Below are 72,089 nucleotides of genomic sequence, written 5' to 3'. Positions count from 1 at the left end.
AAAGTATGCACGAAAAATTAGGGTTCGGGGATAAAAAGTCAACCGAGGAGATATTTTCGGATCTCAGATCCAGATCGCACGGGAACCGAGGATGGTCGGGGAAGCTCTCCGGAGTTGAAGAAGTTCGCCGGAGTTCGTCGGAGAGGTAGATCCGGCCACTCCCGGCCGGATCCGGCGGCGGGGGCGGCGGCAGCGGCCGACGAGGGACGCGGCGGAGCCGGCCGGCTCGGGGCGGCGTTCCGGCGAGGCGGGCGAAGGGCGGCCTGTGCGGGCTCCGGCGTGGAACTCCGGTCGGCGGGGCGGCCGGCGCCGGAGGAGAAGAAGCGGGGCGGCGGCGCTGCGGATCGGGGCGAGGCGGCGGCGCCCTGGGCCGCGGGGGCCAAGCGCGGGCTTCCGCGGGCCGACGGCGGAGGCGAGTGGCGCGGGCCACGTGGCGGGATGCGGCTGGCTGGGCGCGGCGGTGGACGCGTCCGGCCGGGGGCGGACGTGTCCGTCGGTGGCGGGATGCGTTTTTTTTAGGGGGTGGGGTTTCGGGGAGAGAGAGATCCGAAAACGAAGGGGGTGTATTTATAGGCATAAGTGGAGCTAGGAGAGTCCAAATGAGGTGCGGTTTTCGGCCACGCGATCGTGATCGAATGTTCTAGATGATGGAGCAGAGTTTGGTGGGTTTTGGGCCAAAATGGAGAGGTGTTGGGCTGCAACACACACGAGGCCTTTTCGGTCCCTCGGTTAACCGTTGGAGTATCAAACGAAGTCCAAATGATACGAAACTTGACAGGCGGTCTACCGGTAGTAAACCAAGGCCGCATGACAAGTCTCGGTCCAATCCGGAAACGTTTAATCCCCACACACGAAAGAACGCTAGAATTGACCACCGAAGGAGAACGAAGCACCGGAATGCAAAACGGACAACGGGGAAAATGCTCGAATGCATGAGATGAACACGTATGCAAATGCAATGCACATGATGACATGATATGAGATGCACGAAAACGAAAACAACACACGGAGACAAAGACCCGAACCCGAGAAATAAATATAACTTAACGCCGGAAACGGCAAGAGTTGGAGTACAAATTGGGAAAGTTATATCCGGGGCGTTACAACACTCCACCACTACGAAAGGATCTCGTCCCGAGATCTAGGACTGAAAGAACGCCGGGTACTCAGAACGGAGGTGATCCTCGCGTTCCCAGGTAGCTTCACGGTCGGAATGGTGTGACCATTTGACTTTGAGAAATTTGATTGACTTGTTGCGAGTCTTGCCTTCAGTCTCTTCAAGAATAGCAACTGGGTGCTCACGATAAGAGAGATCTTCTTGGAGCGCAATGTCCTCGAAGTTGACTGTGCGGTCAGGAGTCTTGAAGCACTTTTGAAGCTGAGAGACATGGAACACATCATGAACATTTGCAAAGTTTGAAGGAAGCTCGAGTTGATAGGCGAGGTCGCCTCTCTTGCTGACAATCTTGAAAGGTCCCATGTATCTAGGGGCAAGCTTCCCTTTGATACCGAAGTGACGAGTACCTTTCATAGGAGAGACGCGGAGGTAAACATGATCTCCGATCTCGAAAGCCAAATCACGGTGCTTACTATCATAGTAGCTCTTCTGGCGGGATTGGGCTGCTTTGAGGTTATCACGAATGAATTTGCACATTTCTTCTGCCTCTGTGATTAAGTCATTACCCAGCAGCTGACGTTCACCGGTTTCAGACCAGTTGAGAGGGGTACGGCACTTCCTGCCATACAGAATTTCAAATGGGGCCTTGCCCGAACTTGCTTGAAAACTATTGTTGTAGGAGAATTCAGCATAAGGAAGACAATCCTCCCACTTCATGCCAAAAGAGATCACACAAGCCCTGAGCATATCTTCAAGAATCTGGTTGACACGCTCGACTTGACCGCTTGTTTGAGGATGGAAAGCGGTGCTGAAGCGGATGTTGGTGCCCATGGCCTTCTGAAAAGAATCCAAAAACTTGGAGGTAAAGATGCTGCCACGGTCTGAAGATATCACTTGAGGAATACCGTGCAGAGAGACAATTCGAGAGGTATAGAGTTCCGCCAATTGAGCTGCAGTGATCGACTCTTTGATAGGCAGAAAATGAGCCACTTTGGTGAGCTTGTCGATGACAAGGAATATAGCATATTGCCCCGCTTGGACTTTGGAAACCCAGTCACGAAGTCCATTTCAATGTGGTCAAACTTCCATTCTGGAATGGCAAGAGGTTGGAGGAGACCTGCTGGCCTTTGGTGTTCTGCCTTCACTCTTCTGCGGACATCACATTCATTCACGAATTGAGCGATCTCGCGCTTCATTCGAGTCCACCAATAAGCTTGCTTGAGGTCCTGATACATCTTCGTACTCCCAGGGTGGATGGAGAGGAGAGAATTGTGAGCCTCGTTCATGATCACTTTACGAAGGTCACCTTTGGGTACAACAATTCGATCCTCGAAGAAGAGAGTGTCCTTGTCATCAAGGCGGTAGCACTTGTACTTGGACTGACTCTTGGCAATCCCAATCTTCACCTTTTTCACCATAGCATCAAGAAGCTGGGCTTGGCGAATCTGGTCTTCTAAGGTAGGAGAGACTTGAAGGTTGGCAAGGAAACCTTGAGGAACAACTTGCAGATTCAGTTTGCGGAAAGCTTCACAAAGGTCGGGTTGATAAGGCTTAAGAATCAAACTGCTGCAGTAGGCCTTTCTGCTCAAAGCGTCAGCGATCACATTGGCCTTGCCTGGAGTATACTCGATACTCGGATTATACTCTTGAATCATTTCGACCCATCGAGTTTGCCTTAGGTTGAGATTAGGCTGAGTGAAGATGTACTTGAGACTCTTGTGATCAGTGAAAATATCCACTTTTCTTCCCAATAGAAGATGTCTCCAAGTCAAAAGAGCATGCACAACTGCCGCCAACTCGAGATCATGAGTGGGGTAGTTCTTCTCATTAGGCTTCAACTGGCGAGATGTATAAGCAACCACTTTCTTTTCTTGCATCAATACTGCGCCAAGACCTTGGAGAGAGGCATCACAAAAGACCTCGTACGGCTTGGATTCATCAGGTGGAGTCAAAACTGGAGCAGTGATCAACTTCTCTTTCAAAGTGTTGAAGGCAATATCACACTCCGGAGACCAAACGTACTTGACGTGCTTCTGAAGAAGATTTGAGAGAGGCTTCGCGATCTTAGAAAAGTTTTCAACGAATCTTCGGCAATAGCTTGCGAGACCGAGAAAACTGCGGAGTTGCTTCACGTTCTGAGGAGGTTCCCAATTCACAATCACAGACACCTTCTCAGGATTCACGGCAATGCCCTTGGCAGAGATGATATGACCAAGATAAAGAACCTCATCGAGCCAAAATTCACACTTGGAGAACTTGGCGTAGAACTGATGTTCCCTGAGCTTATCAAGCACCAAACGCAAGTGTTTGGCATGATCTTCCTTGTTCTTGGAGAAAACCAGAATGTCGTCGAGATAGACCAAAACGAAGTCATTGGTGTAGGCGTTGAAGATGAAGTTCATCATGCGAGAGAACGTCGGAGGAGCGTTGGCGAGGCCAAAAGACATGACAGTGTATTCATATGAACCAAAGCTTGTTCTGAATGCTGTCTTGGGAATATCTTCTTCACGAATGCGAATCTAGTGATAACCCATACGGAGATCAAGCTTGGAGAATACTTGGGAACCTTTGAGTTGTTCGAACAGCTCGTTGATGTTGGGAAGTGGGTATTTGTTCTTGATGGTCTTCTTGTTCACTGGACGGTAATCAACACAAAGTCGGTCCGTTCCATCCTTCTTCTTCACAAAAAGAACACCACAACCCCACGGAGAAGAACTAGGCCGGATAAGACCCATTCTTTCTTGCTCATCGAGTTGCTTCTTCAGCTCCTTCAACTCTTCAGGTCCGAGCTTGTAAGGACGTTTGCACACAGGTTCCGTACCAGGCTCAAGATCAATAACGAATTCAACTGGCCGGTGCGGAGGCATTCCTGGAAGCTCTTCTGGAAAGACGTCTTGATATTCGCAAACGACTGGAATTTGCGAAATAGCGTCCAATTCACCCTTCTCATTGAGAGAAAACAGACGGATGGAATTATCCCGAGCGGTAAAGACAATTACATCCTCAGACGAATGAGTCAATTGAATCTGCCTGGCTGCACAATCAAGCTGAGCCTTGTGCTTAGAAAGCCAATACATCCCGAGAATAAGATCAATATCCGAGTTACCAAGAACCATTGGAGAAGCCAGAAACTTGAAATCACCCATCAAGATAGAAATATCCGGAACCATCAAACTAGAACTCAGACGCTTAGCTGGAGAGACAACTTGCATAGCTCTAGGTAAAGCCTTAGTACTAAAATTGTTCTCCGATGCAAATGGAAATGACATGAAGGAATGCGATGCACCAGAGTCAAAAAGTACTTTTGCGGGAATATCATTAACAGGAAGGTTACCCATGATCACATCTGACGAGTCCTTTGCCTGAGCTGCATTCATCAAATTGACCTTAGCATGCTTGGGGTTATGCTTGACCACAGCTGTACTTGTCGATCTGACAGGAGGAGGAGGAAGACGCCTCTGGTTGAGACACTTGTTGGCATAGTGGCCCTTCTGTTGGCACTTGTTGCACGTGACCTCTGAAAGCGGACGGTGATACGGAGCACTCGATCTTGGAGCTTGAGACGAAGCCTTGTTCTGAAAGGCAGGGTTGGGTGGGTGGGAAGAATCACTGCCACCTTTGCTCTTCTGCTGATACGGCTGATGGAACGGAGGAGGAGAAGCCAAAACTTCTGCTGCTTGGCCACTTGAGTAGAGGAAGAAGGAGTAGCATCTCTGACTCGCTTCCTGGAAGCATCACACCTCAACTGAGCAGCCTCTTACTTCAGTGCCATGTTGTAGAACTCATCGTATCTCAAGGGCTCAAAGAGAACAAGAGCGAGCTGAATATCTTCTCTGAGACCACCCCTGAACTGGTATATCATGCTCTTCTCATCAGGCACATCCTTCTTGGCAAAGCGGGCAAGCTTCTGGAACAACTTGTTGTAGTCATAGACAGACAAAGAGCCTTGCTTCAGATTGCGGAATTCCTCACACTTGCTTTCAACCACGCTCTGAGGAATATGATGAGCTCGGAAATCTCGATGGGAATCATCCCAAGTGATAACACGTCCACCTCTGGAATCCTTGTACTGCTGGAACCATTCTGCAGCTTGATCTTTGAGTTGGAAGGAAGCGAACTTGACAAAGTCCTCAGGCCTGACGTTACTGCACTCGAAATGCTTACACACATCCACAAGCCAATTGTCAGCATCGGTTGCCTCAACACAATTGCTGAAAGTCTTTGGCCCGTTAGCAAGGAACTGGTTGAGTGTAGCAAAGTGACTCTGGTTGTTTCCTTGATTCCCTTGACTGCCTTGATTGCGCTCTTGAAGAATTTGCATGATCAGCTGTGTGTTTGCATTGGTTGCGGCCATCACAGCTTGCCATGCCTCTGGAGGAGGTGGAGGCGGTGGCGGATCAGGATTCGGAGTCGTGCGTGTTGGAGGAGCCATCCTGAAGAGGTTGACCACCATTAGCACATTGACAGATAATATAGAAGCTGAATCCAACGGAATGAAAATTGCAACATATAGTCTTCACATCCGAACAAAATGAACGAATGCATTCCTCTTGAAATGGTCATATATCCATAAATTGAGAAGCCACGTAGAATTAGGTAGAAGAAGTAAATCAACAAGGTACGGACCAAGAACGAATAATCGGTAAGAAATCCCAATCTCAAACCAATATCCATGGAAGAAGAACTAGAGCTACGAGAATTCCCACCTATGAAACTCCCGAAATTTTCTGGTTATGCAATCAGGTGTTGGGGATACAGGGGAAGCATAATATCACCCAAACTAGCAAATCCTACATCCAGCTGTATCCATCCTTCAACACATAACCAAGAAAACTTCGGAAACCATCTACCTCAACCTTCGAAAAGCATCCGTTATACAAGTTATGGCGATACTCCCGAACTCCCGCCCCAGTACTGGGTGGCATCGAGGTTATCTCACCAACGAACTGCATAAAAGAGATTTTCGATGTCGGCAAACATATCTCAAGTATTCCAGAATTGCAACGATAAAATTATGATGACAACACCTCAGAGCTCAACTCCCCGGGACACTTCCACTAAACACCTGACAGGAGGCACCAAGACAATGTTCTCATCATAAGCCATCGGAACGATTCCAAGATACTCGCGTGATCCTAAAAAAAATTTAGTGAAATTTGAGAAGAGAAGAGTCAAAATTCTACGTCAGGATGCCTTACCAGAGCGATGAGGAGACTGGGAAGTAAAAAGAATTCCTAAGCTCTCCGATATATAATTCCTAAATGACTCAAAACATTTTTCTAGACACAACTCGGCTGCTAAAAATGATCAAGCAATGGGGCTCCTAAGGTTGGGGAAGGCTCTGATTACCAACTTGTAACGCCCTCGATGCGGCTATAGCTCCCACGTGTCGAGGCACGACTTAGAGACATAACCGCATTGAAAGCAATGTTGCAAGTTAGGCAATCATTACAACATCCCATGTAATATATAATAAAAGGGGAGAACATAGTTGGCTTACACTCGCCACGTCATTCAAGTACATAAATAACATTACATCATCCAAACACTCATGGCCCGACTACGGCGCCAAAATAAAAGAGAACCCAACATGCGACAAGGCCCCGAATCGAACCCCAACTAGGCACCACTACTGATCATCGGGAAAAGACATGTAGTAACGCTGAGAGTCCTCGTCGAACTCCCACTTCAGCTCGTATGCGTCACCTGGAGCGGAATCACCTGGACCTGCATCTGGTGTAATAGGAATCTGTGAGCCACAGGGACTCAACAATCTCGCACCCTCGCGATCAAGACTATTTGAGCTTATAGGAAGGGTAAGGCAAATATATGTGGAGCTGCAGCAAGCGACTAGCATATATGGAGGCTATCTTATTCGCAAATGAGAGCGAGAAGAGGAGGCAAAGCACGAGCGAGAAACTAGAGAACAACCTGCGCAAACATTACTCCAACACCGTGTCCACTTCCCGGACTCCGCCGAGAAGAGGCCATCACGGTAACACACTCAGTTGATTCATTTTAAATAATTAAGGTTCAAGTTATCTACAACCGGACATTAACAAATTCCCATCTACCCATAACCGCGGGCACGACTTTCGAAAGTTCAATCCCTGCAGGGGAGTCCCAACTTAGCCCATGACAAGCTCTCACGGTCAACGAAGGAATAGACCTCCTCCCAAGACGTTCCGATCAGACTCGGTATCTCGGTAACTCAAGACACTTCGACAGGTTAAAACAAGACCAGCAACACCGCCCGAATGTGCCGACAAATCCCGATAGGAGCTGCACATATCTCGTTCTCAGGGCACACTCAGATGAGACTAGCTACGAGTAAAACCAACCCTCAAGTTTCCCCGAGGTGGCCCCGCAGGCAGCTCAGTTCGGACCAACACTCAGAGGAGCACTGGCCCGTGGGGGGGCTAAAATAAAGATGACCCTCGGGCTCCGGAAACCCAAGGGAAAAAAGGATATGTGGCAAATGGTAAAACCAATGTTGGGCATTGCTGGAAAAGCTTTAATCAAGGCGAACTATCAGGGGGTTCCCATTATAACCCAACCGCGTAAGGAACGCAAAATCCGGGAACATAACACCGATATGACGGAAACTAGGGCGGCAAGAGTGGAACAAAACACTAGGCGAGAGGCCGAGCCTTCCACCCTTTACCAAGTATATAGATGCATTAAGATAACATAGTAATATAATAATATCCCAACAAGTAAATAAATGTTCCAACAAGGAACGGCTCCAATCTTCACCTGCAACTAGCAACGCTATAAGAGGGGCTGAGCAAAGCGGTAACATAGCCAATCAATGGTTTGCTAGGACATGGTGGGTTAGAGGTTCAACATGGCAATTGGGAGGCTGACAAGAAAAAGGTAGGCATCGTAGCAATGGCATAGCAAAAGAGCGAGCAAACTAGCATAGCAAAGATAGTAGTGATTTCGATGGTATGATCATCTTGCGTGCACAGTTGTCAGAGTTGACTGGATCCTCAAAAGCAAACTCAACGGGCTCCTCGTTAGCAAACTCGTCTCCCGGCTCTACCCAAACAAGACAAACAAGCAACAAGGATACAATCAACCACGGGCAAGCTCAAACAATAAGATGCAAAGATGGTATGCTATGCGGGATGCGATGCGGGATGCAAAATGCAAGATATGACAGGAAATGCATGAACCTGGACTCAACTTGGAAAACCAAGTGTGCCACTGGAAAGATGGGATGAAATCGCTTGAAAACGATATAAAGAACGCCGGAATCGGAGTTACGGTTTGGAAATGGCAAGCGATTCAATATTTGCACCGGTCTGCGATTTACAACAAGTAGGCATCTAAATGCAACGAAATGAACATGCTACAGCACCCAAACATGGCAACAAAATACATGGCAGGGATGCACACAAAATGCTTAACAAAATACTAGCACTGATCCACGGCCAATTCATCCATTAAGAGGTTCAAACAAGCATGGCAAAAAACGCAAATGCAAAACAGATTCCAGACTTAGTGAAATTAACACTTGTCTGAAATTTCAGATCACGAAGCCCTCTTCGGAGCAGCAAAACAACATGATACATGACCTGATTATGACAAGAAGAGCATGGCATGGAGCTACTCAACAAGCTTAACAAAAGACCCAAAGTGACCTGGGGCCAAATGGGTTCACAAAATATACTAACAAGCACACGAACATAGCTAAAACACAATCAGTTTTCAGACTTAGTGAAAACTGAGACATGCTGAAATATAACTCACGAAGGCATGTAAACGAGCTCGATTCACTCACCACAGTGCAAGTCATGGCAAGGCAAGCATACATCCATTAAGAAGGCACAAAATACTAGCTATACATGGCAAGAACAATGGCATAGCATGCACGGATCAACTACAATAACATCGGCAAAATCGCAAACGAGTTGACGATCTGCCCAGATTCACAACAAAGCAAAAGTAGAGCTTGATTGACTCACGCTAGGTTGCTCCATAATTGCAAACAAAGACATGGATGGATAGACCATAACATGATTAACAAAACTCCTTTACTGATCATCCTCAAAAGAGGCACGGATCACTAGGAAACAAGCTGAACATATGGCATCATGAACTAAATAATCCCAGACTTAGTGAAAACTACTAAGTCCCTGAAAACAGATTTACCGGGTGCCTCACTTTGCAAGCTTGCACAACTCACCACACACATCCTAAAAATGCATGGGTTGCACCTCTGGAAAGATAACAAGATGCTTAACAAAACGTATGAAGGACTCACAGGCATAGCATGCACACAATAATCATGGCAAAAATGACAAAAGTCTAAGATGAACTAGCAGATCTGACAATTAACTCACGAAGCCTCCTTCTAGCAGAATTTCGGGCATGAAGATGAGCTCAAATGAAAATGATACAATGGAATCAAATGATGTACTCGTCGAGGCGAACATTTTGATATACTATATGTCTAAAACGGAGCGACGGATGCGGAGATATCACCGGTCAAAGTATGCACGAAAAATTAGGGTTCGGGGATAAAAAGTCAACCGTGGAGATATTTTCGGATCTCAGATCCAGATCGCACGGGAACCGAGGATGGTCGGGGAAGCTCTCCGGAGTTGAAGAAGTTCGCCGGAGTTCGTCGGAGAGGTAGATCCGGCCACTCCCGGCCGGAACCGGCGGCGGGGGCGGCGGCAGCGGCCGGCGAGGGACGCGGTGGAGCCGGCCGGCTCGGGGCGGCATTCCGGCGAGGCGGGCGAAGGGCGGCCGGTGCGGCCTCCGGCATGGAACTCCGGTCGGCGGGGCGGCCGGCGCCGAAGGAGAAGAAGCGGGGCGGCGGCGCTGTGGATCGGGGCGAGGCGGCGGCGCCCTGGGCCGTGGGGGCCAGGCGCGGGCTTCCGCGGGCCGGCGGCGGAGGCGAGTGGCGCGGGCCACGTGGCGAGATGCGGCTGGCTGGGCGCGGCGGCGGACGCGTCCGGCCGGGGGCGGACGTGTCCGTCGGTGGCGGGATGCGTTTTTTTTAGGGGGTGGGGTTTCGGGGAGAGAGAGATCCGAAAACGAAGGGGGTGTATTTATAGGCATAAGTGGAGCTAGGAGAGTCCAAATGAGGCGCGGTTTTCGGCCACGCGATCGTGATTGAACGCTCTAGATGATGGAGCAGAGTTTGGTGGGTTTTGGGCCAAAATGGAGGGGTGTGGGGCTGCAACACACACGAGGCCTTTTCGGTCCCTCGGTTAACCGTTGGAGTATCAAACGAAGTCCAAATGATACGAAACTTGACAGGCGGTCTACCGGTAGTAAACCAAGGCCGCATGACAAGTCTCGGTCCAATACGGAAACGTTTAATCCCCACACACGAAAGAACGCTAGAATTGACCACCGGAGGAGAACGAAGCGCCGGAATGCAAAACGGACAACGGGGAAAATGCTCGAATGCATGAGATGAACACGTATGCAAATGCAATGCACATGATGACATGATATGAGATGCACGAAAACGAAAACAACACACGGAGACAAAGACCCGAACCCGAGAAATAAATATAACTTAACGCCAGAAACGGCAAGAGTTGGAGTACAAATTGGGAAAGTTATATCCGGGGCGTTACACCAATGCTCCAGCCACATTCTCCCGTTTGATGAACTACATATTCATGGATTACCTCGACAAGTTCGTCGTGGTCTATCTGGATGATATCCTGGTATATTCGAAGAACAAAGAAGAACATGCTGAACATCTTCGACTTGTTCTAGAGAAGCTTCGAGAACATCAACTTTATGCCAAGTATTCCAAGTGCGAATTTTGGTTACCCGAAGTCACCTACCTTGGTCATGTCATCTCCAAGGATGGTATTGCCATCAACCCAGAGTGCGTTCAGGCTATTCTTGACTGGACCCCTCCGAAGACTATCAAGCAAGTCAGAAGCTTTCTCGGTCTAGCCAGCTATTGTCTCCACTTTGTCGAGAACTTCTCCAAGATCGCCAAGCCACTGACCAATCTGCTTCACAAGGGCGTCAAGTTCGATTGGACAGACAAATGTCAGGAAAGTTTCCAGGCACTCAAAGAAAAGCTGACATCTGCCCCAGTGCTTGCTCCCCCTGATTCTCGCAAGGACTTTGTCATCTATTACGACGCTTCACGTCAACGATTAGGCTATGTCCTAATGCAAGAGCGTAGAGTGATTGCTTATGCCTCTCGTCAAGTGCGTCCTCATGAAGAGAACTACCTAGTTCATGACCTTGAGCTTGCTGCGGTTAACTATGCATTGAAGCTATGGCGACAGTACCTTCTCGGTAACCGTTGCGAGATTTTCACCGATCATCAGAGTCTGAAGTACCTGTTTACTCAGCCAGATCTGAACCTCCATCAGCAGCGATGGATGGAAGCTATTGCTGACTACAACTACGGTATATCCTATACCCCTGATAAGGCTAATGTAATGGCCGATGCCCTGAGCCGTAAGTCTTATTGCAATAACCACATGGTCTACAAAGCCCAACCCCGCCTTTATGAAGAGCTATGCAAGCTGAACCTTCAACTAGTTCCACAGGGTTCTCTGAATAACCTTGTCTTGGAACCAACTCTTCTAAAAGCAATTAAGTCTGCACAAGCCAAGGATGCTCATGTTGATTTGATGAAAAAGGATCTTGCCTTAGAGAAATCCAGAGATTTCTCACTTGGTGAAGATGGAACCTTATACTTCAGAGATCGTATTGTAGTACCTCGGTTCGAGCTTATGACAAAGAAGGTAATGAAAGAAGCGCATGACACCCCTCTCTCTATTCATCCGGGAAGTACCAAGATGTACTTAGACATTCGTCAGAAATATTGCTGGTCCAAGATGAAGCAAGATATTGCTCGATATATCGAAGAATGTGACGTTTGTCGTCGCGTCAAAGCAGAACATCAGAAACCGGCTGTACTTCTACAACTGCTTCCGATTCCTGAATGGAAGTGTGATAAGATTCAGATGGACTTCGTCACTGGCCTTCCCAAGTCTCAGAAAGGTAATGATGCTATCTTTGCCGTCATCGACCAATTCTCAAAGGTCGCTCACTTTCTACCAGTCAAGGAGACTATCACTGCTAGTCAATTAGCAAACTTGTATATCTCCCGAATTGTGTCACTCCACGGCATTCCGAAGGAGATCAGTTCAGACCGTGGCAGTATATTCACTTCAAAGTTCTGGGATAGTTTCCAAGAGGCAATGGGAACTCATATTACCTAGAGCACTGCTTATCATCCCCAATCCCAAGGCCAAGTCGAGCGAGTCAATCAAATTCTTGAAGACATGATTCGGGCTTGTCTTATTTCTTTCGGTAAGAAGTGGGAAGAATCTCTCCCTTATGTGGAGTTCTCTTATAACAATAGCTATCAAGCCAGCTTGAAGATGGCACCCTTCAATGTGCTTTATGGACGTAAGTGCCGAACCCCTCTGAATTGGCCAGAAACTGGGGAACGGCCGCTCATTGGTCCAGACATCATTCAACAAGCTGAAGAGCAGGTTCACATTGTCTGGGATAATCTCAAGGCGGCCGAGTCCCGCCAGAAGAGCAACTATGACCGGAAACACTGGGTTCAACTTATCAACCTGGTGAACAAGCTTATCTGCGTGTCACTCCTTTGAGAGGCACTCATCGGTTCGGAGTCAAGGGCAAGCTAGCTCCGCGCTACATTGGTCCCTTCCGCATTCTGGCCCGTCGTGGACTGGTGGCTTATCAACTGGAGTTGCCACCTCAGTTCTCTCACGTCCATGACGTCTTCCACGTGTCGCAACTTCGTCGTTGCTTCAAGGATCCGGAACGTGAAGTGGATCCGGAATTGATTAAAGTTCAAGATGATCTCACATACAAAAAGTATCTGATCCGCATTCTTGAAGAAGCTGAACGTCGAACACGCCAGAAGGTTACCAAGTTCCTCAAGGTGCAATGGTCGAATCATACTAAAGAGGAAGCCACTTGGGAACGCGAAGATAACCTCCGGGCTGAATACCCCGATCTTTTCCCTTCTACCTTTTAATTCTCGAGACGAGAATTTCTTTTAGAGGAGGAGAGTTGTAACACCCCGGTGTAATGATGCTACAGTAATCCCTGAGATCAAGCTAATCATTTTGCCATAACAGTTCTTGGTCACTTTGATCAATATTCCATTTCAAATTCCAGTTGAATTCAATTTCAAATTGTGTGAATTTTAAAAATGCTCAAACATGAAAACTAAAATGTTCATCATGTGCCAAATATTCATAAATATTATTGGTGGTGAAACCAAGTTTTTATAAAATGTTTAAGTGCTCAAAAGTGATGAAAACAGTAGCTAAAACAATTAGTTAAATGCCTTTCTAATTTACTAAATTTCAAACAAATTTATTTGGGCCTAGCACTTTTTGTGGCAGAGGTATAAATAGTAATTATAATATAGAAACTATTTTTGTATTTTAAATAAATAATGTATTTTGGAAATTAAATAAACATGTAAAAGTCTTAAAAGAAAAAGTTAAAAAAGAAAAAGAAAAAGGAAAAGCAGGGAGAGAGAGAAGTGCCCCTGCCCCCTGGGGCTAAGCCCACCTGGGCCGGCCCAACTCTCCCTCACCCAAGCCGGCCCACCTACCACTCCCCCTATCGTCTTCCTCCCTCCCCACTGTGCGAGTGACCGCGATCGCGCGCGCGTCTCCACCGAACCCGCCTCGCCGGCGACGCACAGGCGAGGGGATAAGGCCTATGCCTCCTCGGCTCCTCGATCCCCGCCTCCACTTGCACCAGAGCCACCCCCCTCGCTCGTTCCCCTCTTCCTCACGCGCTCGCTCCTCCCGAGCGCCACCGTCGCCGTGCGCCGGTCGAGCCCGCAGCCACCGGGTCCCTTCGACCCCGCCGATCTGTCTCGGAGCCCCAGCGCCGTCGACCCCTTCGTCTGGCATCGTTGGATCAAGTCGGGGAGCAGCACAGCAACGCCGGCGACCCGATCCCCTTCTCCGGCCATCGCGACGCCGTCGTCACGATTCATCGCCACTGCGCTCCTGTTGCTCGTCGGGCCTTCGTGCGCCCACCCGGTGAGCTCCTCCCCCTCTCCCCTCTCTCAAGTAGGTCGCCTCTGATAACCCACAAGTATAGGGGATCGCAACAGTTTTCGATAAGTAAGAGTGTCGAACCCAACGAGGAGCTAAAGGTATAAGAAATATTCCCTCAAGTTCTATCGACCACCGATACAACTCTACGCACGCTTGACGTTCGCTTTACCTAGAACAAGTATGAAACTAGAAGTACTTTGTAGGTGTTGTTGGATAGGTTTGCAAGATAATAAAGAGTACGTAAATAAAAGGTAGGGGCTGTTTAGATAAAGAAACAATAAAGTAAATACAGCGAGTGTGGAAAAGTGGTGGTAGGAGTTGCGAAATTGTCCCTAAGCAATTGACTACTTTACTAGACCGATAGCAAGTATTATGTGGGAGAGGCCACTGCTGGCATGTCATCCCTGACTTGGAATTCTATGCACTTATGATTGGAACTATTAGAAAGCGTCCGCAACTACTAACGTTCATTAAGGTAAAACCCAACCATAGCATTAAGATATATCGGTCCCCCTTCAATTCTGTATGCATCAATTTCTATGCTAGGTTGAAGCTTCTGTCACTCTTGCCCTCCAATACATAGTCCTATCAACATACAACTAACCCTAGGGTGTGATCCACGCGCGCAATCATATGATGGGCACCAAAGGACAGCAACATAACCACAAGCAAATTAAATCAATCATAGCAATTCATCAACCACCGATAGGACAATGAAAATCTACTCAGACATCATAGGATGGCAACACATCATTGGATAATAATATGAAGCATAAAGCACCATGTTCAAGTAGAGGGCACAATGGTTTGCGGGAGAGTGGACCGCTGTAGATAGAGGGGGGAAGGTGATGGAGATGTTGGTGAAGATGGCGGAGGTGTTGGTGTAGATCGCGGTGATGATGATGATGGCCACGGCAGCGTTCCGGCGCCACTGGAAGAGAAGGGGAGAGGGGCCCCTTCGTCTTCTTCTTCCTTGACCTCCTCCCTAGATGGGAGAAGGGTTTCCCCTCTATTCCTTGGCCTCCATGGCATGGGAGGGGCGAGAGCCCCTCCGAGATTGGATATGTCTCTGTCTCTCTCTGTTTCTGCGTTTCCAGATTCTTTCCTTTCACCATTTCTTATATTCCCGGAGATCCTTAACTCCGATTGGGCTGAAATTTTAACACGATCTCTATCCGGATATTAGCTTTCTTGCAGCGAAAGAAGGGCATCAACCGCCTTACGGGTGGCCCACGAGGGTCAGGGGCACGCCCAGGGGGGCAGGCGTGCCCCCTGCCTCGTGGCCACCTCGGGCACCATCTCGCATGGATTTTTCTTCCCAAAAATAATATATATTCCAAAAAAATCTCCGTCAGTTTTTATCCCGTTTGGACTCCGTTTGATATGGATATTCCGCGAAACAAAAAACATGCAACAAACATGAACTGACACTGGATCAATATGTTAGTCCCAAAAATAGTATAAAAAGTTGCCAAAAGTATATGAAAGTTCTAGAATATTGGCATGGAACAATCAAAAATTATAGATACAACGGAGACGTATCAGCATCCCCAAGCTTAATTCCTGCTCGTCCTCGAGTAGGTAAATGATAAAAAAGACGATTTTTGATGTGGAATGCTACCTAGCATAATCTTGATCATGTAATCTAATCATGGCATGAATATTAAGATACGAGTGATTCAAAGCAATAGTCTATCATTTTACATAAAAATAATAATACTTCAAGCCTACTAATAAAGCAGTCATATCTTTTCAAAATAACATGGCCAAAGCAAGTTATCCCTACAAAATCATATAGTCAGGCTATGCTCCATCTTCACCACACAAAATATTCACATCATGCACAACCCCGATGACAAGCCAAGCAATTGTTTCATACTTTTGACGTTCTCAAACCTTTTAAACTTTCACGCAATACATGAGCGCGAGCCATGGACATAGCACTATAGGTGGAATAGAATATGATGGTGGAGAAGACAAAAAGGAGAAGATAGTATCACATCAACTAGGCGTATCAACGGGCTATGGTGATGCCCATCAATAGATATCAATGTGAGTGAGTAGGGATTGCCATGCAACGGATGCACTAGAGATATAAGTGTATGAAAGCTCCAACTGAAACTAAGTGGGTGTGCATCCAACTTGCTTGCTTATGAAGACCTCGGGCATTTGAGGAAGCCCATCATCGGAATATACAAGCCAAGTTCTATAATGAAAATTCCCACTAGTATATGAAAGTGATAACTCAAGAGACTCTCTATATGAAGAACATGGTGCTACTTTGAAGCACAAGTGTGGAAAAAGGATAGTAGCACCGCCCCTTCTCTCTTTTTCTCTCATTTTTTTGTTTTTATTTTTTTGGTGGGCTTCTTTGGCCTCTTTTTTTGTAAAGTCCGGAGTCTCATCCCGACTTATGGGGGAACCATAGTCTCAATCATCCTTTCCTCACTGGGGCAATGCTCTAATAATGATGATCATCACACTTGTATTTACTTACAACTCGATGTCTAGAACAAAGATATGACTCTATATGAATGCCTCCGGCGGTGTACCAGGATGTGCAATGATCTAGCATAGCAATGACATCAAAAGACGGACAAGCCATGAAAACATCATGCTAGCTATCTTACGATCATGCAAAGCAATATGACAATGAATGCTCAAGTCATGTATATGATGATGATGGAAGTTGCATGGCAATATATCTCGTAATGGCTAAGGAAATGCCATGATAGGTAGGTATGGTGGCTGTTTTGAGGAAGATATATGGTGGGTTTAAGGTACCGGCGAAAGTTGCGCGATACTAGAGAGGCTAGCAATGGTGGAAGGGTGAGAGTGCGTATAATCCATGGACTCAACATTAGTCATAAAGAACTCACATACTTATTGCAAAAATCTATTAGTCATCGAAACAAAGTACTACGCGCATGCTCCTAGGGGGATAGATTGGTAGGAAAAGACCATCGCTCGTCCCCGACCGCCACTCATAAGGAAGACAATCAATAAATAAATCATGCTCCGACTTCGTTACATAACGGTTCACCATACGTGCATGCTACGGGAATCACAAACCTCAACACAAGTATTTCTACAATCCACAACTACCCACTAGCATGACTCTAATATCACCATCTTTATATCGCAAAACTATTGCAAGGAATCAAACATATCATATTCAGTGATCTACAAGTTTTATGTAGGATTTTATGACTAACCATGTGAATGACCAATTCCTGTCATCTCTCTAAATAGATATAAGTGAAGCAAGAGAGTTTAATTATTTCTACAAAAGATATGCCCACGCTCTAACAAATATAAGTGAAGCAAAAGAGCATTCTACAAATGACGGTTTTCTATGTAAAAAGAAACAGGCAATCCAAACTTCAAATGATATAAGTGAAGCACATGAAGCATTCTATAAAGCCATACTCAGAAGATATAAGTGAAGTGCAATGAGCATTCTATAAATCAACCAAGGATTGTCTCATACCAGCATGGTGCATAAAAGAAAAGTGAAAACTAAATGCAAAATACGCTCCAAGTTTGCACATATCGCATGAACGAAACGAATCCGAAAACATACCGATACTTGTTGAAGAAAGAGGGGATGCCTTCCGGGGCATCCCCAAGCTTAGACGCTTGAGTCTCCTTGAATATTTACTTGGGTTGCCTCGGGCATCCCCAAGCTTGAGCTCTTGCCTCTCTTCCTTCTTCTCACATCAAGATCTTCTCGATCATCGAACACGTCATCCACACAAAACTTCAACAGAAATCTCGGTAAGATCCGTTAGTATAATGAAGCAAATCACTACTATAAGTACTGTTGCAAACCAATTCATATTTTATTTTTGCATTGTGTCTACTGTAATATAACTTTTTCATGGCTTAATCCACTTATATGAATCGATAGTTTCATCAAAACAAGCAAACTATGCATCAAAAACATAATCTGTCTAAAACAGAACAGTCTGTAATAATATGAACATTCACCATACTTCTGATACTTGAAAAATTCTACCAAAATTAGAAATAATAAAAAATTCGAATAGGAAGACAGTGCAAAAAGAATCAGAACCATTTGACGTTCCAACAACAAATGTAAAATCGTGCACTACAACCAAAGTTTCTGTCCTGCACCGTACAAACCATCAAGCAAATGTAAACATCCTCAAGGCAAACCTTGGCACATTATTTTTATAATACAATGTAATTGTACAAGGGGATAATTATTTTTATTGAAAATTTTGTGTAATCAAGATTCACAAAGTTTCCATGAGCATGAACAAAGTTCAAGGCTAGCTCCCACTTCAACAATGCTTGTCTTTCTCACTTTCGCTTTCCTTTTTGAAAAAGTTTTGGGTTCCCCTCTTTATTTTTGTTGTTTTAAAACTATATAAAAGCACTCAACAGAAATAAATGACTCTCTAAAACTTCCGGGTTGTCTCCCTGGCAGCACTTTCTTTAAAGCCATTAAGCTAGGCATATAGTGCTCAAGTAATGGATCCACCCGGATCCCAAGGTATATCAAAGCCAATTTTAATTAATAATGATTTGTAATTTAGTGGTGAGCACAAGGTAACATATATCATGTAATGACGAAGTCTAACTCTCTTCCTATGCATCGGCATGTCATAAAAGAACAATTCATGCACACAAAGTAAAGGCCAATGCATAGTATAAACAGTTTCTTGCAATTTTATCATATTGGAAACATAGAGAGGTGGAGATATAGTTCCTCTCTCATAATAATTGCAAGTAGGAGCAGCAAGCACATGCATATTATATTCATCAAAATCATCATGTGCAGCGGTAAAAGGCAACCCATCAATATATTCCTTAATAAGAGCAAACTTCTCCGATATAGTGTAGTTTGGAGAATTCAAGAAGATAATAGGACTATCATGTGTGGGTGCAATAGCAACAATTTCATGTTTGACATAAGGAACTATAGCAAGTTCATCTCCATAAGCATAATTCATATTGGCATCTTGGCCACAAGCATAGCAAGCATCATCAAAAAGGGATATTTCAAAAGAATCAACGGGATCATAACAATCATCCTCCGGTAAGCACGAAGGGAAATTAAACAATGTATGAGTTGAAGAGTTACTCTCATTAGAAGGTGGGCACGGGTAGCTAATCCGCTCTTCCTCCTTTTGTTCTTCGCTCTCCTCCTCATCTTTTTCATCCAATGAGCTCACAGTTTCATCAATTTCTTCTTCCATAGACTCCTGCAAAATATTAGTCTCTTCTTGGACAGCGGAGACTTTCTCAATAAGCGCATTAATATAGGAATTATATTCATAATTATCATAGCAATATTTTAAGATAGCTAAATTTTCAGGCCTATAAACATCATCATCATAAGCTTCATGCTTTTCAAACAAAGATTCAATTTCATAAGCACCCTTAAAAGCAACAAATTCTTCTATTTGTTCCACATCATAGTAATCATATATACCATTAGCATAAGAAGCTAAGGTTTCATTATCATTAAATTCACATGAAAAGGGAAGGTGTGGAGCCTTCACCTTAGAGCAACAAGTATAATCATATCTCAAGCATAGTTGCCTAGCATACCAATTCAATATATGAATTTGATCCCATAATAGTTTCCCTTTTTGTGTCAAGCGGTAATCCCTAAAGTATTCACGTTGATCCAACGTTACTCCCATTACATAATTGAATGGGGCTTTCTCAGGATTATTAAAGTAGTACATAATATTTTTCACATAACCAGCATCGAGGGTTTTAGGAGGTTCCCCATCTCCATGAGTAGCAAGTACACCTATTTTTTTGGTATTTCGTGTTCCATATCCATAACTAAAGATAGAGAACAACTAAGAACAGCAAATAAAAATTACTTAGTGATAAAGCAAACAATCACACACGAGAATATTCACCCCACGCTATTGCTCCCCGGCAACGGCGCCAGAAAAAGGTCTTGATAACCCACAAGTATAGGGGATCGCAACAGTTTTAGATAAGTAAGAGTGCCGAACCCAACGAGGAGCTAAAGGTAGAACAAATATTCCCTCAAGTTCTATCGACCACCGATACAACTCTACGCACGCTTGACGTTCGCTTTACCTAGAACAAGTATGAAACTAGAAGTACTTTGTAGGTGTTGTTGGATAGGTTTGCAAGATAATAAAGAGTACGTAAATAAAAGGTAGGGGCTGTTTAGATAAAGAAACAATAAAGTAAATATAGCGAGTGTGGAAAAGTGGTGGTAGGAGTTGCGAAATTGTCCCTAAGCAATTGACTACTTTACCAGACCGATAGCAAGTATTATGTGGGAGAGGCCACTGCTAGCATGTCATCCCTGACTTGGAATTCTATGCACTTATGATTGGAACTATTAGCAAGCGTCCGCAACTACTAACGTTCATTAAGGTAAAACCCAACCATAGCATTAAGATATATTGGTCCCCCTTCAATCCCGTATGCATCAATTTCTATGCTAGGTTGAAGCTTCTATCACTCTTGCCCTCCAATACATAGTCCTATCAACATACAACTAACCCTAGGGTGTGATCCACGCGCGCAATCATATGATGGGCACCAAAGGACAGCAGCATAACCACAAGCAAATTAAATCAATCATAGCAATTCATCAACCACCGATAGGACAATGAAAATCTACTCAGACATCATAGGATGGCAACACATCATTGGATAATAATATGAAGCATAAAGCACCATGTTCAAGTAGAGGGTACAATGGGTTGTGGGAGAGTGGACCGCTTTAGATAGAGGGGGGAAGGTGATGGAGATGTTGGTGAACATGGCAGAGGTGTTGGTGTAGATCACGGTGATGATGATGATGGCCACGACAGCGTTCCGGCGCCACCGGAAGAGAAGGGGAGAGGGGGCCCCTTCGTCTTCTTCTTCCTTGACCTCCTCCCTAGATGGGAGAAGGGTTTCCCCTCTAGTCCTTGGCCTCCATGGCATGGGAGGGGCGAGAGCCCCTCCGAGATAGGATCTGTCTCTCTGTCTCTCTCTGTTTCTTCGTTCCCAGATTCTTCCCTTTCATCGTTTCTTATATTCCCGGAGATCCGTAACTCCGATTGGGCTGAAATTTTAACACGATCTCTATCCGGATATTACCTTTCTTGCGGCGAAAGAAGGGCATCAACCGCCTTACGGGTGGCCCACGAGGGTCAGGGGCGCGCCCAGGTGGCACGCGCGCCCCCTGCCTTGTGGCCACCTCGGGCACCGTCTCGCGTGGATTTTTCTTCCCAAAAATCATACATATTCCAAAAAAATCTCCGTCAGTTTTTATCCCGTTTGGACTCTGTTTGATATGGATATTCTGTGAAACAAAAAACATGCAACAAACAGGAACTGGCACTGGGCACTGGATGAATATGTTAGTCCCAAAAATAGTATAAAAAGTTGGCAAAAGTATATGAAAGTTGTAGAATATTGGCATGGAACAATCAAAAATTATAGATACGACAGAGACGTATAAGCCTACCTCTCTAGCTAGCTGTCGCCGCACCCGCGAGCTCGCCGTCGTCGCCCGCATCGCCGTCGTGGCCACAGCCGCTATGGCCTGCCACTGAGCACGTGGTCGTGCTTGGTGCATCGCCACGGAGCCACCCACGCTCGCTGACCGCCCCGTCGTGCACCGCAGCCCCGCGCCCGTGTTTGCCCGAAGCCACCGTCGCTTCTGCTCATCGCCAGCGATGCTCAGGACCTCCCTCGCTCCAGCCACTTGCACCGCTCGACGCGGCACCTCGCCCGCTTGCCTCCCCAAGCCCGGCAGCCCTGAGCCCACGTTTGATCGAACTCCGACGACCACCGCGGTGCGCGCCGCCGTCGTTTTAGTGCGCTTCCGGCCGGGCCAGTACCATCACACGATGCGCCGCTCCGCGCTCGCTTGATCCCGCCGTTCCGTGCTCGATTTGGTGGCCGGAGGACGAATTCCGACCACCTCCCAAGTCGCGCCGCCGTTGGAATGGTCGCCGGCGGCGAAACCCCGCCGCCGCCGATGCGGCACACCTGGGGCCCGCCCCTGGGTCATTGATAGTGGGGCCCTTGGCCCCCAGTTGACCTGGTCAACTGTGCTGACTGGGCTGCCCAGTGAGACTGACTTGTGGGCCCCACTAGTTTAAAATGTTTAAAAATAAATAAATATGCTAATTAAAATCTGTTACTTAATTAGTAATTAGTTAGTCTCTGACACCAGGGGCCCACCCCTCTAATTAGCCTGTTAGTTTAGTTTAAATTACTGTTAGACTAGCAGAGGATGACATGTGGGTCCCACTGGACCCACATGTCAGGTTTGACCTTGTCAGCCGCTCTGTTAACTGCTGACGTCATGAGCACGTCATGCCGACGTCATATTTTCTTCTGTTAATTTAATTAATTCCAAAAAACGATTAAAACTTTGAAAATTCGTAGAAATTAAACCGTAACTCCGATGAAAATGTTTTCTATATCAAAGTCGCTCCGAAAAATCCCACGAATTCGAATGCGCGGTCCTTTCACCTGTCACATGCCCTTAGGATGCTGAACATGGAACCGTCCCCTCTCTTTCATCTGTCCGAAATTCATCTAACACCGGGGATTCATCCTCGGATGTTTATCCCCTCTGTTTGCAATGTGTAGTACTACGTTAGGACAACCCTAGCTCTGCCTGTTGTCATGTAATGCTTAGTGATGCATCTGTTTGCTCTGTATTTACTGTTTCTTCCCCCTCTTCTCTCCGGTAGACCCCGAGACCGCTGCTGATGCCCCTGTGATCGACTACGTCGACGACGACACTTCTTATTTTTCAGCAGAGCTTCCAGGCAAGCAAACCCTCTTTGAGCATTCCGATATCACCCATTTTTTTCCCTCTCATGCTTGCATTAGAACTGCAACTGCTTTCTGTATGATCCTACTCTAATGCATAGCCTGTTTTTGTAACCTCCTTTCATACCTTACCTGCTTATTCTAAATTTCTTAGTATAGGTTGGTTAGAGATCCATCAGTGACCCCCACCTTGTCCCAGTTGCCCCGCTTTATATTCGATGACTCGATCAACGTGATCGACGTCCAGGCCCCGACACCGCACATCACCCCCCTAGTTGAACGACTCTGCAGAGTTACCATCGAGTGTCGAGGGTGGAACCTCATACATCACTCCTAATGAGACCTCTGTAATGTAGTTATTCGGTCGTGGTCATCGAGGGTGATTTCCTCCTTAACCAATTCCGATACGGCTCTATCGTGAAACCCCTCAAGTGTGAACCTCGAGGGTGGATCCTCTTACGTTCACCTTACATCGAGTGGAACTCACCAGGGGGTGATTCCTCAGGTTTTCCCCTTGATGTTTGGACACACGGATACTTGGACTTTACAACTGTTACTTGGAAAGACGGGTCGGCCCTGAGGGGTACCCACGCGAGCTTAATAGCGAGTGATGTGGAGTTGGGTTGACCTAGAAGGTGCCCGCGAGATACTTACGAGGCGTGGCCGGGCATTCTTAGCCCTTGCCGCAAGTACTCGAGACGGGGCGACAGGGTCACATCTTTCGTGAGTCTCTGCTTGTTACCGCGTGCTCCTAATCAACTATGATTTGGATATTTGATCCGAGGGGCCTCTAGCCTGATAGCACTAACCATCACGTGGGCATTGTATGGGCGTTCTACGTCGTATGCATCAACCGAAGCTTAATCGATGTCAGCGACTAAGCGGCGCACGTCGGGTTGGACTGCGTAAGCTCCTGCCTTGTTTAAGGAGGTAGCTAGGTCTACTCACCGGCCGCGTACGCAACGTGCAGGAGTTCCCGGGGAGATGGCCCATGACCCCCGGGGGCATAGTTTTAGTCTGGCGTGCTGACCTCTCTATTAAGCCTAGGTCGGGTTGCGGCACATTGTTTGGCCGAGGCCGGGCATGACCCAGGAAAGTGTATCCGGCCGGAGTTAATCGAGCGTGATGGGTAAGTTGGTGCACCCCTGCAGGGAAGAAAACATCTATCGATAGCCTGTCCTACGGTAACAGACACTTGGAGTTGTATCCCGATCGATACAACTAGAACTGGATACTTGAGATGAGAAATGGTTTGGGATGAGAAATGGATAGTATGGATCTGGGATAGCTTTCTCGCTGGGAGTCGAGAAAGGATCTCTGGCTGAGGTTGATAACACTGCTACTACTTTACCTTATGTTGATCTGTACTCTTCTATATGCTGCAAGATGCTAGCCTTCGATAGGCTAGGCTTTCCCCTTCTCTTCTGGCATTCTGCAGTTTAGTCCACAGATACAACCCATTCGTTTGATACCGATGCATACTTGGTTTAGATCTGATGTAAGTCTTGCGAGTACTTTGGATGAGTACTCACGGATGCTTTGCTACCTCTTTCCCCATACCCGATTGTTGCGACCAGATGACGGATCCCAGGAGCCAGACGACACCACTGAAGACTACTACTACCCCGGGGGTGCCTACTACTACGTGACGGCCGCTGATGACTTGGAGTAGTTAGGAGGCTCCCAGGCAGGAGGCCTTGCCTTTTTGATCGTTGTTATTTTTGTGTTAGCCTTCTTAAGACAAACTTGTTTAATTTATGTCTGTACTCAGATATTGTTGCTTCCGCTAACTCTTGTGTATTCGAGCTTATGTATTCGAGCCCTCGAGGCCCCTGGCTTATAATATAAAGCTTGTATTATTTTAATTTGTGTCTAGAGTTGTGTTGTGATATCTTCCCGTGAGTCCTTGATCTTGATCGTACACTTTTGCATGTATGATTAGTGTATGATTGAATCGAGGGCGTCACAACCAGCGGCCCTGTACGGCCCATCTTCACCAGCAAACACTCAAGACCCTCATGAGGGGCCAAGCCTCGCGAGGCGGATGACACAAGACCTCCTTGGGGGCAGCTTCATCAGGCAGGCTCGCGAGGGGCGGAGAGATCAAGGCAAGGGTCATCTCCAACGCAAACCCTTAAACCGCCCGCATCCATCCGGACCGTGCGGTTCAGACATGTTTTGTCATCCAACACGGTCATGTATTCGTCTGCGGGTCAGTTCGGACATCCTTTTTCTCGCAAACTGGAGGCAAACACGGGGCGAGAGGGAGGCTTTATGGGAGTCCGGACACCGGGCACGTAGGACTCCGACACCCTAGACCCACTGAAATCCCCCTCTCGGTCCCCTTTTCTTCCAGTCCACCCCTGCCCCCTCCTTTCATTCGCATTGTCGTTGTCCGTCGCCGCCGTTGTACCTATTTGGCTACCGCCCAGACATCCCGGACGTCCGCAGACCCCACGCACGAGACTGTTGGCCTTGGACTACGTTGTTGTCTACCCAGAAATTCCTCCACAACTAGGTATCCTTCGCATCCCTATTAACGTTGTCCATGGCGGACACCGCGCCTAGCAGGTGTTCAGTCATATGCCATTGAGTTTTTAACTTCTTTTTTGTTTTCTAGAGAAGCACGATGGCGGGGTACTCAATGTACATGGATGAGTTATTGTGCGGTGTGTGGTTGCCCTTTTTTTGATGACTTTGGTGGCATGAACAAGGGCCCAGCCTTTTGGCAAATCTTGCATGCTTCGTTTCATGAGAGAAAGAACTTCGCGATATACAACATGCACGTCATCCATGCACGCAATGTGAAGTCGCTAATGCATCGGTGGAACACCATCTGCGACTTCGTCATGAAGATTTTGTGGTGCGATTCACCAAGTGGAGACAAAGGTGGCCATTGGGCTCGTCAACCGTTGAGATCGTAAGTGTTGCTTCCTGTTATGCTACATGTTGGTTTATTCATTCATTCACTCAATATTGATATACACGTTGTATAGCATGCACGCGTGGATGAATTATGCAATTTTCTATAATTACTTTGAGTGTTGGCTTGGTTTTGTAAAGCGGACAAAATATGTTTGTTTTATGTAAATTATGTCTGAACTTTGTTGAATTTGATCGTGTTTGATGAAATTCTTCAGGCTTGTTATAATGCGGGTTGAAATGAACGTGGGCATGCTTGGATGACTTACTCCCGTATCAGTGTCTACGAACTGGTCCCAACCGGTCCACGGGCGAATACGGTGTCCGATTTGAGGGTTGGCGTTGCAAATGCCCTAAGTCTTAGCTTCGGGTTCTTATTTACATTTTTTGGGGTACTTTGTGTGGTGTGCAAAAAAAATGATATCTTAATGCTAGCATCTTGGACCTTCGGGTCCCCCCATTCTTAAAGAAAAATATGAACCTCACAATTATTATTATAATATGGCAAACCTCACAGTATTTCCAGATATTTTTTTTAAATCGTTTCTAGCTGTCCTCGGCCATAGACCACTAAGCAAACAATATCACAGTCGTCACTAGCTCGAATTCCCACACCGCCAAACACCAAAAGATGAATTTCACCCGCCACCACTAAACCCCACGACCACGTGGTGCCATCTCGTCTCTCTATTACCCCCCACTTCTCCCGTAACTGATAACCTAAAGCCACTACCACACACAGTCAAGAAGCAAACAGACACCATGCCGCCCACCCCACCACCCTCGCAGCTACCGGCTCCGCCGCCGCCATGATGCCGAAGAACGCATGATTTGAACATTTTTCAAATACATATTAGCATTTTTTTTCAAATACAAGTTTGGAACATGTTTTTATAATACGTGTTAAACATTTTTCAAATACACACTGAAACATTATATTTGAATGACACAAAATATTCTTTTAAATACAGAAACTTTTTTTACATTGTATAACATTTGTTTAAATTCGATGAACCTATTTTTGGAAAGTGATCATTTTCAAATGTAACATACATTTTTTCAAATGGTACAAAACATTTTTTAAAATACGTGAGCATATTTTTACATTGTATAGACATGAACATTCTTTTTTAAACATGTGGACATTTCTTTAAATGTCACAAACATTTTCTGAATGGTACAAAACATTTTACTAAATCACAGCAACATTTTTAGAAAATGTCACAAACATCTTATCGTAATGTGTGAACATTTTTTATAAATTCCGCATGCATTTCTTTAAATGCTATTAGTATTTTTGAATTATGTGAATATTTGTTTAAATTATATAAACATCTTTCAACGCATGATAAACATTTTTAAATTAATATTTATTTTTCATTTAGAAATATAATAAAGTAATTTTTTTGAGAAAGGCTTGCTAGGCCTTTATTGATTAGCTAAAATGTTCGCAGGGATTACAACTGGATCACGGGGAGTATCCAACCACAAATGCCTCCCTACCGCGAGAGAGAAACACCATATCTAGCAAACCTATGAGCTTCATAATTTGCAGCTCGAGGTTCAAAATTGTGCTGGAGAGCAAGCGCTCGTCCCACGCTGGGCCGTCCCGTTTTGGGTGCGCCTGAGGCGAGCGCCACGTTCAGCTCGCAGCAAGCGAGAAATAGCAGCGGCCAGCCCATCTATACGTGCAAGACCAGCCCAGGACCGTGATCAATGCAAGAAGTCCAACTGAACTAAACCGAACTGGGCCAAACGTCCAATCTAGAAGCTTAACATGGGCCGCGCTTATAGAACTGAAATTGCCATTAGGCTTCCTAAAAATTGAGCACAGGTATTAGTCCCACCTCGCTTGCTCGGTGGAGTTGAGCCCACTCTAATCGCTACTTATAGGACGTGAGCTGTAGTGTTGGAGCTCAGGCAGCTGCGTGGCGAGCACAAAGCGAACTATTCTTTCGCCTTTTACTAAAGAATACCGTGTGCACGCCACATCAAGCAGCATACACCTATTTTTGAAGGGTTCTCTTCCTTTACTGGAGGGTCCCACAATTCAGTTTAACAAAATTTGGTTCAACCACTCATCAGCTACTAATTGTTTCTGAAGTAGTTGCATTGGATCCCTCCCATTGACATCTGTATGGCCCAGCGGCGTCAATCTGAAGCTTTGCACGCGTCTCAAACTTTTGGTGTAGTTCAGTTGGCCTTCAACTGAACAATTATATATGTTGGTTCCTTATTTGTTTGCCTTTGTTTTCTGAAGATGTTTGATTCTGAGCAGCAGACGTACATGAGCAAGTCGCATGGATTTTAGCCTGCTACGCACCTATGATATGAAGACCCCTCAAAAAGAAAAAAACCTACGATATGAAGACAAAATTACAGCCAAAAGCCCTTATCTGCACGCCACGAAAACCGCCGCAAAGCAAAGCGTTGGAAGCAACCAGACATGCCATGCTGCCGTTATAATTACCTTCAGCTCAGCTGGATGGCGATCCCAAGTTGCGTGCACAAATGGCGCTCCGGTTTGGCGGGATGGGAAGAGGAGAAATCGAGACTGTATGAGCGGAGAGGGAGAGAAAAAGGAAAGAACAACCAAGGGTTCAGAGGGAAGAAGAGTACGAGTCAAACAAGAGATTTCGAAGCACGGCTCGGATGCATCATGCATGCATATCCTCTGGCTCTGGCCCATACGTAGCTCGACGATAGATCAGGCCGATGACTGGGTTCGGACGCCGAAGGACAAGCCGGAAACGCTACTGCTGCTCTTGAGATTGAGAAGAGGAGCAGTGCTGCACGCTCAGATCTCCTTTGTATGGTGCACGGTACACGTACTTTGATTTTCGTTACTTTCAATCAACGAGCTGTTTACTTCTTATTTTTACAGTAAAAATGCAGCTGTTTACCTAGCCACGTGAAATGGGCCGTCTACGTCCTTGTCATGCCTACCCATTTTAAGGCAGCACACAAAAGATCACGCCTAGCACGCAACATCGTCGTTTTATTTCCCCCACGATGCGTAAAACAACATGCAATTGTGTGTGTGCGCGCGAGACACAACAAATCCCCCTCGTCGCAGCAAAATTATTGAGAAAAAACTCACCACACGTACATGTTAGCCAACGCTCGCAGCACCATCAAAAAACTCGCAACATGGACACAACATTTCCCTCGGCCACCTCAGAGTCATTGCATCATGTCACCCATGCATTTGCAGCAGAAGACACACAAGATTGCAGCACCTAGAAGCAAAATTTGCAGCATCAAAAATCTATTGTTAGAAGGAGAGAGGGATTGGTGAAATAGTCGTTGTATTGCTTGAGCCTCATGGTCATATATATAAGAGTACATGATCTACTTAGAGTACAAGGCAAGCCAGAATATTTCCTAGTCTAACCTATGTTTCCTAATACAATCACGTTACTCAACACCCCCCCGCGGTCACAACGGTAGCGACGCAGACGGTGAGACTGGAGAAGAATCCGAAGGCAAGCCAACGGACACCCCCCCATAGTCGTAACGGTCGACGCATCGCAGAGTCGTGGCTGGAGTGGAAATAAACGAGGTTGCTCAAACAGGCGGTAGCCCTTTATGTCGTTTGTCGATGTAGCCGAGAGCGTGGGTGGTGGAGCCGTGGTCGAGGTAGCCGTGCGATGAATGCCGTGGTCGATGTCGAGTCGGGGTGGCCGGTGTCAAGGAAGTCGCCGTGGAGCCGCGGGCGCAAGAGGGCGCCGAGTTAGCATGGGCGCAGTGGTGTCGAAGTAGGGGTGCGCCGGGAAAAAAATGTTGTTGATGACGCGTCGCGGCGGGTTTGCCAAGCCCGGGGACACATCGTGGACGAAGGCACGCACCGGTGTTGTCAGCACCGGGCATGCGTAGACGGACGAAGACGAAGTTGACGAAGCGCCGACCAGGCTTGCCAGGCCCGGGGACACGTCGTGGATGAAGGCACGCATCGGTGTTGCCAGCACCGGGCATGCGTAGACGAGGGACCTGCACGAGCTGTACGCCATATCGGAGAAGTCAGAGGGGCCAGCAGAGAAGAACTCGACGACGATTGCGGCGTTCATCGGCGCGGTGCCGATGTCACCAACGATGGTCGGAGTAGACGAAGTGGTCGGGGTAGATGATGGCAACGCTGGCGACGGGCTGGTGCTGGACGAAGACGAACGGGGTGGACGGGCAGCGGCGGCAGCTACGGAGGTAGCCGCGGCGGCGGCCAAAGAAGAGCGGCGGCGGCGGTCTGACGGCGGCGGCGGCGGCTAGGTTAGAAGTGCGGCGGCGGTGCTCGAAGTAGGCGAAGAATCCTGACAGCGTGACGAAGACCGACGCGGATGGTGGCGTTCCAGCGCCAAGGAAGACGGCGCGACGCATACCACGGGAGGTCGACGCGCGGTGACGGCGGAGCTGACCGCGGGCCGCGGCGCTACGGCCCGAAGGGGCGACGCAGCGGCGGCAGGCGGGTCGGGGCGATGGCGGGAAGACCTCGGGACGGCGGCGGGGACCGCGCGCCGCGATGTTGCTGCCCGAAGGGGCGACGCAACGGCGGTGCGCGAGTCGGTGCAGCCGCGGGGACAGCCTCGGGGCGGCGGCCTGGACCGCGTATCGCGGCACTACAGCCTGAAGGGGCGACGCAGTAGCGACGCACGAGTCGATGCAGCCGCGAGGAGAACCATGGGGCGGCAGCGCTGCAGCCCGACGGGGCGACGCAGCGGCAGCCCGATGCTCGATCGGTAGAGAGGCGCGCTGAACTCGGGGACGATCTTCACGGGACCTGCAGAGGCGCGCATAGCCGACGGGCCAGGTCGGTCGCGCGGCGTAGATGAGGCGGATCGCGACGGCGAGCGGGTGATCAAGCCGATTGCGTGCGAGGTCGGGGACGTCGCTCGGTGGAGGCGTGGTGGCGGCAGAGTCCGAGATGAAGCCGGCGACCACAGACGCCGTGGGATGTCGCGGACGAGCTTGTTAGCACCGGCACCCGGGCTGCCAAAGCAGCGCCGACGCCCGGGCAACGAGGCCCGAGCAACCAACGGAGCAGCGGCGTCCGAGTTGAGGCAGCTGACGAGCCTGACGTAGCCGTCCCGACGCAGCCGAGAACGAGGCCGTCGAGGTAGACCGCCAGGCCGCTGTGTAGACGCTGCGGAGGCGGGTGACGTGGATCGATGGGCGGGCCGGCACGCGAGCGACGGCTATGATTGGCCGTCGCATGGCGGGAGGCCGCCGGGTCGGGGCGATGCAGGTGTCCTGGTCGAAGCAGGGCGGTGACGGTCGGCGCAGGGCGACGGGCGAACCGACACGCGGACGGCGGCTGGCCCTGACGGGCCGCCTCAACGCGCGTGGCCGCTGGGTCGGAGGAGAGGCCGACTGGTCACGCCGGGGTCGGAGTAGAGGCGTACAGGGTCGACGGCGACGGCGGGCACGCAAACCGATCAAGATTAGATCGGAAAACCAAAAAGAAAAACGCCGATCAAAGCGATCGGTAAGAGAGCAAAAAAAACCCGAAGCAAGGGCTCGGGAAAAAGACTCTCTAGGGCAGCCGGCCAACACGGTCGGCGGATGAACCCTAGGTACGGGTGGCGCGGCCCCCGCCGGCGGTCATGGAGGCCGACCGCCCCAGGGGCGGCGCGTGGGTACGGAAGCGACGGCGGGTTTAAAATCGACTTGCGATAGATACCATATTAGAAGGAGAAAGGGATTGGTGAAATAGTCGTTGTATTGCTTGAGCCTCATGGGCATATATATAAGAGTACATGATCTATGTAGAGTACAAGGCAAGCCAGAATATTTCCTAATTTAACCTATGTTTCCTAATACAATCACGTTACTCAACATCTATATATGTAGAAACATCAGTAACATAAAAAAATCCATAAATTAGTTACCTACTTTCTACGTCCGAAAAAACTTGTCGCAAACTTGTTCTTCAAATGGATGTATCTAACACTAACTTGGTGTTAAATACATCCATTTGAGGGACAAACTTTTTCGGACGGAGGGAGTATTCCCTAGTAGACCCAATGCCTCCGCTAGAGGTTGGTAGGAAGACCTCGAGCTCCAGGGCAACGAATCCATGGTGTTTTGTGTACGAGGCGTTGGTGGAAGAAGGCAGTACGAGAGTTGGACGAGCTCGGGGAGGGGATGGGGGGGGGGAGGGGGGTTGTATGGTCGTTTGATTGTTCATGAAAGAACAAAGAATTCTTTTCATGAGGTTAGAGTTGATGGAAACTTTCCTATGAAATCCAATACAAATGAATCTTAATCAATGTTTTCTATGAATCAGAATATAGCAAATCAAACAAGGCACTTATGAAAAACTCCTAAGAATTGTAATTGTATATTCTATGAAAAATCCTTTGGACAAATAGAGGAAAAACTAGAGAGAATATTCTTTTGAACACGCGAAGGGACCCGAAGGTGCCAGAGCTGGCATTATAACAACAAAAGCATCACAACACTGCAAAGAGGACCCTGAAAAAAGGAATTACAAGCAAGCCCTCCCATTTTACATTAAAAACAAAGACACATCGAGTCTTCAATCTGCTGGCGACCTCGCGCGAAGATGCTTTGGCCACCATCTTCGGACACAAAACATGTCATCGTAGGGCAATGAAAGAAGGCCCTCCCTTCCGGAGGCTAAACAAGGGGGCGTCAGAGATTGTCGACAAACCCACCTAAGTCAAGTGTTCCGTCCTAGCCATCCAAACCGCTCACTGAAGAAAATCCATTGTTTGATCCTCAGCCCCGACAACAAAGGTCGATATGGAGAGGTAAATGAAGATGACGAGTGAGCACCGATGCCTGTAAAAATTCCCCAAACTTTCTCGCCCTTTCCACCACCGCATCAACAAAGGCAGAAGGAAGAAGCAACTCCAATGATCTTCAGATCCGAAACCAAACGAGCTTATTATGAAACTGTCGCCAGATCCACCTTCGTCAACTTCCATCCACCATGGGCAAGAAATAGGAAGATGAGGGCTTCCACCACACGCCGCCCCCGAGCAACGGTGGCAAGCTTCTCCACAACATATCACCAGCCGCCTCAGCGACATCTACCCGAGACCCGTCCTCCTCTCTTATCCCAACTTCGGCCGACGAGGCCGTCGGAGGAGTAGAGGAAACAAAAACCAAGATCAACTCTAAAAATCAGGAGGGAGGGGAGAGAAAAAGAAAGATGAAATGACCACTACTACTAGCTAGAGAGAATATGAACCTGGCAATATTTTTAGCTGAACTTTTTTTTTGCAATAATAATATTTCTAGCTGTACTTGGATGTACCTTACCCTGGGCCAGTCAGCAAACCCATCACACTAGCTCGAGCCCCCACACCACCAAACGCCAAAAGACAAATCCCACCCGCCACCACTAAACCCCAAGGCCCACGTGGCGTCATCTGCTCCCTTTATTACCCCCACTTCTCCCGTAACTGATAACCCGGAGCCACTACCACACGCAGCCAAGAAGCGAACACACACCATGCCGCCCACCCCCACCACCCCCGCAGCCACCGGCGCCGCCGCGGTGACGCCGGAGCACGCGCGGCCGCGCCGAATGGTCCGCTTCAACCCGCGCAGCGACCGCTTCCACACGCTCGCCTTCCACCACGTCGAGTTCTGGTGCGCGGACGCCGCCTCCGCCGCCGGCCGCTTCGCCTTCGCGCTCGGCGCGCCGCTCGCCGCCAGGTCCGACCTCTCCACGGGGAACTCCGTGCACGCCTCCCAGCTGCTCCGCTCGGGCAACCTCGCCTTCCTCTTCACGGCCCCCTACGCCAACGGCTGCGACGCCGCCACCGCCTCCCTGCCCTCCTTCTCCGCCGACGCCGCGCGCCAGTTCTCCGCGGACCACGGCCTCGCGGTGCGCTCCATAGCGCTGCGCGTCGCGGACGCCGCCGAGGCCTTCCGCGCCAGCGTCGACGGGGGCGCGCGCCCGGCCTTCAGCCCTGTGGACCTCGGCCGCGGCTTCGGCTTCGCGGAGGTCGAGCTCTACGGCGACGTCGTGCTCCGCTTCGTCAGCCACCCGGACGGCACGGACGTGCCCTTCTTGCCGGGGTTCGAGGGCGTGAGCAACCCAGACGCCGTGGACTACGGCCTGACGCGGTTCGACCACGTCGTCGGCAACGTCCCGGAGCTTGCCCCCGCCGCGGCCTACGTCGCCGGGTTCACGGGGTTCCACGAGTTCGCCGAGTTCACGACGGAGGACGTGGGCACGGCCGAGAGCGGGCTCAACTCGATGGTGCTCGCCAACAACTCGGAGGGCGTGCTGCTGCCGCTCAACGAGCCGGTGCACGGCACCAAGCGCCGGAGCCAGATACAGACGTTCCTGGAACACCACGGCGGCTCGGGCGTGCAGCACATCGCGGTGGCCAGCAGCGACGTGCTCAGGACGCTCAGGGAGATGCGTGCGCGCTCCGCCATGGGCGGCTTCGACTTCCTGCCACCCCCGCTGCCGAAGTACTACGAAGGCGTGCGGCGCATCGCCGGGGATGTGCTCTCGGAGGCGCAGATCAAGGAATGCCAGGAGCTGGGGGTGCTCGTCGACAGGGACGACCAAGGGGTGTTGCTACAAATCTTCACCAAGCCAGTAGGGGACAGGTAAAAACACAACCTTTTTCCACTTTGACTTTGGGTTCTAAATTACATGATGCACGTGTAATGCTGCACAAAAGTATCAAATGTTACCGTCAGAACACAGAGTTGAACTCCATGCATGATGCACCTTTATGAAGATTGCGAGAACTAAAAGGGGAATAAAATCTTGTTCAAACCAAAAAGGGGGAATAAAGCTCCCTGTGCATAGTGGAAAACCAACGTATATTCCCAATTTGGGCCATAGATTAGCATAGGCAGCTATCTGCACAAGATTAGGTTCAGGAGGTAGTATCAGTTATGCTAATTCAGTAATGTGAGGTTCAGTGCTCTAATACATTCTAGCTGCATCTTTTCTCTGCTCCCTGTGGTTCCAAATCTAACTGCATCAGCTATTATGTTCAGGCCGACGTTGTTCCTGGAGATGATCCAGAGGATCGGGTGCATGGAGAAGGACGAGAGAGGGGAAGAGTACCAGAAGGGTGGCTGCGGCGGGTTCGGCAAAGGCAACTTCTCCGAGCTGTTCAAGTCCATTGAAGATTACGAGAAGTCCCTTGAAGCCAAGCAATCTGCTGCAGTTCAGGGATCATAGGATAGAAGCTGGAGCTGGAGGAGCTGATCCAGTACTTTGTATCAGGTCTCATGGAGCAAAAGAAAATGATGTTGTTTGTAAGATGCGGCGCGCAATTATGTCCGATGTTATAATTGGTGAAGCTGAAGACTGATGTATCCTATGTATGATGGGTGTAATAGATGGTAGAGGGGGCTCGGCTCACACATGAACAAAATGTACTGTTGGCATTGTTGTATAATCTTGCTTGCAAGTAAAATAAAGAAGAACCGATTTTGAGTTCTGCATCACACGGTGCGTGCGTAAGGTATCAAATCTTGGTTTTGGTCATACGAGCCATATGATAGTGAAGGTCATGATGCATCTTTATAAAGATTGTGACAACTTAAAGGGGAATAAAGCTCCTTGAATAGTAAAAGGCCAAAGAATCCAACTTTATTTTGGTTCAGCAGATAGTACTACTAGTATTTATGCTATAATTCAGTAACTTGAGGTTCAGTGCCCTACTGACTTAGGACAGCATCTTTGCTATGTTTATCTAGTCTCTGTGATCCAAATCTAACTGCATCAGCTATTATATTATGTTCAGGCCAACCTTGTTCTTGGAGAGATCCAAAGGATCAGGTCCATGGAGGACGAGACTGGGCAAGAGTACCAGAATGGTAGCTGCGGTGGGTTTGGCAAGGTCAACTTCTCCGAGCTGTTGAGATCTACTTCCTCTGTAAACAAATGTATTTAAACTGCCAGAATGTCTTACATTTGTTACAGTGAGTGTATGCTATGCTAAGAAAGCATTCACACATGAACATAATATGGGACACAGAATTATAATTGTTGTATTTGGTGAAGCTAAAGATAGATGTATCCTATGTATGATGAGTGTAATAGATTGTTGTACAATCTTGCCTGCAAATATAGAATCGTACTGGGCATCTGTCCTCGGGGTGCTTGCAATCTTCTGATGCCATTTTTCTTTAGGAAAAGCCAGTAGTTCTCTACTCTCCGGGGTAAAACTGTGAGCAGAAGTACACCAAATTACATTCAGCAACCTGAAAGAAGCAGAGAAAAAACATAACAAGGTCATCTAAACAAAATGGACCAGTGAAATCTCTGATCTATTTTAACATCTCCTTGTTACAGGAATCAACTGCTTAATTGCTCATCATGTCCCTGTTACTGTAGGAGACATCAATCATGTGAATGTTCAATTGCAATGCACAAAGTCATCGATCAATCATATGCCATGTTATAAAAGATGCTTTATACAAAGTAACATGTATCTCTCTATGAACCCGTTAACTGATTTTTTTCAGAAAATAAGGAGATGTGTTTCAATGGCATCCTACATCAGAATAATATGAAGGCATGAATTATACATGTACCATGAATTTGAGCCCTCTGTTGTGTATGCTTGAAGACATTGTACAACATGAGAGACGGAAATATATGGAAGCGAAACTCATTGTCAGGAGCAAAACAGCCTAGACCATGGCAGCCCTGCAACGTGTCAAACAGCGACGCAGTCTGTGATGCTTCAGAGACATCACGGTCCCTCCACTTCTGCAGCTTCTTCTCAGCATCTGGCGTAACCTGGTGCTGCAGCACCAAAGCAGCAAGCGGTCCGATCAAATTGAACATCGTCGCCAAGGAGATCACATCCCTCATTGTCACAAACATGTAAGCCCTGGGTGTTGTCTCACTGTCAAATCCAACCAGCCCGCATATCAACCCGAACGTCGGTGCATGGTGAAACGACACGTTCGTGGAACAGAGAAATGTCCTTCGGAGATCCTGCAGCGACTGGATCTCAGTGAAGACGGACGCAGCCACCCTCAACAGAGCCGAGCCTTGCGACGTGAACGCCTTCCTGCCTACCTCGTTTGTCAACGTAGCATCCAGCAGCTGATCTAGCCTGATCCACGCCGCGGCATCAGGAGATCTACTGGCGCAGTACACAAATAGAAGCAGCAGGCTTACAATGTTCTCCAAGACCTGGATTATAAATTCAAGCTGCTTCTTTGCTCTACTCCCCGTGATTCCAAATCTAACTGCATCAACTATTATGTTCAGGCCAACGTTGTTCCTGGAGATGATCCAAAGGATCGGGTGCATGGAGAAGGACGAGAGAGGGGAAGAGTACCAGAAGGGTGGCTGTGGACGGCTCGGCAAAGGCAACTTCTCTGAGCTGTTCAAATCCATAGAGGATTACGAGAAGTCCCTTGAAGCCAAGCAATCTGCTGCAGTTCAGGGATCATAGGATAGAAGCTGGAGCTGGAGAACTAATCCAGTACTGTGTATCATGGTCTCATGGAACAAAAGAAAACAGTGTTGCTTGTGATATGCGACGCGCAATTATATCAATGTTATAGTTGGTGAAGCTGAAGACATATGTATCCTATTTATCATGAGTGTAACAGATGGAAGAGGGGGCTCACACATCAACAAAATGTACTGTTGGCACTGTTCTACAATCTTGCTTGGAAGTAAAATAAGAAGAATTGGTTTTGAGTTCTAAACCACATGTTGCATGTGTATGGTGCGTAAAGGTATCAAACCTTGGTTTTGGCACACGAGCCATATGGCAGTGAATGCCATGAATCCAACTGAAACTTTTTTTGGTGCATTCGCATGATGCATCTTTATAAAGATCCTGAGTTCCTGACAACTTTTAAGGGGAATATAGATCCTGACAACTTCACAATTCGTTGCATGGTGCACAACATATTATCATAGACAGTTATCTAAATAAGTTTGGGTTCGATAGATAGTACTAGTATTTCATCGTTCAGTAGCTTGAGGTTCAGTGCCCACCTGACTTCAGGCAGCATCTTCGCTAACTTTATCTACTCTCTGTGATTCCAAATCTTTATCTACTATGTTCAGGCCAACCTGATTCTTGGAGATGATCAAAGGATCGGGTGCATGGAGAAGGGAGAGATTGGGCAAGAGTATCAGAATGGTGGCTGCGGCGGGTTTAGCAAGGGCATCTTCTCCGAGCGGTTCAGATCTATTGAGGAGCATGAAAAATCCCTTGAAGCCAAGCAATCCGTTGCTGCATCACAGGATAGAATCTGGAGCTCAAGCAACTTATCTAGTACTTTGTGTTGTGGAGCAAAAGAGAACAATGTTCTCTGTAATATGAGATGATCCAAAGGATCGGGTGCATGGAGAAGGACGAGAGGAAGGTACCAGAAGGGTGGCTGTGGCGGGTTCTGCAAAGGGAACTTCTCTGAGCTGTTCAAGTCCATTGAGGATTATGAGAAGTCCCTTGAAGCCAAGCAATCTGCTGCAGATCAGGGATCATAGGATAGAAGCTGGAGCTGGAGAAGCTGATCCAGTACTTTGTATCATGGTCTCATGGAGCAAAAGAAAACAATGTTGTTTGTGATATGCGACGGGCAATTATATCCGTGTTATAATTAGCGAAGCTGAAGACATGCGTATCCTATATATCATCAGTGTAACAGATGGAAGAAGGGCTCACACATGAACAAAATGTACTGTTGGCATTGCTGTACAATCTTGCTTGCAAGTAAAATAAGAGAAGAACTTATTTTGAGTTCTACATCACATGGTGCATCTGTATGGTGCATAAAGGTATCAAACCTTGGTTATACTGAATGCCGTGAATCCAACTGAAACTCTTTTTAGTGCATCCATGCATGATGCATCTTTATGAAAATCGTGAGCTTTAAAGGGGAATAAAGCTGCTTGCATAGGGCCACGTATCCAACTTCACAATTCGTGGCATGGTGTACTGTATTTTAGCATAGAGCCATACACAGTTATTTGAAAAAAATCGATTCAGAAGATAGTGCTAGTATTTATGCCATAATTCAGTAACTTGAGGTTCAGTGACCTACTGACTTCAGATTGCATCCTTGCTATCTTTTATCTACTCTATGTGATTCCAAATCTAACTGCATCAGCTACTCTATGGAGATGATCCAAAGGATCAGGTGCATGGGGAAGGACGGGACCGGGCAAGAGTACCAGAAGAGTGGCTGAGGCAGGATTGGCAAGGGCAACTTCTCTGAGCTGTTCAGATCTATTGAGTACCAGAAATCCCTTGAAGCCAAGCATTCTGCTGTTGCATTTAGGATAGAATCTGGAGCTGGAGCAACAGATCCAGTACTTTGTATCATGGAGCAAAAGAAAACAATGTTTGTAATATGCGATGCACAATTAGATCAATGTTATAACTGGTGAAGCTGAAGACAGATGTATCATATGTATCATGAGTGTAAGAGATGGTAGAGAGGGCTCACATGAACATAATGTACTATTGGCATTTTTGTACAATCTTGCTTGCAAGTAAAATAAAGAATTATACTGGGCATCTTTCCTCAGGATGCTTGTAATCTTCTGATGCCATTGTTGTTTAGTAAAGCCAGGGGTCCTGTACTTCTCTGAGGTAAAACCATGAGCAGAACTACACCAAATTGCATTCAGCAACCTGAAAGAAGCAGAGGAATATCAGAATAAGGTTATCCAGACATATAACTGGGTGTATCGTGCATCATGCTGTCCACAAAATGGACCTGGGAAATGTCTGATCTATTTAAACATCTCCTTGTTACAGGATAATTGAATAAACTGCTCAATTGCTTATCATGTCCTTGTTAGGAGAACACTCAAGTGAATGTTCAATTGCAGTGCACAAAACCATCGATCAACCATATGCCATGTTACAAAAGATGCTTTATACAGAGTAACATACATCTCTCTATGAACCAGTTAACTTATTTTCCCAGGAGATAAGGAGATATGTTTCAATACATCAGAATAATACAAAAGCACACATGGTACAGGTATCATGAAGTTGAGCCCTCTGTTGTGTATGCTTGGAGACATTGTACAACAAAAGAGATGGGAAGATATGGAAGTGAACCTCACTATTAGGAGCAAAACAGCCTAGAGAACATGTAAGCATGGCAGCCTTGCAATGCGTCAAGCAGCGGCGCAGTCTGTGATGCTTCAGAGACATCACGGTCCCTCCACTTTTGCAGCATCTTCTCGGCATCTGGCGCAACCTGGTGCTGCAGAACCGAAGCAGCTAGCGGTCCGATCAAATTGAGCCTCGTCGCGGCAGAGATCACATCCCTCATTGCCACAAACATGTAAGCGCGTTGTGTTGTCTCGCTATCAAATCCAACCAGCCCACATATCAACCCGAATATCGGGGCATGGTGAAAGGACACGCTCGTGGAACCGAGAAATGTCCGTCGGAGATCCTGCAGCGACTGGATCTCAGTGAAGACAGACGCGGCCACCCTCAACAGAGCCGAGCCTTGGGATGTGGATGCCTTCCTGCCGACCTCGTTCGTCAATGTAGCGTCCAGCAGCTGATCTAGCTTGACCCATGCCGCGGCGTCAGGAGACCTACTGGCGCAGTACACAAATGGAAGCAGCAGGCTTCCAATGTTGTCCACGACCTGGATGAGGAACAGCCTCAGGTCTTCCTGGTTGTTCACTATGCGCGATTGCATAGCTGCTTCCAGGCCGTAGGAGTGTGCGAAACCGCCTGTGGGGAGAATGGAATCCAGTAGCTGCCACTGGCTCCAGAACAGTTGCTGATTCATACTAGACGCCATGGCAGGCACTTGACTGATCGCAGAATCTTCTGTGTCGTCCAATCTCATTTTCTTCAAAGCCGAGTGATCCCGCTCCATATGTATCAAGATGAGCCGATGGGCCAATCTTCAGTACTGAGAAATGAGAAGAGCAAACTCCTGTAAACCATAGAGAACAGCATAAGATCCCCAAAACGCAGGAAATTTTACACGCAAAAATATCATCCCGAATTCCCGATCCTGATTCTTTCCATCTCACATGCGATGAATTCTTCAAACTAGTCGTTCAAAGGTCCAAACAAGATGAAGCTCCCGGACTGGCATTCTGCCGAACACGCCGAGGGCGTCGATCAGACGCTGGAACGCTGGGTGTTTCGCCTACAGAATTGAAGAGGGGAGCGGAATTAGGCGCATACCTTCCAGCGTCGACGCGCCGGGGAACGAACTCCGCGAGGTGGGTAGCTTTATGCTTGCGGCGATGAACTCCGCTCAGGCACTCGTCGAACACTCGGCGATCGCTTCGGCGGGGATGGATGAGGCAGTTTGAGAGAGAGGCCAGGGGTCAACGAGACAAGGAGGAACTCTCGTGGGCCTTCTGTTTCGCTTGTATTTGCGTCCATATCAAGATTTGGCCCACAGCTGCTAAACTTCTCCGGCCCACCCCCACTTCTACGGCGCTCGCTGCGTCGAGTTGTCGAGGCTTCGCACAGAGAGGCGAGCGACTAGCGATCAAGATGGGCCGGCCCAGTTAGGAGATAGCGCTGGCGCTACAGCTTCCGGTTTTGGGAACCTTCTGGAGGGTTCCTGAACGGTTTTGGGAACCTTCTAGAAGGTTCTTGAACCGGGTTTTCACTGGTTTTTTCTGTTTGCTTTTTCTTTGTTGTTTTTCCTGTTTTTTCTTTTTTCTTTCTTTGCTTTTCTGTTTCTTTATTTCATCTTTCAATTCCTTTTTCTTCTCTTTTTATTTTCTTTTTGTTCACGTTTCAAATTATGTTTGAGAGTTTCAAAACATCTTCCCATTACAAAATTGTTCTCCATTTCAAATTCGCGCTTCCAAATTTGTTCTCCATTTCAAAATTTGTTCTCAACATTCAAAAATTGTTCGCGCTTCCAAATTTGTTCTCCATTTCTAAATTTGTTCTCAACATTCAAAAAATGTTTGTGCTTTCAAAAACTGTTCGAGCTTCCAAATTTGTTCTCCATTTCAAAATTTGTTCTCAACATTAAAAAAAAATTCATGCTTTAAAAAATTGTTCGCATCGTTTCAGAAACTGTTCACCTTTTAATGTTTTATTCACAAAACAACAAATATTTTGTTTAAAAAAAGTTCCCATTTCCAAAATTTGTTCACAAATACAAAAACTGTTCACATGTTTAAATTTTGTTTGCAAATGCAAAAATGTATGTGAATTTCAAAAAAATGTTCCAAATGTTGTTCACAAATTCAAAGCTGTTCAGGAAGTTCGAAAATTTGTTCACAATTTGAAAAAAATGGTTTCAAAATTTGTTCACATATGAAAAAAAAATCTTCTCATGTTTATTTTTTGTTCAAAATTCAATAGTGTTTGCGAATTTAAAAAAAAAAAAATCTTTTTTCCAAATTTTGTTCACATATTGAAGGTTCATGTTTTTCAAAATTAGTTCACAAATGAAAATAATGCTAGAATTTTGTAAAAGTAATTTTAAATTTTCAAAATATATTCATTGTTTGAATTTCTTTTTTTTTCTATAAATGTTTTGTGTTTACAATAACTAGTTGATTATTTCAAAAAATGTTCTCGTATTTAATTTTTTTGTTCCATTTTTTAACTTTTTTGAGTTTCCCAAATAATGTTTTCCTTTCAAAAAGTATTTTCTTTTAAAAAAAATCTTGTTTGGCATTTTTGTAAAAATAAATAATCTGCCACGTATTGTAGTTCATATATACCGGGCTGCCATTTTACACACTAAATCTCAGTTATACAGTGGCTATGGACGCGCTTTCATGGCGGGAGGACTTGTGTTCTATCCCTCGCCCACAAGTTTTTATGGAATTTTGTGAATTTGTTTTATTTTTTGCTGCTTCTGTTTGGTTTTTTTTACGTTGGCGCTGCCACTCTTTCACAAATAGCTTGCCTCGCGGAGTGGCTAGCGCATAGCGTGCGCATGTAGAGATCACGGGTTCGATTCCAGAACTGGCTCCTTTTTTGGCATCTCTTTCATTCAGCAAAGGACAGCTAATAGGCCGGCCCACGTGAACCGCATCCTGTGCGAAACGGCGACTTCTTGCCGCAATAAGCGGCATATAGGAGGTCCCCGTTGATCGGGCCTTCTGCGAGCCCTACAACGGATGGACCGGCCGAGTAGCCACGACTCGCCTGCTGGCTACTTTTTTGTTTTGTTTCGTCTTCCATTTTTTATTCACTTTTTTGTTTTAATTTATTTTCTATTCACATTTCGAAATATTCTAAATACGTTTATTAAAAAATTAGATTAAGTTATAAAAAAAATATTAATCTTGCATTTTTAAAAAAATAAATGTGTATACAAATTTTTTTTTGATGCACACGAAAATGTATAAATGTGAAACAAAACAAATAGAACATGTTAATTATGTGTACGAAAAATCTTTATGCATTATAAAAATATGTTTGTGTAATTCAAATAAAATCGATTCATGTGTGTGGAAAATGTTAGTCATGTGTATGAAAATGTTTTTCATGCACACAAAAAATGTACAAGAGTGAAACAAAAAAATTGAACATGTTAATTATTTGTACGAAAAATGTCGTTCATGTGTGCGGAAACTGTTAGTCATGCGTATGAAAAATGTTTTTCATGCACACAAAAGATGTACAGAAGTGAAACAAAAATAAGTAGACACGTTAATCATTTGTACGAAAAATGTTATTCATGTGTGCGGAAAATGTTAATCATGTGTATGAAAAATGTTTTTCATGCACACAAAAAATGTAAAAAAAGTGAAACAAAAAACAGAACATGTTAATCATTTGTACGAAAAAACGTTAATCATGTGTGTGAAAAAAGTTCATACATTGTAGAAAATATTAATCATGTTCACAAGTTCCAAGAAAAGTTTATAAAATGTAAAAAAACGCATAGTTCAGAAAAAAAATGTACAAATGTGTTTGGAAAAGGTTGCCGTGTAATTGAAAAGGTGTTCAAGACATGTAATCTTTAAAAGAAAATTATTCATATATTTGTAAATGTTCAACGTGTATCAACAAAATCATCTGTGCTATACAAATGTACATTGTCCACCAAAAAAGTAAATATGAGTTCAAAAAAATTGATTAAAAAACACACGAAAAACAAAAAAAGGAAACCAGTAAAAAGCAAAAACCAAAAACCAAAAAAAAATAAAGAAACCGATTCCTGGTAGAGATGAGTTGGAAAAAATAAAACAAAGAAACAAAAATAAAACATGCATCCATCAGTCACTTGAAGGTAAAAAGGTGGAATAATATATATTTGTGTCTATTGATCTTTTGCATGAGCAGAACTGAAAAGAAAGGGCAACAACAAAGAAGATAAATGGCACCATGGAGATGATGATGCTCTAGCCTATAGGATAAGGAAGAACAATTTTTCTTTGATGACGTGGGTAGGTTGCATGGTTTGGAAAACAGAGTGAAAGAGGCCCACTCTACTAGTCAGAAAAAGCTAAGTGTTTCCTTCCTTGATCTTCATGACTTGTTGGTGCTTCAGTAAGGCCTCAAAGAAACATGCTATGTTAGCAGTTATGAGTCCCTTGCCATGTTGTTGCGGACCTTGGGGATGTATAAATTAGAAGAACCTAAAACCTCTTCAAACGTGTAGTAGATAGTCAAATATATTTCACTGTAAATTATGAGATTGTACTATGCATAGTCAAGATGTCACTACCTGAGCCTCAAGACCCAAATTTCCACAAATGTGCATGATAGGATTACGAAATATAGAAGGGCTCGTTCTCATCTCAAAGAGCACATTGGTGAAATAGATGGGACTTGTATTAGGGCTTCTATTCCCGAAGGACCTTTGAAAGTGGGGTACATAGGAAGAATATGAGAAAAACACATAATGTGATGGTAGTATGAGACTTTAATATGCACTTCCCATACGTTTTAATTGGACAACCGGATTTTACGCATGATACAAGTGTGTTACTCCATACAATTGACAGGACAAGGCCACCTTCACCCATCCTCCAAAGGGTGAGCATTTCTTGTTATTGCAACTTATGTCATTTATCCTCCAAGTCACATGCATGTTTCTTGTTTTTTTAGGAAATTATTGCCTTGTAGATGTCAGCCATTCTAATAAAGATGGATATCTAGCTCCATACAAAGGGGAACGTTATCATGTCCCTGACTTTTGGAGAGGTGCACCTTCAAGTACCCCTAAGGAGAGGTTCAACAAGATCCACTCCTCCAAGCACAATTGCATAAAGAGAATGTTTGGTGTTTTGAAGATGAAATGGTGAATTCTGCTCAAGATGCCAAACTACTGGATTGAAACACAGAAAATGATTATTTCAACTACTATAACATTGCACACCTATATTCTCGTCCATGGCAAAGATGATTGCCACTTTATTTGGTGTAAGAAGTATCTGGATTATGTTCCAACAATCCAAGTACATTGGATGCTTCAACTTCTACGTGAAGTGGTCTCGACATAGCAAGATTTCGTATATGAATTCAATGGTATAATGTTATCACATATGATCCACATTTAGTTGGTCTAATTTATGGTCAAAGCTGGATTTGGGAATGCAGACGCGCATTATTCATTGAAATGGAGAGAGTGTCCGAATACTTGGAACACATGATGTTGTAAAAAAACTATCTTAAAACCTCCGACCACTCTTCGTTCTGAATTTCTCCCCTTTAGTTGGATGGTCTCACTCTTATGCCTTTTCCTACCAGGATTTAAGAATTGGCTCAAGCCACCTATCTTACTACTAATAATAAAGGGGTAGGTTTGAGTCTTCAAATTTAAGTCTGTCTTTTTATTCAATGGATAGAAAGCTCGTACACATTTCTGCATAGCAAAAATCACAGAAAAATGCTCCTCTGTTTAAAACTAAAAGCCTCTCTCTTCAAGCCATATCATTTCTCCTACTATAGCCTATCACTGAACCTACATAGAAAGGGCGTTGTTGTGTGTCAGTCGTAGCGAGCACTCAACACGCATTGCTCACGTCCCGCATCCCTCACACTTATATGGACCTGGCCGAGCAAGCACTAGCGAGCAAGCGCACTTGGCAAATCCTAATGGACGCTCATTGCGTCAAAAATGTTAGAGTTTCGCACAAGAGAACAATGAGCGAGAGCAAACTGGGCCGACACATTTTAGCGCTACACATAAAGGTGTGGTTCTGATTTTGGAACCTTCTAGAAGCTTTCAGTATGGTTTTTACCAGTTTTGGGAACTTTCTAGAAGGTTCCTGACAGGTTGTTTTTTCCTTATTTCATCTTTTCTTTACTATTTTTTTTCCTTTCTCTCTCTTTTCTTTTTTGTTAAATTTAGAAAATTCAAAGGATTGGTTACGTATTTCAAAAAAACTTTAGAATTTAAAAAATTATCCATGATTTCAACAAATAATTTAAAAAATTCAGAAAAAGTTAATGTTTTCAAAACTTAAAAAATGTTCATAAATAAAAAAAACAAGTTTACGAAAAATGGTCTTGCTTTCAAAAAATAGGTTTATTTTATAAAAATGTTAAAATTTTGGAAAAGTGTTCGCGCTTCTGGAAAGATCACTTTTTCCAAAAAATATTCACGTTTACAAAAACTATTTGAAATTAAAAAAATATCCACATTTTAAAAATTATGTAGAAAACCATGTGCTTGGGTGTTCCTGGTTGCCACAGTGGTCTGCACTACAGTGTCAACGCGAGTCGTATGCGCAAAGGGCCGGCGGCACGATCTAGCCTGGCCTTATGCTTGCATCGTTGTTGGTCTGTGCAATTTGAAAACATGAATGTTTTTTTTTTCCAATTTTTAAATTATTTGTTTAAATCATGGATAATTTTTGGCGAGGCCAGGCCAGATCTTTTATGTTTTCAAACAATTTAAAAAATTCAAAAAACGTTCATGTTTTCAAAATTCCAATAGATATTCACATATATTTTGGTCTGTGTAATTTAACTATTGATATATTCAAGAATATGACAAAATGTATTTTAAAAATATTCATGAACTTGAAAAATGTTCACAATTATAAAAAATTTCATGCATTTAAAAATATTTGGGAATTAGGGGAAAAGCATGGACTTGAATTTAAAAACTCTTCATGAATTTGAAAATATATTTGCTAAACTCGAAAAAAATCCATCAAATAGAAAAAATGTTTACAAATTAAAAAAAATCATGTTTTTAACAATTGTTCTTGATTACTGAAATGTTCATGAATTTCATAATGTTTACAAATTCATAACATGTTTGTGAATTCAATAGATAATTCAGGATTTTGAAATTGATCATGAATTCAGAAATTGTTAAAATATTCCTAGATTTTAAAATGTTAACAAAATTTTAAAATCACAAGTTTAGGTAATGTTCATGAATTTAAAGAAAACATGAATGAAAAATAGAATAGAGAAAAAATCGTAACGGCCGGTGAAAAGCCTTCCCAAAACCACATAAAAATTTGCAAAAGCTTCTAGAAAGCGGCCCGAAAGACCTTGAACAAGACGGCCTCTATTTATGGTTCGGTGCAAGAGATAACTCCAATTGTCAATTCATGTATTTTTAGCAAAGTAGGCCAGGCTTTATTAATGTATGTGAATGTTTACCGGAATTAGAAGAATATCATGGCGATCACCCAACCAAATGTGTCTACTCTGAGGGGGAGTGACACCTAGCCTAGCCAAATTATGAGCTCGTACTTCATGAGAAAAGATACAAGAACTAAAGTCCGATTCTATCTATTTTAATTCTCCAATTATAGTCTGGCGCAAGAGGTAACTCGAGTTGTCGATTCATGTGCGCATGTGCTCACGCTGCTAATGGACCAGGCCTGTCGTCGAAACCTGTAAGCGATTTCTACAAAAATGGTTGTAACGGGCAATATATAGCATATTTGGAATAGAAATTCCTCTGAGTTGGAGCGATTTTGCTACTGGACCCTCACTACGTCCAATTGCTTGGGGCTTCGCACAGGATCGCATACAAGCGTGAGAGAGAGCTGGCCCATTTGAGTGTATTAAACAGTGAAAGCCTACCGGGGTTGTCCAAACCTTCTAGAAAGTCCCTGAATCGGCTTTTTTTTTTCTTTTACATGTATCTTTACCAGTTTTATGTTTTCTTTTTTCTTTTACATTTTTTATTATTCTAATTCCCCTTTTTCAAGTTAGTTTTATTTTTAAAAAAATGTTCACATCTTTATCTTTACCTAACATTAAAGGGAGGAGGCTTTCATAATTCTTCATAAGTCATCCTTTTATATCCGTTGATTTTATTTAGATTGACGGCTGAGATTTAATAAATAAATAATAGATCTAAAGGAGAGAGATCTAAGAGTTTGAGAGACTTACATGAGAGAGAGGGATCCGTGAGAGATTGAGAAAATATACGTGAGAGAGATTGAGGCGTGAGAGAGATTGAATTGAACCAAGAAAAATACGGAGATGTGCATGAGATTGTCTGGGCAGCCCTGGCGTGGCCGTGTAACAGCCATGGCCTCGGTTGAGACAGCGCGACAGGAGGTTCCGCGGTGACGGTGCTTTGGGCACCAGCGAACGGAGGCGGGCGAGGTAGAAGGTCTTCGAGGCGGCGTCTTCTACCAACGGCGCTGGGTAGCCTGCCACGGTGGTGGCATCTGCTGCCGGCGGCGCTGGGTAGCTTGCCACGACAGCAGCGTTTGCTGCCGACGGTGGCAAAACTGGTGCGTCCGCAGGTGGAAGGAGAGGAAGAAACAGAAGAAAGGGAGGTGGCCATGGCGGAGGATCTCGCCGGAGGGACGGCATCGGGCGGCGGTGGCCAAACCCCCCCTCTCTCTTGGTCTCTGGTGGCTGGGGGACGAGGGAGATCAGGATCAAGCGGGGCTCTCTGGTGTGGCTACGTCTTGGGCCAAAAATGCCAGCTGGCACTCTCTCTCTCTCTCTCTCTCGGTCTCTCTCTTCCTTGTGTTTTTCTCCTTTTCTATTTCTGAAAAAAGCCAAAGATTTAGAGAAGAAAAAAATGGGCTAGGAAAAGAGTTTGGGCATGGGGTTATTTTCCCTGGATTAAAAAAATGAGCTTGATCCATAAAATATAAATGGGCATGATTGAAATTTTAAATTCAAATGGGTTTGAACTAGGACTAGGTTTTAGAAGCATCCTAAAATAATGATCTTTTTGGTGAAACTTGGAAAAAAGATAGAAGAAATATCCGCAAAGTTTGAGAGACAAGGGTACGTGAGGAAAGAGAGAAGCCTAATAGATTGAGGCTAAAAAAGATGTGTGAGAGAGATATTTACATACGTGAGAAGTTGAGGCGTGAGTGATTTTAAACCCAATAAAGTATGGAGACCCGCATTCGTATCCTTGCAAATGGGACCATCATAACCAAGAAAAACAAAGCAAACACCCATGCTCAGTGTGCCTGCACAACCACCTGATCATATTGCAGGTCATGAGGGGTCAATGGGGTCGCCAACCCAGAACATACTGTTGGGTAACACAGTAATTTCAAAAATTTCCTACGCACACGCAAGATCATGGTGATGCACATCAACGAGAGGGGAGAGTGTCGTCCACGTACCCTCGTAGACCGTTAAGCCGAAGCGTTATGACAACGCGGTTGATGTAGTCGTACGTCTTCACGATCGACCGATCCTCAGTACCGAACGTACGGCACCTCCGCGTTCAGCACATGTTCAGCTCGATGATGTCCCGCGAACTCACGATCTAGTAGAGCTCGAAGGAGAGTTTCGTCAGCATGACGGCGTGGTGACGATGTTGATGAAGCTACCATCGCAGGGATTTGCCTAAGCACCGCTACAGTATGACCGAGGTGGATTATGGTGGAGGGGGGCACCGCACACGGCTGAGAGAGATCAATGATCAACTTGTGTGTTCTAGGGTGCCCCCTACCCCCGTATATAAAGGAGCAAGGGGGGAGGCCGGCCAGCCCTATAGGGCGCGCCAGGAGGAGGAGTCCTCCTCCTAGTAGGAGTAGGACTTCCCTCTTTCCTACTCCTACTAGGAGGGGGAAAGAAGGGGGAGAAGGAGAAGGAAAGCGGGGCACCCCCCTTTCTAGTCCAATTCGGACCAGAGGGGGAGGGGGGGCCGTGGCCTGCCCTGGCCGGCCCCTCTCTCTCCACTAGGGCCCAACAAGGCCCATTAATCTCCAGGGGGTTCCGGTAACCCCTCCGGCACTCCGGTAAAATCCCGATTTCACCCGGAACTCTTCCGATGTCCAAATGTAGGCTTCCAATATATCAATCTTTATGTCTCGACCATTTCGAGACTTCTCTTCATGTCCGTGATCATATCCGGGACTCCGAACTACCTTCGGTACATCAAAACATATAAACTCATAATACCGATCGTCACAGAACTTTAAGCGTGCGGACCCTACGGGTTCGAGAACTATGTAGACATGACCGAGACACGTCTCCGGTCAATAACCAATAGCGGAACCTAGATTCTCATATTGGTTCCTACATATTCTACGAAGATCTTTATCGGTCAAACCGCATAACAACATACATTGTTCCCTTTGTCATCGGTATGCTACTTGCCCGAGATTCGATCGTCGGTATCTCAATACCTAGCTCAATCTCGTTACCGGCAAGTCTCTTTACTCGTTCTGTAATGCATCATCCCGCAACTAGCTCATTAGTTGCATTGCTTGCAAGGCTTATAGTGATGTGCATTACTGAGAGGTCCCAGAGACACCTCTTCGACAATCGGAGTGACAAATCCTATTCTTGATCTATGCCAACTCAACAAGTACCATCGGAGACACTTGTAGAGCACCTTTATAATCACCCAATTATGTTGTGACGTTTGGTAGCACACAAAGTGTTCCTCCGGTAATCGGGAGTTGCATAATCTCATAGTCATAGGAACATGTATAAGTCATAAAGAAAGCAATAGCAGTAAACTAAAACGATCAAGTGCGAAGCTAACAAAATGGGTCAAGTCAATCACATCATTCTCTAATGATGTGATCCCGTTAATCAAATGACAACTCATGTCTATGGTTAGGAAACATAACCATCATTGATTCAACGAGCTAGTCAAGTAGAGGCATACTAGTGATAATCTGTTTGTCTATGTATTCACACATGTATTATGTTTCCGATTAATACAATTCTAGCATGAATAATAAACATTTATCATGATACGAGGAAATAAATAATAACTTTATTATTGCCTCTAGGGCATATTTCCTTCAGTCTCCCACTTGCACTAGAGTCAATAATCAACATTACACAGTAATGATTCTAACACCCATGGAGTCTTGGTGATGATCATGTTTTGCTCATGGAAGAGGCTTAATCAACGGGTCTGCAACATTCAGATCCGTATGTATTTTGCATATCTCCATGTCTCCCACCTGGACTTGATCCCGGATGGAATTGAAGCGTCTATTGATGTGCTTGGTTCTCTTGTGAAATCTGGATTCCTTTGCGAAGGCAACTGCACCAGTATTGTCACAAAAGATTTTCATTGGACCCGATGCACTAGGTATGACACCTAGATCGGATATGAACTCCTTCATCCAAACTCCTTCATTTGCTGCTTCCGAAGCAGCTATGTACTCCGCTTCACACGTAGATCCCGCCACGACGCTTTGTTTAGAAATGCTCCAACTAACAGCTCCACCGTTCAATATAAATACACATTCGGTTTGCGATTTAGAATCGTTTGGATCAGTGTCAAAGCTTGCATCGACCTAACCATTTACAACGAGCTCTTTGTCACCTCCATAAACGAGAAACATATCCTTAGTCCTTTTCGGGTATTTCAGGATGTTCTTGACCGCTGTCCAGTGATCCACTCCTGGATTACTTCGGTACCTCCCTGCTAAACTAATAGGAAGGCACACATCAGGTCTGGTATACAGCATTGCATACATGATAGAGCCTATGGCTGAAGCATAGGGACCACTTTTCATTTTATCTCTATCTTCTGTAGTGGTCGGGCATTGAGTCTTACTCAACTTCACACCTGTAACACAGGCAAGAACCCTTTCTTTGCTTGACCCATTTTGAACTTTTTCAAAACTTTATCAAGGTATGTGCTTTGTGAAAGTCCAATTAAGCGTCTTGATCTATCTCTATAGATCTTGATGCCCAATATATAAGCAGCTTCGTCGAGGTCTTTCATTGAAAAACTTTTATTCAAGTATCCTTTTATGCTATCTAGAAATTCTATGTCATTTCCAATCAGCAATATGTCATCCACATATAATATTAGAAATGCTACAGAGCTCCCACTCACTTTCTTGTAAATACAGGCTTCTCCAAAAGTCTGTATAAAACCATATGCTTTGATCACACTATCAAAATGTTTATTCCAACTCTGAGAGGCTTGCACCAGTCCATAAATGGATCGCTGGAGCTTGCACACTTTGTTAGCTTCCTTTGGATCGACAAAACCTTATGGTTGCATCATATACAACTCTTTTTCCAGAAATCCATTCAGGAATACAGTTTTGACATCCATTTTCCAAATTTCATAATCATAAAATGCGGCAATTGCTAACATGATTCAAACAGACTTAAGCATCGCTATGGGTGAGAAAGTCTCATCGTAGTCAACTCCTTGAACTTGTCGAAAACCTTTCGCAACAAGTCAAGCTTTGTAGACAGTAACATTACCGTCAGTGTCAGTCTTCTTCTTAAAGATCCATTTATTCTCGATGGCTTGCCGATCATCGGGCAAGTCAACCAAAGTCCATACTTTGTTCTCATACACGGATCCCATCTCAGATTTCATGGCCTCAAGCCATTTTGCGAAATCTGGGCTCACCATTGCTTCTTCATAGTTTGTAGGTTCATCATGGTCAAGTAACATGACTTCCAGAACAGGATTACCGTACCACTCTGGTGCGGATCTTACTCTGGTTGTGTTGGGAATATAACTTTCAGGTATGACCCGCCTAGGAGGGGCCAGGTCAACCCTAATGGCGGGTTGTTAAGAGAAGCCCAGTAATATTCAAGGTGATAGTTTATTAAGAATTGTAGAAGGCCTAAGCCCAGAGGCGGCTTAAGGCCCAATATTGTAAACCACCATATGTAACGAAAGACTTGTAAAGAAAGGCATATACAAGAAGTCACCGAGCCAGACACGTTTTATGAGCCGGCCGGGACTCTGTAGGCCGCCAGGCGTCAACCCGTGTATATAAGGGGACGACCCGGCGGCGGCTTAGGGACAAGAATCAACAGATCGATAGCCAAGCTAGCGGATTCACTCCTTGGTCATCGAAACCTAGCAATACAACATCAACTGGACTAGGCCTTACCTTCACCGTAAGGGGCCGAACCAGTATAAACCTCTCATGTCCTTTGTCCCGATTAACCCCTTTAAGCTTCCTAGTTGCGATGGCCCTACGACTAAGTCCTTTCGCTAGGACATCTGCCATGACAATTCCATGACACTTGGCGCCCACCGTGGGGCCAGCGCACAGTGGATTTGAGTTCTTGAAGGGCAACTTCGAAGGGCTCAAGGGATACGTTGTGGGCCGGATGACCAAGAGTCGTCGCGACAAGCTGTACATCAACGACGAAGGCTGGGGCCCCGACGCCGGCTCAATTGAGTACGGATACCGGGTCCCCTTCGGCGGAATCCACGTCTTCATTGGTCGGATCGGCGAGTCGGGCCCTGAGCCAGACATCTGCACCGACCTCTCCGAGACGGCTCAGTGCGCTAGATCTGCCCGGGCTCAACCCACCATGAGGCGTGCCTTCGTGGGTTGCATCCATGGAGGGGAATTTTCTGAAGGATCGGTGGACGATGGTGAGACGGCCGTTTGTTCTGACGGTGAGTCGTCAACAGGAGAAATAGATTCTTTGTATCAGTTACAAGACGGCGGGCTTGGGGGCTGTTCCGATGGCAGCAGTATTCCAGACCCCACTGAGCTGCCGAATCGAGCCGGAGTCTTCATTGCTGGCACTCAACCTGGTCAGAATTCTGCGGCTGCGGCAACCATAACCACGGGGTCAGCAGCGGCCGGGTCAGGAGACCCCGTGCGCCCGCCAGCTCAGGTATTAATGGACCTCATGGATAGGATGACGACCCTATTGACTGCTGTGGTTGAGCCGGCGGATAAGGCTCAGCATGACGCAGAAGTAGCACGGCTACGTGGAGAGGTAGCACAGGCCAAGGAAAATTTAGCAGCGGAAGATGTCAGGATGGCCGCAGAACGGGCGGCTCTGGATGCACGTGCTCAGCAGCTTCAAGCGGAGACTTTCCGTCTCTCGGTGGATCTGAACGCGTCGAACGAGGTCATGAGGAGAAGACACCAGAAAACTCAGTCACGTCTGCCTGTGACTTACGATCCTAGGAACCTTTTACACACACCCGGGGCCGGTCCCAGCAACCTGCCGAAGGCAAACCAGATCACAACACCCGAGACGGGGGCGCCGGTTCAGCCGAGGGCCATGGAACCACCCTGTGTGAATACTGCTCCGCCTCATTACACGCCAGTACCACCGGGTCACTTCTCTAACCCTTTGGAGAATTTAATTGCTGTGTCGGCTCGTCTGGCGGCTCTCCCAATGGAAGGCGACTCTCCAAGGACGATCGAAACATGAAGGGTCAGAGAACTTCTTCAGACAGCCCTGGCACATCAGGATGCGTACTCTTATAGTCGAGACAGAATCCATTCAACCCCTCGCCCAAGCCAGAGCCGGAGCCCGAGCTATAGCAGGCATATGGACTCAACGGCTATGTCAAGCAATGCCCAACGCCGTAACCAACCGTGCAGGCATGACCCGGCGCAGGATGGAGCCTTTAACTTGGTGGATCAGGAGAGGATCCGTCAGGAGGCTGAGCGGGCGGTTCAACTCGCAGCTGAGCAGGCGGCTCATCAGGCTTTTTCGGTTTATCCAGCAACCTCTGTTGAGGCAGGAGTGGCCACGAGAACAGGAAGTGTCCCTTGCCTGGTGCCGGCTCTATGTAATGAGCGCTTGCCAAAAGATTTTAAGGGGCCTCGTAAAGTGCCTAATTACACGGCCGACTTGCAGCCTGGGGCATGGATTGAAAGTTATGAGATGGCGATGGAACTGTTGGAGGTCAGCGATGCAGCAATGGCTAAATATTTCACTATGATGTTGGATGGAACAACCCGCACTTGGTTGAAAGGGTTGCCACCCAACTCCATTGGCTCATGGGCGGAGTTAAAAGCCCGGTTCATTCAGAACTTCAAGGACACATGTGATACGTCTCCAACGTATCTATAATTTTTGATTGCTCCATGCTATATTATCTACTGTTTTGGACATTATTGTAATTTACTATTCACTTTTATATTATTTTTGGGACTAACCTATTAACCGGAGGCCCAGCCCAGAATTGCTGTTTTTTTGCCTATTTTAGGGTTTCGAAGAAAAGGAATATCAAACGGAGTCCAAACGGAATGAAACCTTCGGGAACGTGATTTTCTCAACGAACAAGACCCAGGAGACTTGGACCCTACGTCAAGAAACAAAGGAGGAGGCCACGAGGTAGGGGCGCGTGCCTACCCCCCCTCTAGGTGCGCCCTCCACCCTCGTGGGCCCCCTGTTGCTCCATCGACGTACTCCTTCTTCCTATATATACCTATGTACCTCCAAACGATCAGATACAGAGCCAAAACCCTATTTCCACCGCCGCAACTTTCTGTATCCACGAGATCCCATCTTGGGGCCTGTTCCGGAGCTCCGCCGGAGGTGGCATCGATCACGGAGGGCTTCTACATCATCACCATAGCCCCTCCTCCGAAGTGTGAGTAGTTCACCTCAGACCTACGGGTCCATAGTTATTAGCTTGATGGCTTCTTCTCTCTTTTTGGATCTCAATACAACGTTCTCCCCCTCTCTTATGGAGATCTATTCAATGTAATCTTCTTTTTGCGGTGTGTTTGTTGAGACCGATGAATTGTGGGTTTATGATCAAGTCTATCTATGAACAATATTTGAATCTTCTCTGAATTCTTTTATGTATGATTGGTTATATTTGCAAGTCTCTTCAAATTATCAGTTTGGTTTGGCCTACTAGATTGATCTTTCTTGCAATGGGAGAAGTGCTTAGCTTTGGGTTCAATCTTACAGTGTCCTTTCCCAGTGACAGTAGGGGCAGCAAGGCACGTATTGTATTGTTGCCATCAAGGATAACAAGATGGGGTTTTCATCATATTGCATGAGTCTATCCCTCTACATCATGTCATCTTGCTTAAGGCGTTACTCTGTTTCCATGAACTTATACTCTAGATGCATGCTGGATAGCGGTCGATGAGTGGAGTAATAGTAGTAGATGCAGGCAGGAGTCGGTCTACTTGTCTCGGACGTGATGCCTATATACATGATCATACCTAGATATTCTCATAACTATGCTCAATTCTGTACCCACCGTAGAATACCTATGCTCTTGAGAGAAGCCACTAGTGAAACCTATGCCCCCCGGGTCTATCTTCATCATATTAATCTCCTAATACTTAGTTATTTCCTTTGCTTTATACTTTGCTTTTATTTTACTTTGCATCTTTATCATAAAAATACCAAAAATATTATATTATCATATCTATCAGATCTCACTCTCGTAAGTGGCCGTGTAGGGATTGACAACCCCTTATCGTGTTGGTTGCGAGGATTTATTTGTTTTGTGCAGGTACGAGGGACTCGCGCGTAGCCTCCTACTGGATTGATACCTTGGTTCTCAAAAATTAAGGGAAATACTTACGCTACTTTGCTGCATCACCCCTTCCTCTTCGGGGAAAACCAACGCAGTGCTCAAGAGGTAGCAAGAAGGATTTCTGGCGCCGTTGCCGGGGAGTCTACGCAAAAGTCAATATACCAACTACCCATCACAATCCTTATCTCCCGCATTACATTATTTTCCATTTGCCTCTCGTTTTCCTCTCCCCCACTTCACCCTTGCCATTTTATTCGCCCTCTCTCTCTCTATGCTCCCTCTCCTTCTCTATTTGCTTCTTTTTGCCCGCTTGCTTTTTGTTTTCTTGTGTGTTAGTTTGCTTGCTTGTCACGATGGCTCAAGATAACACTAAATTGTGTGACTTTACCAATACCAACAACAATGATTTTATTAGCACTCCGATTGCTCCTCTTACCAATGCTGAATCTTGTGAAATTAATACCGCTTTGCTGAATCTTGTCATGAAAGATCCATTTTCCGGCCTTCCTAGTGAAGATGCCGCTACCCATCTAAATAGCTTCGTTGATTTGTGTGATATGCAAAAGAAGAAAGATGTGGATAGCGATATTGTTAAATTGAAGCTATTTCCTTTTTCGCTTAGAGATCGTGCTAAAGCTTGGTTTTCATTTTTGCCTAAAAATAGTATTGATTCATGGAATAAGTGCAAAGATGCTTTTATCTCTAAGTGTTTTCCTCCCACTAAGATCATCTCCCTTAGAAACGATATTATGAATTTTAAGCAACTTGATCGTGAACATGTTGCAGAAGCTTGGGAGAGACTGAAATTAATGATACATAATTGCCCTACTCATGGTTTGAATTTGTGGATGATTATAAAAAAAAATTATGCCGGATTGAATTTTGCTTCTAGAAATCTTTTAGATTCGGCCGCGGGAGGCACTTTTATGGAAATCACTTTAGGAGAATCTACTAAACTCCTAGATAATATTATGGTTAATTATTCTCAATGTCATACTGAAAGATCTACTAATAAAAAGGTGCATGCGATAGAAGAAATTAATGTTTTGAGTGGAAAGATGGATGAACTTATGAAATTATTTGCTAGTAAGAGTGTTTTTTCTGATCCTAATGATATGCCCTTGTCTACTTTGATTGAAAATAATAATGAATATATGGATGTGAATTTTGTTGGTAGGAACAATTTTGGTAACAACGCGTATAGAGGAAATTTTAATCCTAGGCCTTATCCTAGTAACCCCTCTAATAATTATGGTAATTCCTACAACAATTCTTATGGAAATTATAATAAGATGCCCTCTGATTTTGAATCTAATATTAAAGAATTTATTACTTCGCAAAAGAATTTCAATGCCATGATTGAATAAAAATTGCTTAAGATTGATGATTTGGCTAGGAACATTGATAGAATTTCTCTTGATGTTGATTCTTTGAAACTTAGATCTATTCCACCTAAGCATGATATCAATGAGTCTCTCAAAGCCATGAGAATTTCCATTGATGAGTGCAAAGAAAGAACCGCTAGGATGCGTGCTAAGAAAGATGCCTTTATAAGAGCGTGTTCTTCTAGTTCCTATGAAAATAAAGATGAAGATCTAAAAGTTATTGATGTGTCCCCTATTAAATATTTGTTTTGCAATATGAATCTTGATAATGATGGGACTGAATATGATCCACCTTTACCTAGAAGGCGTTCCAAGAATTTGGAGTTTTTAGATCTTGATGCTAAAATTGATAAAAGTGGGATTGAAGAAATTAAAACCCCAGATGTTGCTAAACCCACTATTTTGGATTTCAAGGAATTTAATTATGAAAATTTCTCTTTGATTGATTGTATTTCCTTGTTGCAATCCGTGCTAAATTCTCCTCACGCTTATAGTCAAAATAAAGCGTTCACTAAACATATCGTTGATGCCTTGATGCAATCTTATGAAGAAAAACTTGAATTGTAAGTTTCTATCCCTAGAAAACTTTATGATGAGTGGGAACCAACTATTAAAATTAAAATTAAAAATCATGAGTTTTATGCTTTATGTGATTTGGGTGCTAGTGTTTCCACGATTCCAAAGACTTTGTGTGATTTGTTAGGTTTCCGTGATTTTGATGATTGCTCTCTAAACTTGCACCTTGCGGATTCCACTATTAAGAAACCTATGGGAAGAATTAATGATGTTCTTATTGTTTCAAATAGGAATTATGTACCCGTAGATTTTATTGTTCTTGACATAGATTGCAATCCTTCATGTCCTATTATTCTTGGTAGACCTTTCCTTAGAACGATTGGTGCAATTATTGATATGAAGGAAGGAAATATTAGATTCCAATTTTGGTTAAGGAAAGGCATGGAACACTTTCCTAGAAATAAAATTAAATTACCTTATGAATCTATTATGAGAGCCACTTATGGATTGCCTACCAAAGATGGCAATACCTAGATTTATCCTTGCTTTTTATGCCTAGCTAGGGGCGTTAAACGATAGCGCTTGTTGGGAGGCAACCCAATTTTATTTTTATTCCTTGCTTTTTGCTCCTGTTTAGTAATAAATAATTTATCTAGCCTCTTTTTAGGTTGTGTTTTTTGTGTTTAATTAGTGTTTGTGCCAAGTAGAACCGTTGGGAAGACTTGGGGAAAGTCTTGATATCTTGCTGTAAAAAACAGAAACTTTAGCGCCCACGAGAACTGCTGCCATTTTTATTTAGAAAGTGATATTTAGTTAATTTTTCAGATTATTAATATACAAATTCCTCACGTCCAGAAATTTATTTTAGAATTTTTTTGGTTCCAGATCTTGCGCTAGCTACAGATTACTACAGACTGTTCTGTTTTTTATAGATTCTGTTTTTCGTGTGTTGTTTGCTTATTTTGATGAATCTATGGCTAGTAAAATAGTTTATAAACCATAGAGAAGTTGGAATACAGTAGGTTTAACACCAATATAAATAAATAATGAGTTCATTACAGTACCTTGAAGTGGTCTTTTGTTTTCTTTCGCTAACGGAGCTCACGAGATTTTCTACTTTGAGTTTTGTGTTGTGAAGTTTTCAAGTTTTGGGTAAAGATTTGATGGATTATGGAACAAGGAGTGGCAATAGCCTAAGCTTGGGGATGCCCATGGCACCCCCAAGATAATCTAAGGACACCTAAAAGCCAAAGCTTGGGTATGCCCCGGAAGGCATCCCCTCTTTTCGTCTACTTCTATCGGTAACTTTACTTGGAGCTATATTTTTATTCACCACATGATATGTGTTTTGCTTGGAGCGTCTTGTATGATTTGAGTCTTTGCCTTTTAGTTTACCACAATCATCCTTGCTGTACACACATTTTTAGAGAGCCATACATGATTTGGAATTTGTTAGAATACTCTATGTGCTTCGCTTATATCTTTTGAGTTATATAGTTTTGCTCTAGTACTTCACTTATATCTTCTAGAGCACGGTGGTGGATTTGTTTTATAGAAACTATTGATCTCTCATGCTTCACTTAGATTATTTTGAGAGTCTTAAATAGCATGGTAGTTTGCTTAAATAATCCTAATATGCTAGGTATTCAAGATTAGTAAAAAAAATTCCTATGAATGTTTTGAATACTAAGAGAAGTTTGATGCTTGATGATTGTTTTGAGATATGGAGGTAATAATATCAAAGTTGTGCTAGTTGAGTAGTTGTGAATTTGAGAAGTGCTTGTGTTGAAGTTTGCAAGTCCCGTAGCATGCACGTATGGTAAACGTTATGTAACAAATTTGAAACATGAGGTGTTATTTGATTGTCTTCCTTATGAGTGGCGGTCCGGGACGAGCGATGGTCTTTTCCTACCAATCTATCCCCCTAGGAGCATGCACGTAGTGCCGAGGTTTTTGATGACTTGTAGATTTTTGCAATAAGTATGTGAGTTCTTTATGACTAATGTTGATTCCATGGATTATACGCACTCTCACCCTTCCATCATTGCTAGCCTCTTCGGTACCGTGCATTGCCCTTTCTCACATTGAGAGTTGGTGCAAACTTCGCCGGTGCATCCAAACCCCGTGATATGATACGCTCTTTCACACATAAAACTCCTTATATCTTCCTCAAAACAGCCACCATACCTACCTATTATGGCATTTCCATAGCCATTCCGAGATATATTGCCATGCAACTTTCCACCTTTCCGTTTATCATGACACATTCATCATTGTCATATTGCTTAGCATGATCATGTAGTTGACATAGTATTTTTGGCAAAGCCACCGTTCATAAATCTTTCATACATGTCACTCTTGGTTCATTGCATATCCCGGTACACCGCCGGAGGCATTCATATAGAGTCATATTTTGTTCTAGCATCGAGTTGTAATCATTGAGTTGTAAATAAATAGAAGTGTGATGATCATCATTTTCTAGAGCATTGTCCCAAGTGAGGAAAAAAAAGAGGCCATATAAAAAAAATAAAGGCCCAAATAAAAAAATGAGAGAAAAAGAGAGAAGGGACAATGTTACTATCCTTTGCCACACTTGTGCTTCAAAGTAGCACCATAATCTTCATGATAGAGAGTCTTGTTTTGTCACTTTCATATACTAGTAGGAATTTTCATTATAGAACTTGGCTTGTATATTCCAACAATGGGCCTCCTCAAGTGCCCTAGGTCTTCGTGAGCAAGCAAGTTGGATGCACACCCACTTAGTTTCTTTTGTTGAGCTTTCATACATTTATAGCTCTAGTGCATCCGTTGCATGGCAATCCCTGCTCCTTGCATTAACATCAATCGGTGGGCATCTCCATAGCCCATTGATTAGCCTCGTTGATGTGAGACTTTCTCCCTTTTTGTCTTCTCCACATAACCCCCGTCATCATATTCTATTCCACCCATAGTGCTATGTCCATGGCTCGCGCTCATATATTGCGTGAAAGTTTATAGGTTTGAGATTGTTAAGGTATGAAACAATTGCTTGGCTTGTCATCGGGGTTGTGCATGATGAGAGCATTCTTGTGTGACGAAAATGGAGCATGACTAAACTATATGATTTTGTAGGGATGAACTTTCTTTGGCCATGTTATTTTGAGAAGACATAATTGCTTTGTTAGTATGCTTGAAGTATTATTATTTTTATGTCAATATGAACTTTTGTCTTGAATCTTTCGGATCTGAATATTCATACCACAATTAAGAAGAATTACATAAAAATTATGCCAAGTAGCACTCCGCATCAAAAATTCTGTTTTGATCATTTACCTACTCAAGGATGAGTAGGAATTAAGCTTGGGGATGCTTGATACGTCTCCAACGTATCTATAATTTTTGATTGCTCCATGCTATATTATCTACTGTTTTGGACATTATTGGGCTTTATTATCCACTTTTATATTATTTTTGGGACTAACCTATTAACCGGAGGCCCAGCCTAGAATTTCTGTTTTTTTTGCCTATTTTAGGGTTTCGAAGAAAAGGAATATCAAACGGAGTCCAAACGGAATGAAACCTTCGGGAACGTGATTTTCTCAACGAACAAGACCCATGAGACTTGGACCCTACGTCAAGAAACAAAGGAGGAGGCCACGAGGTAGGGGGGCACGCCTACCCCCCCCCCCCAGGTGCGCCCTCCACCCTCGTGGGCCCCCTGTTGCTCCATCGATGTACTCCTTCTTCCTATATATACCTACGTACCCCAAACGATCAGATACGGAGCCAAAACCCTATTTCCACCGCCGCAACTTTCTGTATCCACGAGATCCCATCTTGGGGCCTGTTCCGGAGCTCCGCCAGAGGGGGCATCTATCACGGAGGGATTCTACATCATCACCATAACCCCTCCAATGAAGTGTGAGTAGTTCACCTCAGACCTACGGGTCCATAGTTATTAGCTAGATGGCTTCTTCTCTCTTTTTGGATCTCAATACAATGTTCTCCCCCTCTCTTGTGGAGATCTATTCGATGTAATCTTATTTTTGCGGTGTGTTTGTTGAGACCGATGAATTGTGGGTTTATGATCAAGTCTATCTATGAACAATATTTGAATCTTCTCTGAATTCTTTTATGTATGATTGGTTATCTTTGCAAGTCTCTTCGAATTATTAGTTTGGTTTGGCCTACTAGATTGATCTTTCTTGCAATGGGAGAAGTGCCTAGCTTTGGGTTCAATCTTGCGGTGTCCTTTCCTAGTGACAGTAGGGGCAGCAAGGCACGTATTGTATTGTTGCCATCGAGGATAACAAGATGGGGTTTTCGTCATATTGCATGAGTTTATCCCTCTACATCATGTCATCTTGCTTAAGGCGTTACTCTATTTCCATGAACTTAATACTCTAGATGCATGCTGGATAGCGGTCGATGAGTGGAGTAATAGTAGTAGATGCAGGCACGAGTCGGTCTACTTGTCTCGGACGTGATGCCTATATACATGATCATACCTAGATATTCTCATAACTATGCTCAATTCTGTCAATTTCTCAACAGTAATTCGTTCACCCACCGTAGAATACCTATGCTCTTGAGTGAAGCCACTAGTGAAACCTATGGCCCCCGGGTCTATCTTCATCATATTAATCTCCTAATACTTAGTTATTTCCTTTGCTTTTTTTACTTTGCTTTTATTTTACTTTGCATCTTTATCATAAAAATACCAAAAATATTATATTATCATATCTATCAGATCTCACTCTCGTAAATGGACGGGTAGGGATTGACAACCCCTTATCGCGTTGGTTGCGAGGATTTATTTGTTTTGTGCAGGTACGAGGGACTCGCGCATAGCCTCCTACTGGATTGATACCTTGGTTCTCAAAAACTGAGGGAAATACTTATGCTACTTTGCTGCATCATCCCTTCCTCTTCGGGGAAAACCAACGCAGTGCTCAAGAGGTAGCAACATGTAAGCAACCTATGTCCATCATGGACTTGACTAACTGTAAGCAAGAGGAAGGTGAGTCCACGACCCATTGGGTGCACCGGGTCAAGGAGATAATACATTCATCTGATAAGATGGATGCCGGCTCTGCGGTCTTAATGTTGGAGAAAAATTGCCGTTTTGAACCTCTGAAGCAGAAGCTGGGGCGACTCAAGCGTGATTGTCATGACATGGGCCAGTTGATGGCGGCTCTGGTCAAATATGCTGATTCAGATAGTACCAAGGATCGCGCGTCTGATGAAGAGAAGGCAGGGAAGGGAAAAAAGAACGGCAATGGCAAGGGTCACCAGCATAACCCGGTGAATCAAGGAGGTAATAAACGTAAGGCTGACGAGTTTGTGGCTAACACCAGTACACAGGGAAACAACCAACGACGCAAGGGGAGGCCACCTCCTCGGTCCGGCGGGTCGAGTCCCACTCTTGAGCAACTACTGAATGAACCCTGTCTGAGACACGACACCCGGGAGAAGCCAGCTACCCATTTGTGGAAGGACTGTACGATCATGAATGCGTTTAAAAATTCCAACATGTTTGATGGTAACCACGGACCTGGCGGCGGTTCAGGCGGCGGCGGTTTTCATGGCCCGGGCGCCGGCTTAGGCGGAGGCAGTTTTCACGGCCAGGGCCATCCGGGTAACCAAGGTGGTTATAAGCAGCAGCAGTCCGGGTATTAGAGTAACCCGAAACAGCTGAACAGTGGGCAGTACCATGTATTTACCACTAGTTTGTGCAAGAGTGACCAGAAACTTCATAAGAGGGCTGTAAACGCTGTTGAGCCGGCGGTTCCATGTTATTTGAGATGGTCAGAACAACCTATTATGTGGAGTAGGGAGGATCACCCTCCCTGGGTTGATAATCTGGGACACTTGGCTTTGGTGGTGGCGCCTCAGGTTGGTGGATATAAGTTTACTAAGGTGCTCATGGACGGAGGCAGTAGCATCAACATCCTCTATTATGAGACGTTTCGTCGCATGGGGTTGACTGACAAGAGTCTTAAACAATCCAACACTGTTTTTCATGGTGTTGTACCTGGTAAGTCGGCATACCCAGTTGGAAAGATTGAGCTGGAAGTAGCCTTTGGGGACGAATATGATTCTAGGCTGAGAAGTTAACTTTTGAAGTGGTTAAGATCAAAAGCCCATATCATGCCCTGTTTGGACGGTCGGCCTATGCCAAGTTCATGGCCCGGCCGTGTTATGTATATCTGCAGCTCAAGATGCCGGGTTATAAAGGCACCATCACAGTACATGGAAGCCGGAAAATATCCCTGGAATGTGAAGAGGGTGATGCTGCTTATGCTTAGTCCATTTGTGCAACAGAGGAATTAAAGTTTTATAAAGATAATGTTGACCCGGCAGACATGACATCTTTGAAAAATCCAACTACGGAGCATGAACCGATGTTGAAATTCAAATCAGCTGATGACACCAAGATGGTTGATTTTGTGCCTGGCGACTCATCCAAACAGTTCATTATCAGTGCTAACTTGGATCCAAAATAGGAAAGTGCGCTCATCGAGTTCATCCATGAGAACCGGGACATCTTTGCATGGAAGCCTTCTGACATGGTGGGTGTCCCGAGAGAACTCGCTGAGCACACTCTCAATATTGATCCGAAATTTAAGCCGGTCAGGTAGTTTCTTCGACGGTTTAATGAGGAAAGGCGCAAGGCGATTGGAGAAGAGGTGGCCCGGCTCTTGGCGGGCGGGTTCATTGTTGAAGTTTTTCACCCGGAGTGGTTGGATAACCCGATGCTTGTACTCAAAAAGAACGGCACCTGGCGTATGTGTGTGGATTACACCGATTTAAACAAGGCTTGTCCGGCTGACCCTTTTGCTCTCCCTCGTATTGATTAGATCATTGATGCTACGGCGGGTTGCGAGGGTTTGAGTTTTTTGGATGCCTATTCGGGTTATCATCAGATCAAGATGGCAGTTAAGGACCAGGAGAAGACAACTTTCATCACTCCGTTTGGAGCCTTCTGCTATGTGTCTATGCCTTTTGAGCTTAAAAGTGCCCAGGCAACTTATCAACGATGTGTGCAGAATTTCCTTCACAATCAGATTGTGCGGAATGTTCATGCTTATGTGGATGATATAGTGGTGAAATCCAGAGAAAAGGAAACATTGGTAACTGATCTGAAGGAGACCTTTGATAACCTCCGGGTCTACAAGATGGTGCTTAACCCGACCAAGTGTGTTTTGGAGTCCCAGCTGGCAAACTCTTGGGTTTTTTGGTGTCTAACAGAGGTATTGAGGCTAACCCAGAGAAAATTAAGGCAATTACATCTCTGGCTAAACCGGCGTGCATCAATGACGTTCAACGGTTGGTGGGTCGCGTCGCAGCCTTAAGCCGGTTCATAAGCCGGTTAGGGGAGAAGGCGATGCCTTTGTATCAAATGATGAAGAAGGCAGCTGACTTTGTTTGGAGTGACGCTGCTAACTCTGCTTTTGAGAATCTGAAGAAACAGCTCGATGAGCCACCGATTCTTGCTGCTCCGGTTGAGAAAGAGCCGTTGTTGTTGTATGTGGCTGCTAACTCATGTGTTGTTAGTGTGGCCATTGTTGTGGAGCGCAAGGAGGCTGACAAGGAACATCCGGTCCAACGGCCGGTTTACTACGTCAGTGAGGTGCTCATTGAATCTAAACAAAGATATCCGCATTGGCAGAAGCTTGTTTATGGGGTGTTCATGGCAAGTCGGAACCTCAAGCATTACTTTCAGGGTCACCCAATCACTGTGGTTAGCTCTGATCCTCTAGGACACATTATTCAAAATAGAGAAGCCACAGGATGAGTCGCTAAGTGGGCTATTGAACTTGGGTCTCATGGTTTGAAGTATGTGCCACGTACTGCAATCAAATCTCAAGTGCTGGTTGACTTCATTAATGACTGGACAGAGTTGCAGATGCTAGAGGAGAAACCAGACAACACATATTGGACGGTTCATTTTGATGGGTCCAGACAATTGGAAGGCTCGGGGGTTGGAGTTGTTTTAACTTCTCCTCGAGGTGACAAGTTTTGTTATATGTTGCGATTGATGTTTCCTTCTACTAACAATGCAGCAGAATATGAAGCCTTGCTCCATGGTCTTCGAATGGCTAAAGAGATGAGTCTGAGCCGGGTATGGTGCCTTGGCGACTCACATTTGGTGGCTCGGCAGGTGTCAGGCAAGTGGGATTCCAAGGATCCTCTCATGGCGGCTTATCGCCGCGAAGTCGACGCTATTGCGGGGCAGTTTAAAGGTTATCAAGTGGAACACATTGACCGCAGAAAGAACGAAGCGGCCGATGCCTTAAGCCGGTTGGGATCTCAGCGTAAGCCGGTGCCACCTAACACCTTTTTGGATGTTTTACATAACCCGTATGTTAAGTTGCCTACAGAGGAATATTTGACCATTCCTGACCCGTAGGCACAGTTGGTGGCGGCTCTTCATGTCATTCCAGATTGGAAAGTACCGTTCTTGGCTTACATGACCCGACGCGAGTTGTCGGAGGACGAGACCCTGGCCCGACAAATAACCCGGCGGTCCAAGTCAATGACAATTTCTGACGGTGAGTTGTATCATCGCAGCGTCACTGGAGCGTTTAAACGTTGTGTTTCTCCTGAAGAAGGTCAAGAAATTCTTCCTGAGATCCATGAAGGGGATTGTGGTCATCACGCCGGGTCAAAGTCTCTTGTGGCCAAAGCTTTTCGTCATGGTTTTTACTGGCTAACGGCTCTCGCTGATGCGGAGGAGCTGGTCAGTAGGTGTGATGGATGTCAAAAATTTGCACGACGAGCGCACGTGCCGGCTCAAGAGTCGCGGATGATTCCAATCACTTGGCCGTTTGCAGTCTGGGGGCTTGACATGGTTGGACCTTTCAAAAGGTCCAAAGATAAAAAGACACATCTTTCGATGGCAGTTGACAAATTCACAAAATGGGTTGAGGCAGAGCCAGTGAGCAAGTGTGATGCACCCACGGTGGTTCAGTTCATGAAAAAGGTGATTTTTCGCTTTGGTTTTCCACACAGCATTATAACTGACAATGGCACTAATCTGTCCAAAGGTGCTATGGAGGAGTTTTGTCAACGTGAGCATATCCGGCTTGATGTTTCGTCAGTAGCTCACCCCCAATCCAATGGTCAAGCTGAGAGAGCAAATCAGGAAATCTTAAAAGGTCTCAAGCCCCGGCTTATGGTTCCCTTACAACGGACGTCGGGTTGTTGGGTAGAGGAATTACCCTCGGTGCTGTGGAGTATCAATACCACTCCTAACAGGTCTACATGTTATACACCTTTCTTCATGGTTTATGGAGCAGAAGCAGTGCTGCCTAGTGACATCCGTCATGACTCACCTCGCGTGGCGGCTTACGTTGAAGCTGATAATGAACAAGCCCGACAGGACGCACTTGACTTGTTAGATGAGGAGAGAGATTTGGCGGCGGCTTGATCAGCAATTTATCAACAGGACCTGTGCCGTTATCACAGCCGCCGGGTTAAGTCCAGGACCTTTCAAGAAGGTGACACTACAAAAAAAAGACACATCCGTGACATTTTGGGCCGAACGAATTTTTTTCTGTCATACATATGACACTTCTATGACGATAATTGTGACAAAACCCGGTATCATCATAGATGTGGTGGGCTCCTACTTCTATGACAAAAAATCATGACAGAAAATGGGCTTTTCGTCCTGGGCGGGCCGGAGACGCAGCTGCATGACATTCTTTGGGCCGTCCATGACGGAAAAAACCGTGGTAGAAGCGAGAGCGAGGAAAATTTTGGGGAGTTCCCGGTTACGGTGGGAGGTCGGGGGCCGAGCGATGCGCGCTTCTCTCGTACACGTATTCGCGTGTGTGCGAGGCGTTGGATCTAACTGAACCCGAGCGAGGCGTTGGGCTCTAACTAAACCCGAGCGATTGCACTGCAGGCTACGCGTTACTGAACCCGAGCGATCGATCAATGGCTGTTAACTGAACCCGATTTCGAGCGATTCCTTCACTACTGCTGCTAACTGAAGCCGATCGATGCTGCCTCTGGATGAACAGTGAGCGTTGCGGGGGGGGGGGGTTGGATGAACAGGACCCCATGGTGTTGCCTCTGGATGAACAGGACCCCGATCGATCCAGCCGGTTGGGGCTGGATGAACAGGACCCCGTGGAGGGCTGGATGAACAGGACCACCACGTGGAGGGCAGGATGAATAGTAGATGGTGGAGGGCAGGATGAACAGTAGCCCGTGGAGGGGTGGTTGGACAGGAGCCCGCGGAGAGGGCTGGTTGAACAATAGCCGGTGGAGTAGCGCGCGGTGGAGGCTGGATGAACAGGAGCCCGTGGATGAACAGTCGCAGGTGGAGGCTGGAGGAGGTCGATGGTGGATGAACAGTAGCTCGTGGAGGCTGGAGGGAGTCGACGGTGGAGATGAACAGTATCCCGTGGAGTCCCGTTTTGCGGTACGCCACACCCCTCCCGATGAACAGGACCCCCGTTTTGACCGTAGCGCTCCAACACAAGTCCGTTTCGTCCGTTTTGCGGTACGCCACACCCCTCACGATCAACAGGACCCCCATTTCGACCGTAGGAGGTCCGTTTCCTCCGTTTGGCGGTACGCCAGACCCCTCCCGATGAACAGGATCCCGTTTCGAACGTGGCCAGTCGAACACAAGGCCGTTTCCTCCGTTCTGCGGTACGCCAGGCCTCGTTTCCATCGCCTGTTCCGTCCAAGCCCTCCCGATGAACACGACGCATTCTGTTGCCTCCCCATGAACACGACGCATTCCATTGCCTCCCATGAACACGACGCATTCCGTTGCCTCCCCATGAACACGACAACGACGTTGTTTCTCCGTTCCGACCCAGCCATGTACACGAGCCCTGGCCATACATATGCGCGAGTAGGCGTTCGAGACCCCACCCATATGTACACATACGTGGCCGTATTTTCTTTCTTGCACCCTGGCCGCCTCTACTACGACACGTGCGCGGCTCTACATCCACCAGTATATATGTACGTACACGTTCGCGACCAGAATGACAACGCTACGTACGCTTCGACCAGGTGGGTCCCGACTGTCAGGCACTTCCTTGCATGCGAAGATGTAGCTGGTGGGTCCCAACAGTCAGGGGGGCGAAATACGGTGGCCCGTCCGGTGGGTCCCCGCTGTCAGGTGGAGGAATAATTATTTTGCACGTAATAAGGAGGCACTTCCTTGCTGCAGGCGTGGACCCAGCTGTCAGCCTCTCCACGTACAGTCCACGTCCGATGGAAGCCGTTCCTTGACCACGTTGACCACGCCGCGCCGAGATCACTAGGGCGGTAGATGACGGCGAGGCCTAGGAAGGCGACGACGCGGAGCCGGGGAAGACGCGGCAGTGGATGCCCACGCGTAGAGGAGTACGAGGGTTCACTGGTTTGCTGCGGTGTGAGGCTGCCGTCGCCGCAGAATAACAGGGGGTGTGGGTGAGTAGAGGGATGGCCTGGCCAGCGGTGGGAGTAGTAGGGGGCAGTGAGGCCTCCGCCGCATCGCAGCTGGCCACGGGAGGCAGGAGCACGAGGCATGATCGGCGCTGGTTTGGGCGGCTGGAGCAAGAAGACCAGAGGTTGAAGAAGCACTACTGCCTTTGGATGGACATCGTACAGTCACTGGAGCTAGAATCGTGCATATTGACTAAGTTGACAAAGCCCTCCGTCCCCGTCAACTTAGTAGGCCCACAAGTCAGCCTGCCACTATACTGTGTCCCAGCTAACAAGGGGAGTATTCATTTTTTTGTGCGTAATAAGAAGGCACTTCCTTGCGTGTGAAGATATAGCTGGTGGGTCCGAGCTGTCAGCGGCGGTAACGTTTTTTCGCGAAATACAGAGGCCCTTTCGGTGGGTCCTTGATGTCAGGTGGAGGAATCATTATTTTGCGCGTAATAAGGAGGCATTTCCTTGCGTGCGGCCGTGGACCCAGCTGTCGGCCTCTCCACGTAAAGTCCACTTCAGATGCATGTCAGTCATTGACCACGTTGACCAGGCCGCGCCGAGAGCACCAGGGTGGTGGACGACGGCGAGGCCTAGGAAGGGAATGACACGGAGGCAGGGAAGACTCGGCAGTTGTTTCCCACGCGGAGGGGAGTACGACTGTACGAGGGTTTACTGGTTCGTCTGCCGTCGCCGGAGAATAACAGCAGGTGTGGGTGAGTAGAGGGATGGCTAGGCCAGCGATGGGAGTACGGTGGGGCCTCGGGGAGGAGGGAGCAGGCAGTCCCGCCAGTGCCTGTTTGAGCGGCTGGAGCAGGAAGAGCAGAGATTGAAGAAGCACGACGGCCGTTGGATGGCCATCCAACAGTCACTGCTTGTGCGTCAACCTTTTTTTAGGAAAGCCTCAAATCTATGGAAAACAACATACAACCCATCTGGCATTATTTCTAATAATTTACAGCCCATTTGCTAATTATTAAGGTTTTTTGGAGCCCATATTCTTTTTGTTAGCATTACAGTCCATATTGTGGCCACGGTTAAAAAATTATACGAAATTTTGCATATTTCGGTGCGGTCCGAACTGTTTTTAATCCCGAAATTTCGACTCACATTCAAACTGATTTTAAAAATAAATGTATATCAATATAAAATCCTACAAATTCTCCACGCATAAAAATTAATGTAATTTCAAATCTCGAAATGAAAAAAAGATATTTGAAACTAATTGCCGGTTTGATGTGTTTTAAAAATGTACAGACCATTTCTCATTACTGATGGGCCATTTTCTCGGCCAGCCGAATGAAATCTCCCCTCGTCCTGAAAGATTTGCAGCCCAACAGGCCTGACAAAGCGACTTACTTGGCAAATCACAAAAAAACTGGGCTGTGGTCGTGGACCCAGCTGTCAGCCTCTCCATGTACAGTACTCTTCCGATGGAATGTCATTAACCACGTTGACCATGCCGCGCCGAGAGCACCAAGGTGGTGGATGACGGCGAGGCCTAGTAAGGGGACGACGTGGAGCCAGGGAAGACGCGGCGGTGGATGCCCACGCGGAGAGGAGTACGAGGGTTCACTGGTTCGGCTGCGGTGTGAGGCTGCCGTCGCCGCAGGGCCTAGCTAGCGGTGGGAGTAGTAGGGGACGATGAGGCCTCATCGGCAGCACAGTCGGCCATTGGAGGCAGGAGCAGGCGGTCTCCCCAGCGCTGGTTTGGGAGGCTGATGCAAGAAGAGCAGCGATTGAAGAAGCAGCAGGACCGTTCGATTCAAATCCAACAGTTACTGCTGCTAGAATCGTTTGTTGACTAAGTTGACAAGCCCTGCGTATGCGTCAACTTAGTAGGCCCACAGGTCAGCCTCCCAACCGGTGCACCCCAGATGTCAGTGGGAGGAATCATTTTTTTTCGCGTAATAAGGAGGCAGTTGATTGCGTGCGGCCAGGCCAGCGGAGGGAGTAGGGTGGGCTGGGGAAGCCTGCGCGGCATCACAATGGGCCACAAGAGGAGGGAGCAGGCAGTCTCACCGGCGCTAGTTTAGGCGGCTGGAGCAGGAAGATCAGAGATTGAAGAAGCACGTCGGCTGTTGGATGGGCATCCAACACTAACTGCTGCTATAATCGTGTGTTCACTGACAAAGCCTTGCGTAAACAAGTCAGCCTCGAAATCTATGGCGTGTACAACCCATTTGCTATTATTTTTATAATTTTTACTCATTTTCTAATTCATATGGAATTTATTGTAGCCCGTTTTCCATTTTTAGAATTGTTGGCCATTTTCTGGTCAGTACCAGGGTAAAAAAATTAACTAAATATGTGGGAAATTTTGAAAATTCG

General features: G+C 45.8%; 3 protein-coding genes, 1 non-coding gene and 1 pseudogene across 8 annotated transcripts; 3 read left to right on the top strand and 2 right to left on the bottom strand.

Annotated features, from left to right (window-relative positions):
* Positions 1 to 12,735, top strand: part of LOC147964405 (uncharacterized) — a 17,447-nt pseudogene extending 4,712 nt beyond the window's left edge.
* A 15,083-nt stretch (positions 12,736 to 27,818) lies between these two features.
* On the top strand, positions 27,819 to 27,938 carry LOC125517689 (U5 spliceosomal RNA). Its single transcript, XR_007287737.1, has one exon. It is a non-coding gene; the product is annotated as a U5 spliceosomal RNA (small nuclear RNA).
* Positions 27,939 to 33,310: 5,372 nt separating this feature from the next.
* On the top strand, positions 33,311 to 35,337 carry PDS1 (4-hydroxyphenylpyruvate dioxygenase). Its single transcript, XM_048681659.2, has 2 exons — positions 33,311 to 34,482; positions 34,882 to 35,337. The coding sequence occupies exons 1-2, from the start codon at positions 33,368 to 33,370 to the stop codon at positions 35,066 to 35,068; spliced, it is 1,302 nt and encodes a 433-aa protein (XP_048537616.1). The 5' UTR covers positions 33,311 to 33,367; the 3' UTR covers positions 35,069 to 35,337.
* Positions 35,338 to 35,636: 299 nt separating this feature from the next.
* Positions 35,637 to 41,200, bottom strand: LOC125516177 (urease accessory protein F). 5 transcript variants are annotated; one of them, XR_007287260.2, is made up of 4 exons: positions 41,037 to 41,199; positions 39,939 to 40,779; positions 39,316 to 39,503; positions 35,637 to 36,096 (listed from the first exon to the last, which is right to left on the bottom strand). XR_007287260.2 is itself a non-coding variant. In XM_087526949.1 (3 exons), exon 2 carries the CDS (start codon positions 40,717 to 40,719, stop codon positions 39,946 to 39,948), a length of 774 nt encoding a protein of 257 aa, XP_087383075.1. In that variant the 5' UTR covers positions 40,720 to 40,779; positions 41,037 to 41,200; the 3' UTR covers positions 39,265 to 39,503; positions 39,944 to 39,945. The 5 variants fall into 5 exon arrangements, 4 of the variants coding, with proteins under 4 accessions (XP_087383075.1, XP_087383074.1, XP_087383078.1 ...); XM_087526949.1 differs by lacking the exon at positions 35,637 to 36,096 and having other exon boundaries at positions 39,265 to 39,503; positions 39,944 to 40,779; positions 41,037 to 41,200; XM_087526948.1 differs by lacking the exon at positions 35,637 to 36,096 and having other exon boundaries at positions 39,269 to 39,503.
* LOC147964404 (urease accessory protein F-like) lies at positions 36,090 to 39,067 on the bottom strand. The gene has a single exon (XM_087526947.1). It carries the CDS (start codon positions 37,244 to 37,246, stop codon positions 36,395 to 36,397), a length of 852 nt encoding a protein of 283 aa, XP_087383073.1. The 5' UTR covers positions 37,247 to 39,067; the 3' UTR covers positions 36,090 to 36,394.
* Positions 41,201 to 72,089: the final 30,889 nt, after the last annotated feature.

The sequence above is a fragment of the Triticum urartu genome, chromosome 6A (assembly GCF_056163025.1).
Source record: "Triticum urartu cultivar PI428250 chromosome 6A, HENAU_Tu73, whole genome shotgun sequence".
In the NCBI taxonomy this organism is placed as follows: Eukaryota; Viridiplantae; Streptophyta; class Magnoliopsida; order Poales; family Poaceae; genus Triticum; species Triticum urartu.
Note: the sequence above shows the minus strand (reverse complement) of the source record. Positions and strands in the feature narration are given on the sequence as shown.

Bases quoted from the DNA above. Each gene is read 5' to 3' on its own strand.
- PDS1 (XM_048681659.2), top strand. From the start codon at position 33,368: ATGCCGCCCACCCCCACCACCCCCGCAGCCACCGGCGCCGCCGCGGTG. The intron at 34,483-34,881 runs GTAAAAACACAA...TATTATGTTCAG, and splicing joins ACCAAGCCAGTAGGGGACAG to GCCGACGTTGTTCCTGGAGA.
- LOC147964404 (XM_087526947.1), bottom strand. From the start codon at position 37,246: ATGGATTTGAACAGCTCAGAGAAGTTGCCTTTGCCGAGCCGTCCACAG.
- LOC125516177 (XM_087526949.1), bottom strand. From the start codon at position 40,719: ATGGAGCGGGATCACTCGGCTTTGAAGAAAATGAGATTGGACGACACA.